This window comes from Apium graveolens, chromosome 1 (assembly GCF_009905375.1).
Source record: "Apium graveolens cultivar Ventura chromosome 1, ASM990537v1, whole genome shotgun sequence".
NCBI classification, from domain to species: domain Eukaryota; kingdom Viridiplantae; phylum Streptophyta; class Magnoliopsida; order Apiales; family Apiaceae; genus Apium; species Apium graveolens.
This window is the reverse complement of record NC_133647.1, coordinates 11,123,542-11,195,630: the sequence shown is the minus strand read 5'-3', so window position 1 is coordinate 11,195,630 and position 72,089 is coordinate 11,123,542. Positions and strand designations below refer to the sequence as shown.

The following is a 72,089-nucleotide window of genomic DNA, read 5'->3' as shown; positions in this document are numbered from 1 at the left end:
ACAAACAACTCCTCACCGTCTCCTCAATCAAACTCGGAATAGATCCAACCAAACGTGTATTAACCAAACCCTGTGCAGGCATCACCACACTCTGCGGCTGCGCCATTATCGGTGGAGTCTGATCAATCTGCTTCTCCTCAACCTTAACATTCACCCTCGACCTCTTCCTCGGCCTAACTGCCTTACCGCCACTACAATCACCATTCCCATCCACATCATCCATCGTAAACGGAACATTCAAATTATGTCCTAAATTCCCATTCCCCTCATCGTCATCCAATTCCCGACTAACACCCCCAACATTCCCCCAAATCTTCTTAGAAATATCGAAAGTAACCTGATCATGACTAGTCTTAAAAACATACTCTTTACCGGAACTAATCTTACTCAAAACATTCCTATACTTCTTTTTCAACCTCCTCAACTTCTCAACTAACTGATTCTTATTAAAATCAAGCTGTAACTTAGTCTTAATTAAATCGTAAAACGCAGACGTATCGTGATGAGAATTATGAGAATGAAGACTACCGCGATGGAGATTATAATCGAGAAAGCCTTTGAGAAGCTCAATCTCATCCTCATCAGTCCACAATCTCTGAAACAGCTTTCTGGACTCTTCTATTGGTAAAGGTAACGCCTTTCTCTCTGCGTTGACTGTTAACGGCGGTGATTGAGGTATTTGTTTGGGCTGAGGAGGGGTGATTACGCCGGCGATTGCGACGGTGACGGCGGAAGGCGGAGGAGGATCGGCGGAGGAGGTGGAATCGTCGTCGACGTCGACGTCGATGTCGTTGTCGTGGTCGTCTTCGACGACGTCGTTTTGATCGTCATCGTCGTCGTACTCTTCGTCGGGATCTTCGTCGTAAAAGGAGTGGAGAGTGGGTGGTGGTGGAGATGTCATCGGAGATGGTGTTAGGGTTAGATCGCGAGGAGTTTGTTGAGTTTCAGTTAGCTTTGGTTTGCGTGCTATGTGAATGTATGCATTTTTTTTTGTTTATATTGTAGTGTTAATTATTAATAAAAACTTTTAATTTTTTTAGAGATTTTTTGTTTTTAATTTAATTATTCTATTTATTTAGTCTAATTAATTATTATTTAGTCTAATTAATTATAAGGACTCCTTGGTTTATGAATAAATAATAATAAAAAATTTCGAACAACAAAATATAAATGGCTTTGTTCTCTGTTAATGATGGTATAATGTTAACTTTGTGTTATATTTATATCGCAACTCATAAATTGGATTTACTCTTGAATGGACCGTTCAAGGATTAACGGTATAATCAGGTATCAGGTGGAATAAATAATCAGAATTAATTAATGATTGTTTTTTATTTTTATTTCTTTTACATATTTATTTATTATATTACTTATACACAATTGAGATTTCCGAAATCTAAAAATGGAAGTACAAGTTGTAAAAAAAAATTACAAATAATATGTAATCAATTTGTTGATCAAATAATATGTAAACTCCCTCCCGGCGAGTTTTGATCCCCGACGTATTATTGCATATCTTTAATGGCTTAAATCTCAGAATAGTCATTGAACTCAATGTCGTATATTAAAAATACCACTCTAGTTATCGGCAACTCGATTGTACCACTCTAGTTGTGAGTAATGACAGTCCCGTTAAATTTTAACTGTTAACCCAACGGAAGGCCATGTGGCATAGTTGACTGTCCTGAAATGATTAAAAAATATATAATTTTGAAAATAGACATCCAGCTAAGTTATTATATATATACACATTATTATACAGACATGTGTGTATATATCTGTAGTGCAGATAAGTGAATGTGGGGTGCAATCCTTTTCATGTTAGTCGTTCTGCTAACATTTGTTATTATAAGTGAATGTGGGGGTGCTATCCAAAAGTTAAAAGCAATGGAAGAGACGTTGGTCAAAGGCATGAAAATGCAAGATGATTGTTTTGTTGTTATAAAGAAGCTTTGTGCTATTATTCACTCAACAGAAGACAGCTCCAAGTCCACAAGAAGCATGCCTTGTTTTTGACAAACCTAACTGCAAAAACGCTTCCCAAAGGCCTTCACTGTCTCCCACTATGCCTTACAACGGAGTACTTCACATTGAATACTTCTGAGAGACACTTCCCAAATTAGGAAAAACTAGAAGACCTCAAGCTGTAACGCCCTCCAAACCCGGGTCAGAAGTTCGGGGATCATAACACACAGACACACACACACACCATATTTAAACTTGTTTATGAATATAATAATATATAGATCAATGACCCTATTTTCCATCATCCACGGATCGAAGCAGTTTAAAGTATGCCCACAAGTCACAACCTTATTTATATTACAACTTCCAAATCCCAGTTTATTTATATTACAACTGAAGTTTAAACTTTATTACAACTAACAACACAAACTAAGTCAAACATCATCTGCTAGCTTATTCCATCTCAATCTGGATACCTAGCTCGCACACTTGTCTTGGGATCCTTGCTACCATCGGTTTCCTTTATCACTGGAAGAGAATATAAACAGATTTGTAAGAGTGAGCTAACTAGCTCAACAAGTCATAATGACAGTCACTGAGATTAACAATGATCAATTGAAATGATAGAAGGAATCAAGTTTAGTGATAAACAATGATTATAATTGGATATTCATTTTCACTTTAAAAAAACCAAGGTTGGGCTGCTGATCAGTCACACACTAACCCCGAGCAAGTCTCCCAGCTTTGCTCTATATACTGCATCCAAGACACACATTGGCCTATTATGACCACGAATCTGGCCCATATTTAAAAACAATCCAATTCTAGAATCACAATATGATAAGCAATGTAATTCAATAGTTGAATCATAAACAACATTTATCTTGAAACATATGATGCTCCGTAATTCCATGAAATAACAAGAAAATCATAAAGGTTGGGTTTCAATCAAGGAAAGAAACAGAAAGCAGAAGACCCAAAGGTTCAAGAGTTACAGGAATTGGTCTTCTGTTACACAAGATATAAGGGTTGGTATGTTAAGCAATCTCGTATCAAGAATCAGTATGTGGTAGATATGTATTTGTGGAGTAGTATCGTATAGGTGTGGTTTGTATCTGAGAATTCAACAGTCAATGGTTTATGAAAAATCAGGCTTTTGGCTCAAGATCAATAAGAATCAAGGTTTTGGTTAAGTACTTCAAAGTACTTGCAATATAGAATAAGAATTGTTTGGAATAGTTGTAACATAATGAAGAGAGTTCAAAATACTTGTAATATCATCAAGAAGAATAGGAACACTTGCCTTATCAATCTGTTTTTACTTTACTAACACTTGTCAGTTGGTTCCCACGCGTCAACCACTTGCTTTCCCTTTCTACGTCTCGCTTCCTCTGTTAAACATCACATTTACTTATCAATACTCATTCTCATCTTGTTCTATTCGTTACAAGCTTTTGACTACCCTTCGTTTCACCAAAATCCAATGTACGGATTGAAAGTTATGAATAAAACAGTCAAACAATGCACGTACAGTCATTTTATACATCAATCAGATCACATATGGCACATAGCACGTAAGATATTCAATCCAAATAATTTTTCAAAGAAGATTCGAGGTTAAAATGATTTTTCAAGTATTTAATATGAATTTTTGAACATTTTTCAGAATTTAAACGAGACTCTGAATCATTTTATAATTAAATAATAGGGTTCGAACACCCGAATGTGACTTTAAAATAATTTTATAATAATTATTGAGTCTTGAAAATAATTTAAAATAATATTTTAAAGCTCGAAACTATTTTTCAAAATTTTTAAATCAAAAATAAATAATTAAATCTAATTATTAAATCAATTAAAATTAATTAAATTTATTAATCAATTAAAAATTAATTAATCGATTAATTAAAATAATTAAAAACTAATTAATAAATAATTTCAATTTATTTTTGAATAAACAAATAATTAAAATAATTTTCTGAATTTAAAATAATTAAATAAACATTTTCTGAATTTTTTAAATAATAAAAATATCATTTTTAGAATAAAGTAAACAGCAATCCAGTTTTTATAAAAATATTACAACTTCAGTGACTAAAGTGTAAAAACGGATTTTAGAAACTGATTTAGGAAAATTTTGGATTTAAACCGGGTCAAACCCCGGGTCAAAATTGACCCGAATGGGTCACCCAGTTTATCAAGAACACGGCGGCCGATAACGTACTCCGGCGAGGCTAATTCAGGCGACTAATGAATCGTTTGATTCGTATCTATACTCTAATCGATTTCATAACACAACATCAGCTTAAATATGGTTTCAGTTTGGGTTTAAAACTCCTGGAACGAAATTCCCGACGAAGTTGCCATTAACACCAGCGAGTTCGAAGGTTTCCCGATCAATCGATTCCGGTGTCCATAAAGGCAGATGATTACATGAATCGTCTTGTTTTTACACGATCTGTCGATTAACGCAACTCCAACATACGCGGAATCAGCCGAATGAAAAATCCCAAATTTTAATTGAAATTATTCATGAATATAACCCTAATTTCAAGTGTTCAGAATCAAACATCAATTTCTATTTGTTATTGAACTTGATTTTTGACATATAATATACCAAATTAATTAGGAGAAAATTATCTACACGACGGAATCATCAAATCATATCAAAAATCTCAAGAACAAATTTTTATAATTTAATCTTTAATAAATTCGAAATAAAATAATTAAATAAGAAAAATACTTTGATTCTTGCAGAAAAACAGATGATTGATTCAGTAAGAGGTTTTCGAGAGCTTCGTTTTGATATATTGCACGCCCGAATCGGAGTTCGATAACGTCTTTGATCGTACGTTTGATTCTAAAAAACGTAACGTTTTTAGAGGTTTTCTCTTTATTTCCTATTTGTTTACTGATTGATTGTGATTTCACGAATAAAATGAAATAATAAAAGGGCTATATATATTTATGGAATATTGGTTCATGTTGGATCGTGTTGGATCGATAAATTCGTTACTTAGCCGCTAAGTAACTGCAAAAATGATCCAATTTAATACCCGTATTGGATAATTACCCCAACCGGGCTTTTTAACACTTTATACGAAAATAATGTAATATCATCCCGTATTTCGATAATACGGGTTTTGTTGATATATCGAAATAATTATCGTATCGAAAATTGTACGCCGGGACGCGTACGGGTCAAACCGTAACCCGGATTGAAAAAGTCAAAATACAGAAAATATTTGGAATTACCAGATTAGGTTAGGAAGGAGTTTTCGGAAGAGTTTCGGGTTGTAAAAATATAAAAACGGTTGATGTTGGATGATTCCCGGTAATTATTCAGAAAATAATTATTAAATCTATAAATCATTATAAAATCATATAACGATCCAAAAATTACCAGAAAAATATCACAATTATCTATATTTTATTTTAGACATATTAAAATTAACATACTCACATTTAATCAGATATATACATCTATTTATCAAGTATCAATCAACAAATAATTCACCAAAAATCACATAATAATTATATATTAATCATTTATTGATAATTACACGCGATATCCCGGATATTACACAAGCTATACCACTACGCACTATTTTCAGACAATGTATTGGCAGCGGCAGTAGTCGTGAACTCAACTGTATCAAATCCTTTCCAGGGGATAAAATTTGTTAAGATTCTATGATAATACTTTGAAAAATCTCGAATCGTGAGAGACAAGACAAAATAGTAAGGGATAAGATATCTTAAATATATATTATATGTTTGTGTATATATATAATAGTTGTTTGATATGAGACAATGAAAACAAAAGTTTGTGCACCTTTAGTACAATACAATGGAGTTATCTAATTTCACCAATACAATACAATATAGGAGAGTTACCGAAAGAAACTACTATCTAAAAACTTGGTAAAAAATTGACTACTTCCCTAAAACTTCTCAGACACTGCATTTTATTTCATCATGCACTTGCAAACATGCTACTGGTGCTACGACTGATTCAAACTAACAAACTACCTTCCAATTCAGATATTTAAATGTAAGTTTCAAATTACAAGATTGATCTAACCTCCTTGAAAACATCATCTAACCTCCTTGAAGTCATCGCCAGAGCAGGTGAAGACACCATACTAACTCACTGATAACTAAGCAGCAAGCACTACAAGAAAAATGTCCATAGACATCGGTTTTTGGTCGATGTCTATGCTGTTTGGCAATCGATGTTGATGTCGGTGATGTCTACTCTAGACATCGGCCATAACCCGATGTCTTTACTTGCTTAGACATCGTTTCTGGAAAAAAAACTGATGTCCATGCATTGTATTTTTTCAAAAAATGTTAAAAATAAATAATTTAATAAATAAATTACACCTATTAAAACAGATTAAACATATAACGAGCTATGTTTTTTTCCACATAGACATCGAATATTTTCATTTAGGTGATGTAAAATCAGATATTAAACATCGATTTCTTTAGTGAAAGGTGATGTCTATATTGCCACATAAACATCAATTTTATCCCAAACAAAGTGATGTTTATGTTCAATTTAGACTTGAATATGTCAGTCTTTGACATCAGTTGTTTATCTAAAAGCGATGTACATTAATTTTTTTGACATCAGTTTTTCTTCTTTAAAAGTGATGTCTATATTGGCACATAGACATCAGTTTTATCCCAGACAAAGTGATGTCTATATTCAATGAACATGTCAGTCTTTGACATCAGTTTTTTTATCTAAAAGCGATATACATTAACTCTTTGACATCACTTTTTCTTCATTAAAAGTGATGTACAATTGCTTTTAAAACTAACATATATTAAATATACTGAACTTGCACTCAGGTAAACTAAAGAAATAATAGGATTTGAATACATGCTTAAATACATAGTCTGGTCCTTTATCATCATCAAAATAAACTGCATCTTACATTGAAAATTTTATTACTCAAATGAATACCCCAAAAAAATCAGATTTCACACTAAAAGAAATAAATAAGTAAACAAGCGCCATAACAACTTAGCTCCAATAAGAAGTGAAGGAACATGAGTTTTGTGTTTTGACTTAGAACACCTTGCGTTCTTCTTTGAAAGATTAATAGCTTGTACACGTATACTCATATTAGCGCTTTGACGTCATGACTCTGGCGTTGTATACAGGTGGATCAGACGGTATCTACACTTTCTTCTGTGTTGGCCTCTTTGAGATCCGATTGAAAGAAATTCTGGTGTTTGGAGGAGGTGGACGACTTTCGCTAGAGCTTTTAATCATCCCCTTCTGCAATTTTAAAATGGTTCAAGATCTTTAGAAGTTTTATTTGACAAAAAAGTGAATAACAATAATAATTTTCAAATCTCCAAAGTAATAAAATAATAATTTTCAAATTTTCAAATTTGTGGTCTCTCCTTGAATTCGCTTTTTGCTCAATTGGCTTAGCTGCCTAATATCTTCACTTTACGGAAGGTAAATATCTAACTATAGTTTCAGAAAAGATATGAAAGTAATTCACAATATTATCATAACCGGTGTCAATATATCTACTACAAATGTGTCACGTCTACTCGTATAGTATTTGTTATATTTGAACTCTCGAACCAATATATGTATTAGCATACATGCCCGCAGGATTCTTAAGATTTATATCACATTTACTAGGGTATCGGCATTGTTATCTTTGTTCTAGTGATTAAGTAAGTGGTCATAATATGCACATAAATACCATCATTCAAGTACCAAATAAGCAACAAGAGTAAACCCATTCAATATGCAGTGTAAGCCTATGTCAAAGAGGAAGTGCAGAGACAATATTTAATATAACCATTTGTCTGTTTTATTCAGTCTGTTGTATGTATGTTCAATCATATGATTGAGAAGGGGTGTTAAATAATATTTGATCCATTTAAGGCCTTCCCCTAAAGGTGTTGGATGAGTTGGTTACTTGACATTGTTAAATAATATATTACATAACAAACAAGAGAAAGAGGAAACTTACGCTGCATCGGGTGCCATTCCAAAACTCCGGTTCTTTGGGTTGGTTCTGTCCAAAGCCTCACATTCTTTATTGAACTGCATGTTTGTTGTAACAATTTGTCGAATGATGTTAACTTTATCCGAGAAAAATACTCTTTCCAAGCAGGAATAGGGGAAAGTGGAAAAATAGGCTTAGCATCTGAATGAGATCTGAAATCAAAGTTAAGGTAAAAGGTAAAAATCAATAAAGTTGTTATCTAGTTTATAACTCCCTATATGGGTCACCAATAATCAGATATGTATGCAATTTTTACAATACTAATATACTAAATGTATTTATAATGTTAGAGCTACAAATACAAAATCCTAAATTAGAGCAATATCATCTGATATTTGAATTTAATAGTGAACTAAGAAGTGCACACTATTGCCCCGAGCTATAGTGTCAACGCCCAACGCTTAAGGAGTTATATATTAATGTTAGTAGCTTACTTGCATAAAGATGACTCGCTAGATGGAAATACCGATCCTTTTCTGGAAGTGCCTTGTTTTCTGGAAGTGCCTTGTTATCTAGAACAATATTTGATAGTGTACCCGCATGTCAAAGTGGACAGAGCAGTTTCAGAATGCCGAAACTCCTTTAATGGTGTTGAGGCCACCGAAAATACTGGCTAACAATTGCAACCAGAAAAATATGATTAGTCCACCCGGTGCCCGTTCGAGTAATCTTCACCCTCACTGATTTCAAACTTTTGGAGGGGTTGTCCAACAATCACAATAGATAGGTAAACTGGCTGAAAAAAATAAGAAAGCAAAGCTCATGCAGCAAGAGATTGAAAGAAATTTATAGGAAAACTTATAGGCGAAAGGTGAAAAGAAGCAAGAGGAATGTCACTGCGTATAACAGTCAATTGGAAGCAACGTAACCACAAACCTATTACGAAGAAATAAAAGGGAAACAAAGAGCTCTATGTTGCTCGTAAGAACGTAAGAAGGTGACTTATTCATCAGCCAACCTGACTTATTAAAAGTTTCTACTCCTAACAAACTATTTGAAATAATCAGTCTACATGTAGGTTACAGGTGACATGTATGCTATCATATTCAATGTTCTCCAGTTAAGGATTCAATATCAACATGGAAAAGAAAAGAAACAGTATATATACCTTGAACTCCAACAATGTTTCAACGTGCAATCTTATCAGACAACTAACTGACAAGGTTAGCTTAAGTCTTTGTTGGAAAAATCTGGATTTCCTTTTGTTTCCCTTGGTCTGTCCTTGAGACCAAGGGAAACATAGTTATGTCAAACATAGACTTAGACAAGTAAAGATGTACACAGTTTGTAAATATGAAACATAGACTTAGACAAGTAAAGATGTACCTCAATGTCAAACTTAAGGCTCATCTTAAATTTGGCATTGCATAAATCTCAGTTAGTAATGCAAGGATTACCATAGTCCAATGATTGGGTGGTTGATACGCTAGACTATTGTGACAAGGTTCCAATATCTGCACACATAAATTTAGTATGACTGCTACGAACCACATCAAATAGTATGCATAAAATCAACCAGAAACATACCTTTGAAGTAAATGGAATCAATGCAATCATCAAACCCTTCTCATAAGCCTGCAAAAATCACAAGGAAGATCAATCTGCATTTAAGTTCGTATTTTTCTTTTTTTTTGTCAAGTTAAGAAAGGAATTAAGTGCATTTTCTTAAGTAAACCTATTAAGACAGGAAGAAAACCAAAGAGAATCGTTCAGACAATAAACCAAACCTCAATAATTAAAGACTTGGGATCAATCTCTCGAGCTCGCAACACTTGATTCCTTCATATCGTTATCATCCCAAGCCAAAGGCCTTTTATACATGATCGATGAGTTGACGCCACCTGAAATCCACTGCTCTGTCCAAGAAGCTACAACAAGCAAATTGCAACAGCACGGTCAAGTGAAATATTTTAGAATACTCTAAGATAGTCCATGTCTCAAAATAATAAAAAAATAAATTTATTTATTTCTTTATGAGTTCTAGTGAAACAAGATAGGCTGATAGAGGAGTTATATCTGTAACCAAGTAACTTGTAATATCTAGAGTTGTCCATACAAATTTAAACTACTACTAAACACTGAATTGGGCCTAAGACCAATAAACAACAACGAAAAATAATACAGATGTAATCCTACCTGTGAGACACATTTCTTTCCTAGACATGTTTGCACAAATATGATAGAAAATTATTCTGGCCCTTCAAGTATAAGATATTGTGAAGTCGGAGAGTCAAAATACAAGTCAAGCTTTAGTGCTGACTCTTAGTGAAATAGCTTATATTTATTTACAGCCACATATTCCAATAAATATATACATTTTTTATCCAAAAGAGGCTTTCGTAGAGATACCAAGACCTCATTATAAAACCTCTGTCAAATCTACATCTAAAACTTATCATTAGTGTACCCATTCTGTGATATAAATGCAAGAAGCCTCCGCTTGTAAAGAAGTGGCATAAAAGAACACAAAATCTGTGATAATCATATGTTAAATGTATGTTTACAAACCTGAGATGCCCGAGCAGCTGAAAGAAAGAGAGCAACTGAAGTTCCCCCGAGGAAATAAATGGATAATCTGGGCATTCTATAAGTTTGCAGATTTCTATTATCTCTCTAAACCTAAAATTCGAACAATGCTATCATAAAACATATGAAATCTCCACAAAAAATAGAATCTCCTGTTAAATAATCAAATTTCTAAGTTGCAATAATTGACTTTTTAAATCAAGTTCAAATAGTATTGGAAATTACCTTGCCGATCTCATGTATTTCAAGCTTTATCGCCATCATCTCTATTATCTTAATTCACTGCATCTCTCATTATGGTTCCAATGGTTCCGACCGCGCCACACAAATATACTCTTTCTCATATTGGAAACACGTCTCCATTTTTTTCAGAAACCAAAGAGAAACATGGGTCAACACAAGACAACTGCAAAAAATACAAGACAACTGCAAAAAATTACAAACAATCAAAGTACCTTAAATATAAACCAAATATTACCTCAAATAATAGTTGTATCATGTATAAAAACAAAATAAAAAAATAGTAAATGAAAGATAAATCCATGTAAATGAAAATAACATACTAATTCTTACCCGAAATATATTCCTTATAACAAACAAAATGTATTAAAATTAAAAACCCCAATTTAAAAAATTAGGGTTTCGATTTTAAAAATCCCCAATTTAAGAAATTTGGGTTTTGATTTTAAAAAAAACTTAATTATTAAAGCAGAGAAGACAACAAGAGTATTCATGCAAAGGAGACACCAAGAGATTGTTAGCAGATCGGTGAAGGTGATTGTGATGGTGAACCCGTCAGAGCTGGTGTAGGTGGTGGTTACTAAAGCAGCAGAGGTGGTGGTGGTCATCAGAGTAGCGAAGGTTGTAGTGGTGAGAGACGCGAGAGAAAGAGAGAGATTCAGTGGGGGTGGGTTGAGAGACGAGAGAGAGATTTGTAGAGATTTACTTCCTTTTTTGTTTTTTAGTTTCTCTGAACACGGGGGAAATAATTGGCAATCAGACGAGGGAAAGTTTTATAAAATTTCATTAAGGGGGAAACAAATTGAAGAGGCACGCGCTGATTTATTTTAGGGAACTTTAGACATCTGTTGTTAAATAATCGATGTCTTCAAATAACAAAGACATTAGAAAAACACGGGGTGATGTTATTACCTCGTTTAACATCAGTGGCATCAGCAACCGATGTCTAATGTGTGATGTCTATTCAACTTTTTCTTGTAGTGAAGGTGAATCACACCATGTCCAGGTATATTCATTAAAGAAAACACATACATACACACGGATGGTAGATATAATGATTGCTTACAGGCTTGCAGAATAAATTAAGATCACCTGAAAAACCTCTAACCCGAACTTTGATGATATTTCTGCCTGGCATGAACGAGCAAAGGTTCTTCCGGATAAATTGTGAAATAATTACACATGCACAAGAGAAAAGAATGATTAATATTTTGTCCATGAGGAAGTAGAATAGCATGCAGATGGATTATATGGTAACCAAAATACATGGAAGACTTGATCTCGACTTATGAAGGTAGAGAAACAACATGTATAAGAAAGCAGTTATCCTTCAGCAAGTCAATCAATGGTTGGCTCCATTCCGGGACAATACCAATCACGATTCCAATCTCATGAGCAGTCACCTACTTATCTTGTTCAGTTTGAGAAATGCCACTAATATTTGCACATACATCATGGCATTCTCCTTTAATGATCACATATCATATTCATCCCCAACATATATATACAGTATGATTATCGTTTCAGAACATAATCTGTTAATATATGTTTGTGTGTATCTCTTATATGTATCGTGTGTATGTATCTGTTATATGTGTTAAATGGGTTTTCAACTGTTGTTTGGATAAATGATAAATTCCATATTTATCCAGTCACGTGCCACCTACTCCTTATTTAATTAAATCAAATAAATATGTCAAAGTCAACAGCTTTTCATTAGGTCAACAATTAAAATTTAACGGGGTTATCATTACTCTCAACTACATCGGTGCCCCTGAGTTTAGTGACTACTTTGAGATTTAAGCATATCTTTAATATTAGAAGTTAAATTTTTTCAATAAAACATATCAAACTATCGTTAAACAACTTATCCAAAGTTCTTAGTTTGTTATGTTTTTTTTGATAGACCAGGAATAATAGTTAAGTATCAAAGTCTTTCAATAAGTTCAATAGCCTCCTAACTAATTATTTAATTGTTATTGAAACTATAATGCCCCAAAGCTTTTGCTTTATCTTTGTCAATTACCTCAGAGACCAACACCTCCTCATTTCCCTTAGGTTTTACTGCCACTCCTCCCTCAAAATCAGCATTGATATTAACATTTATTTTCACATCAATATTGACATTGACATTAACATTAGCAGAAGCTCCACTTTCCATCAATACAGAGCTAAGGTTGATTTTAAAGTCTCTCACAACATTTAAGACCACATTAGCAAGATAATTTGACATAGCACCCAAGTTTACCAAAGAAGGATATTCCGAGTTAACCATAGATAAAGAATTAGAGTTTACGTGATTACTGACATTCAGCACCTCCTTAATCTTATTATTACCCACATCCAAATTAACTATCTCCTCTTTCACCACAAGTAGCCACCATCTATAATTTTTAATCACCTCAGTGGCCTCCATAGAGTCAGAAATAATATCACATTACCCAACTTGATATTATCCAAAATAATAACTTTGAGTAAGAAAATTTATAGCTTGTATTTCTCCGCCAAGAGAATTCACAGCTTTATATCGCCATAAGAAAAGTGAAAAGAACAATTTCATTCTTCTCCCATATATTTACACTAATTCCTCCTGATAAAATACTTGAACACATAGCTCCCCAAGCCCCGTCCACAGAACACATTAGATTATATTGAGCTTTTTTTAGATCCAAAAAACTGAACTCTGTTTATTAAAATATATCAGTGCAGCCCTTTGAGAATTCACTCTCCAGAGTGGGTCACTTGCGAAAGGAATCAGATTACTAGCATTGCCCCAAGCGTTCACTCGTGTAAAAATGAGGAAGGTAACATTTTTCTTAGAAACCTTATTATTTCTGAAGATATTCTCATTCCTGGCCAACCATAGCATCCAAAGAGTTGCATCTATAACAATTCCTCATATCTTTGACATGACTGATTTTTTCTGTAGATTAGCAATGAACTGAACCGAGAACGATCTAATCACTCGCAGTTTCCTACTACAACTCCACCAAGAACCAATGAAGTCCCAAGATTCCTTGGCTAAATAACAATGCCAAAAGACGTGTTCCTGAGTTTCTAAATCAGAATTGTACCACCTATCCCAGGGAGAGATCGACTCGATTCTTCTGCTAAGAAAACCATTAGTTGGAAGCATATTTCATTGAAATTTTCACATGAAGATTATAACTTTCAATGGTACCTTAAGATTCCAAATCCAGCTCCATCTATTAGAGTTCACCCCACCAAACCCCTGAAAATTCTGCAATACTGACTTAAAAGGATTTAGTGTTCAGGCAGCCCCTTCCAGGTTTCCAAATCAGTGCATCCCAACTATTTTTAAAAATAAACTCCCCACCAAGAGATCTAGATTTTGAACACTAACCCTTTCTCTCATTGAAATAGGCCGAGACTATAGGTCTAGGGAAGCAACACCAGAGGATTTCCATTTAACTACAAAATCTTAAACAAAAGAGTTATGTAAAGTCAATGCTCAATAAAAGGGATGGAAAAATGTTCATTATTGGACCTTGAGAGTTCCGGTTATCTTCTCAGAAAAACACAAATTCTCCATTATTTAATGACCACACAAAGCTTTTCTTTTGTGACACACCATGAAAAATACTATAATCACCAATACCGGATATGCTTTTTTTAGTAATTTCAATTTGTTAATCACCGTGATTGGAATGCAGAAGAGACTGAACCAGTAAACTGGAATGTTGTCTATGGCTGCTTTGAGGAGAACAATTCTATCGATCATAGAAACAGAGTTGAGGTCCCAAGAGTGCAGCTTGTTCTTGTTGATTTATACAATAATAAAAGCAAAACCCAAAGAGAATAAATAAGAACAAGAAAATAAACGACAATCACACAAGACAAATATTTATGTGATTCAGAAATTTCTACTCCACAAGCCGTACTAATTTTGTATTGATCTCTCACAATTTGTTGTGTTATATTTTTATAATTACATGACTATTTATAAGAGAAGAAATTAGGCCTAAATCAAAATTATAGTCCAAATCTGAAACGTAGACTAATCCATAAACTAATCTGAATAGTCTATTTTCATGGGATTAATTAATAGACTCCGCAAACCCAACAATCTCCCACTTGGAGTCTGTCCAATCTTCACTTCACTGAGGCTTCCCGTCCTCGGTCAATAACATATAATATGCTGAAGGAGAATATCTTTGTGGTGGCCTCACACTTCTGCTATATTTTCTTATCTCGGTCTGTGGAGTTACTGGAACCTTGTCATCAATATTCTATGAACTCTCACTATTTCCTGCAAGATCTATTTCTGTAATATCTTCAAGAACTGCTTCCTCTTTCTCAGGTTGTTCATTTGTAAACTCAGAATCGACTAAAGCTTATCCTTATACACTGCATTTTCATTAAAAGTAACATCTCTACTTCTAACAACTTTCTTAGTCAGTTCATCCCAGAAATGGTAACCCATATCATCTGAGCCATAACCAATGAAGATACACTTCTTTGCTTTCAGATCAAGCTTGTCCCTGTCCGAATCTTTAACACACACATAAGAAACACAACCAAAAAATCTCAAGTGTGAAAGATTCACCTCTTTTTCTTGCCACTCTTCTTCAGGAATCTTGAACCCAAAGGACTTGAAGGTCCTCTATTTATGAGATACGCTGTTGTGCTAACTGCATCAGCCCAAAATAAATTTTGTAACCCTGCATGTAATCTAATACTCTTGGCCCTCTCATTCAAGGTTCTATTCATTCGCTCTGCAACACCATTCTGTTGTGATGTCTTTGGAATAGTTTTAATCATTCTAATCCCAAATTCCGTGCAATAGCTTTTAAACTCATCACTACTGTATTCACCTCCATTATCTGACATCAAACTTTTCACCTTTAAACCGGTTTGATTTTCAAATTCAGTCTTTCACATCTTGAAAGTAGCAAACACATCTGATTTATTCTTCAAAAAATAAACCCATACCTTTCTAGTGGAATCATCAATGAAAGTGACATAGTAGCGAGATCCGCCTAACGACGCAACTGTTGTTGGACCATATACATTTCAATGAACTAGCTCTAACTTCTTAGCCTTGGGGGTCCTCCCTGATTTTTTAAAAGTAACATGTTTCTACTTTCCAAGAACACATGGCTCACAGAATCCAACTTCCACATTCTTCGACTCTGGAATCTTCCCCTTCGAAGTTAACAACTTCATACCTTTTTTCACTCATATGACCAAGCCTTTGGTGCCACAAAGTTGAAGACTCAATCTCATCATCAACTGTATTTGATTCATAGCTAGATTGTTCAACAATGTACAAAGTCCCCTTTTTCTCTCCACGAGCAATAACTAGATTCCCCTTTATAACCTTGTTAGGTCACACACACACTGTAGAGGGGATGAATACAGTGTATAGTATAATCAAATCGAACTTTAATAACTCAAGTAACAGAAAACAAACTTTATTGAAACAATAAACTCTATTACAGTATGGAACTGTTCTCTCTCAGTGATGAACAAATATCACGAAAGCTGCTAGGGTTATAATGAATAATCTTCTCGATTGTGATAACACTTATAGTGTAAACCCTATGTCTGTGTTTATATACTACACAGTTACAAGATAATCGCTAATTGATATGGAATATAATTCTGCTTCCTAAAGTATATCAATCAGATATCTTTTCTTCCAAGTACTCTATTCTTCATAGAATTCCTTCTTCATGCATATCTCTTCTTATGTTTGTCTCGATCTTCTTTCCTTTAACCAGCTGACTTCCTTATCTGAACGTCCTTCAGTACTTAAGTTCTGATATCCATCTTCTGATAATTATCTCCTGATAATATAAGTACTGATATCCTTAAGTCCTGATTTCCAGTAAGTACTGATTTATCCTATTTAAGTAAGATCTGAAAACTAAACATAAATCACATTAGTCATGACATTATCAAATATATCTAACAAACCTTTCACTGTCCGTCTCCGAAAGTAACTCGATACTCTTCCTTATCTAACTGACCCACATATAACAATATCTTCTTCAGTCCAGGAATGCACCTTACATCTTTCAACGTCCAGCTAGTTCCCAAAGAGGTTCTGAGATTAATATCTCTCATGCCCGCAATATCCAAAGTCTCATCATCAGCAAGACAAACTTTACCAAAATTTCCAACTCTGAAATTTAACATTAAATCCTTGCAAGGGGTAGCATGGAATGATGAACCAAAATTCATAACCCATGATCCAACCGAACATTCAACACAACAAATCAAAACATCATCATCCACCACTTCTTCAACTACGTTAGCTGAATTATCCTCTTTACTCTTTCCTTGAGGAGCCACGGGAGCCGTGCACTGATTCGTGAAGTGACCCTTCTTCTGACAATTCCAACAAATAATATCCTTGCGATCTTTTGATTGTCCTCTCTTCTGTGACTTCGAACTGCTACGCCCATTATTCTGCCCCTTTTCGAACTTGTGGCCTCTACCTACTCTCAGCACTCAACAAGGAACCTGACGACTCTCCTGAGTTTCTCCTACAGATATCTTCTCCAAGAATGGAATCTCGAACTCCATCAAAAGTCATCTTACCGCTCCCGGATGAGTTACTTATAGCAGTGATAAATCCCGACCAACTGTCTGGTAATGAGGATGCCAACAACAAGGCCTGTACTTCATCATCAAATTTAATATCCACCGATGCTAATCTTGCTAGGATAGAATTAAATTCGTTCACATGATCAACAACACAATCTCCTTCATTCAATCTCGTGGCAACTAACAAGCGAATCAAATACACCTTATTGAAGCAGACGGATTCTCATACATGTTTGACAAAACCTTGATCAAACCATAAGTTGTTGTTTACTTGACGATATTGTAAGCAACGTTCTTTGCCAAAGTCAGCCTGACAGCCCCCAGAGCCTGCCTGTCCAATATCTTCCAGTCTTCCTTCTTCATTGAAGTTGGTTTCTTCTCTTCTAGCGGTTCGTGTGGTTTTTTCTGATACAAATAATCCTCAATTTGCTTCTTCTAAAATCCATAATCTTTTCCATCAAATTTTTCGATATTTACCTTCCTGTCTTCTGTCATCGCTCCCACTCGCCTGAAAACCTAGACTCTTGATACCAGTTGTTGAGTATACAACAACGAAAGCAAAATCCAAAGTGAATAAATAAAAACAAGAAAATAAACAACAATCACACAAAACAAAGATGTATGTGGTTCGAAAATTCCTACTCCACAAGCCGCACTAATTTTGTATTAATTTCTCACAATTTGTTATGTTATGATTTTACAATTACATGAGTATTTGAAAGAGAAAAAACTAGATCTAAATCAAAATTATAATCCAAATCTGAAAAGTAGACTAATCCATAAATTAATCTGAATCTGAATCTTATTTTTATGGGTTTAATTAATGGATTTCACAAACCCAACAGTTCTTAGCCCTCGAAACTAATGGGTCCCAGAAAGAAACCGAGTGATGTGATACACCCACTCTTCTAGAAATCCCCGATTAATCCTGCAAAGTACCCAATCAATTTAATTTTTGAAATCCGATTAATATTTACAAAAAAATTTTTATTGGAGTATATACGGAGGCGTTTAACACCTTTTCATCAAAAATGGAAATGATCGGTGCAATTGGCTGTACATGGGAACATACATAACATAACAAAATGGATCGTGCATTTCTGGAGACCCAACTCTAAATATGTACTCTTATCATATTTTGGTATAAAACTTATTTTTAAGTTGGTGTCACACTAAAATTTTAGTATTTTTGTATATTCTTATGCTGGCCTTGTATTTTTTTGCGAAAACAAATTTGTTCATTAATATTTCACCATTTTATTTTTTTAATTTTATTTTTGTACTACAATAATAAAATAACCTATGTAATATAAGAATGGTTGGAGTTAAATTTTAAAAAAAGTAGAATTTTTATCATTTTCTAACAGCAATACATAGAACTTAAATTCATATACATGCGGCATGCCCATCTTGATGGAGTTATTAGTCCCGAGACCAAACCACATATACTCCAGTGAGGGCACCAATAAAATTGAATATTTAAAATATAATTTTTTTTAATTTTTTTTTTAATTTTAGCGACATTTTTATAAAAATAATACTTCCTCCATCTAAATTTAATTGTCGAGTTTGAATTTTATACATAATTTAAGGTGCAATTGACCGCATATCTCTGTTAATTATTTGTCAAATTTTATTTTGGTGAATAAAAAATTTTAAGATTTAAATTTGTATTCAAAAAAAAAAATTAAAAAATAATTAAAGAAGAAATGCGATAAGGCACCTTAAAATACAAATAATCTGGACTAAGGGAGTAGAATAATTTAGGCCCCTCAAGTCATGATAGTTTAAAAACTTCATGTACTTGGAAATTTTTCGAAATGTCTTTGATTACTTTTCTATTTTTCGAAATGTTTTTTGTTGGCTACAAAATTTTAATTTGTTTAGGGCGTCAATTTTATTGTTGGTATGGTTGCTTTGTCTGTTTGATGGGTGCTCTGAGTTGAGCTGTGTGATTGGTTATAGGTTATAGCTAGTAGCTATTTATTCAAACTATAAGGGCGAGCCTGTGATGTGTTCATTGATTTCTTAAAACAGCTTTCTCTATCACAAAATTTGTTAAACTCTATTCTTTAGTTTCACTAGGTTACCTGCAGTGTAGAGAAACAATTGACTCAGAACCCTTCACAGCAGTGTAGAGGAACAACTGATTCAGATATTAGTCAGTTTGACGACAACTTTATCAATCCCAGTACAATTTGTGAGCTGGATTCATATTCATGAAAGTTAAATGACGATCCTATATTCATATTGAATAGGGAAACGAGAAGATGGAAAGAGCTAATAATCAAGATCATGAATTTGCAGTTTGTGGAAAATGTTGGATCAAGTTCTATAAGTTACTAAACATTTGAGATTGCAGAGCAGATCGGAGAACCTTCAATGCTTATGGAAGCAACAACGAGAACGATGTGTGAAGGCAACTTCTCTGTATCTGTTCAGGTACTCAATGAACTATCCGCGTAAATAAATAAGATTTGTGGATCAGGACATTATTCTCTGAAAGGGAGATCAGAAAAGCATACTCGAGCCATGGAGGAAATGATCGTGATTAGTTATTCTTGTTAGTACTATGGTGGGTTGGTTAGTAGTATTCTTGTCAGTGATAATGTGTGTGGCTTGTGTGCTAGCTTATGCCTGTGGCCTATCTATGATCTATCTAATGAATGAATTCTATTCTTATCTACCGAAAAGAAAAATGCACACATCTGTCTGATAAGATTGACCAACAAGCCTACAATTGCTAGCTATCTCTTCTTATTCAGTGATCACTCAAGAAATGAGATAGCTCTTTGGGGGTTTCTTGATCTTTGGTAATATTCAGACATCGCGTAAGGTCTTAGAATGCTAACTGGGGCACTGTCATATATACTTCATTAATTGGCCTCTAAGGCACTGTCATATTTTAGAATCCATAATTATGTTCTAATTGTACACTAAAATACTTTTAATACAGCTTAAAAATGCGAAAACAATATGAACATTGTTATGTAATATGAAATCTTAGGGGAGCAATTATCAAAATACTAATATTCGTTATGCACTGATATGACTTACTAGTTTACATTCTGTTCACAATTTCCAAAGTATCATTAACCAGAATCCGGACAGTTCATATATTTTGAAATCATTTGCTTCAAAAATATAAACAAAAGTAATCATTCTGCTGGAACCTTAACTTCCATGGATTACTATTGAAGAAGAAATCAACTGAAGATTGTCAGTAATCAGTCTGCTGGAATTTGCAGCAACTCTCTTATCCCTTCACTAACCTGCAAAGTGGCAAATTTTCCCTAAATTTGCTACTGAAGGTGTTCATCAAGAGTGTAGCTGGAATAAGATCTGTTTAACAGTACGCAAAGGGAGGTGGTGAAGAACCAAAATTTAGCATACCATCTTCATCTGAGCTTTGATAGATGCAATGAGCCGAGTATACTCCTCTATTCGCCTGCAGGGTAATAAATCGCTCTGTTTGTTAAAATTCAATATCCACTGCAGATAGAAAGCAAGAATTCAATCGAAACTAAGGAAATTCCCAACTACGTACTGCTGAATCAAATGATCAAATATCGATGTAGGACATGAGACGTGATGAAACCAAAGTAATGAATATGTGACTAAACGAACAAAAAGATAAACTCAGGTAATTCAACATCGGAAGAATCGCTACCCCCAGACTTTTCCAACTTCGGAAAGGAGAAAAGCAATGGATCACAACCCACGAAAGAGGCTTAACACGATACTTAAAAATATTCCAATACTCAAGTCTAAGATAATATGTGGGGGGTTACAAACTTACTTATACAATAAACTCCTTGCCTCGTGTATAAAACATATAGATAAATAAACTAATTCCCGGTGCATCAGATATATATGAACTAATTAGTAACATGCATAAAAATACCCTTTTTATGCTCATTTTCGTGCCCCATTAAAAGTTCATCAACACGCGAAGGTGAAAATACGAGGAATTGACCTGCAGGTCAACTTTTATCCTCTTACTGAAATATAATTCAAAGCTAAAGACCAAGTTAACTCCACATGAAATCCAAGAGTATATTGCAGAACACACATGAACGTCATGCCTGTGTATCATTGTCGATTCCAGATAGATTAAGAGACAAGAAAATATACCATCTACTGAAGATCTGAGAGGCTTTTGTAGAGTATATTGCAGTAACGAGTAGAGCATTTTCTTACGTCTAAGGTTTCAAACCTTCGTAAGGTTAATAATTGATTAATTAGAACTATACTGGAGCGATTGCATATGACTACTAACTGGTATAAAAATGGATAGTGCATGTCATTTCTTTGTTCAAGACAAGACTTGAAGAAGCCAAAAGATTATAACTCAAAATTTAAATTAAATGACAGGTTAATGTTATTTTTTTCGACTTTCAGTATGCACACATCTTCCGCAAGTATTATCTTTAGCAAATGAGATTGCATCAAAAATACAAACTTAAGGCTGTAAAGACTTACACATCAGCTTGGACATAAACCTCAGATGCATTCTTTTTAATATAATAATCACACACGCGCACACGCCCTAGGAGTTGAGTCGAACTCCTGAACTCCCGCCCGCAATAGGGACAAAAACTCAACCACTACACCAATTCTTTGTTGGCTGTCAGGTAATTTCTAGCCGGATAAAATAACTTCAAATTTTTTAAACAAATTATTCCCAACTTTTTTAAACCTGACCCGATATCCAGACTTTCTGTGCAATGTTTAGGGTGCATTTCTATCAAAAAGCCAAAGACTCGACTATATATTGCAATGCGAAGACCGACTTGGAGGTCAAGTTTTCCTTTCTTTGTCTTGTTGAAACTGTGTGGTTCATGTTCCTTATCATGTCTAGTTCATCATCTCTGTTTTCCACTATCAATCATGTAGAATGATATCCCCGAAGTCCAACTTTTCTCCCATGCGCGCGCATACACACACACACATCAAGCTTTATTTATGTTCATTCATATGCTCGTTTACAAGTACAAAGAAGGATATATTTTGTTCACTATATACTTGTAGCCTACACGAATGCAAAAACTAATGAACTACTTAGTCCTTGCTTATGCATTATTTTTGCTAGTAAGTTCAAGTTGTGTTTGCGGATGCATTGAGAGCGAAAAACAAGTACTGTTGCACTTCAACGAAAGTCGTGTCATCGACCCCAATTATGATTCGATGAGCTCATGGTTCGGAGATGATTGTTGTTCTTGGGAGGGAATTCAGTGCAACAATGACGGCCACGTCATCACACTTGATCTTCTAGGTTTCTCCTTAACAGGTGATCAGATATGAAACCCTTCCTTATTGAGTTAAGTTAATTTGATGATTTTGTCTAATCATTATCTCTCTGGATAAATTACTTTTCAGGTCCAATTCCTGAAAATATAGGGAAGTTGACATTTCTTAATTCTCTTAAACTTCTTCAGAATCACTTTCAAGGTCCGATTCCAAGTACTATTCGGAATTTAACATCACTATTTGCACTTGATCTTCGGTTAAATAATTTAAACGGATCTCTTCCGGAATCCTTATGTCAGCTGTCAAAGTTAGAAAGATTGGATGTTAGTTCTAATCAACTAAGTGGATCCATTCCTAAATGTATCGGAGGACTATCAAATTTAGATTATTTGGACATTTCTTCTAATTCCTGGGAGGGTTTAATATCAGAGCAACACTTTTTTAACCTCACCAGCCTTACTTCCTTGTATATTTCTTCAAAGTCCAACTTAGTGTTCAATGTTGATTCTGAATGGATTCCTCCGTTTCAGCTTGTAGATTTGTACTTGGAGTCCATGAATGTGGGGCCTAGATTCCCTTTGTGGCTGTTAACCCAGAGATATATAGAAGGCATAACACTGCGAAATACAAGCATATCAGATACCATCCCAGCTGATTGGTTTGTGAGCCTCCTATCTCGTGCTGATACCGTTGAGCTATCTGATAATGACATCAACCTGCCACGGCCCTCATCTATTCCAGCTACAAATAAAATGTCTTTATTAGCACTCTCAAATAACCATTTATCAGGCGATTTTCCTGCATATATATGCAATTTAACATCCCTGTCTATGTTGCTTCTCTCTAACACCAACATATCTGGTGAGCTCCCTCGGTGTTTAGGAAATTTGATAAAGCTGGAGGGACTTGATGTGATGAATAATAATATGTCTGGTGCTATTCCAGATTTTTTGGGTTCTCTGAGATATCTCAGTTTTTTAAACCTGCACAACAACAAGTTTGAAGGTGAACTGCCTCCATCCATCCAGAACTCGACAGAGCTCGTTGTATTTGACGTAGGAAATAACAAATTGAGAGATACTCTTCCTCCTTGGACAGGAGAACAATTACCAAAGCTCATGTTTTTAGTACTCAGAGGTAACCATTTCTATGGTAGTATTCCCAAACAGTTCTGCAACTACTCGTCACTTCAAGTTTTAAACTTGGCAGGAAATCATATAACCGGAAACCTTCCTCCTTGTTTTAACAATTTAACTGCCATGACTACAACAAGTGCAATAAATAACAATCATCTGTCTTTGTATGTTGGTGAAAGGTTAATCGAAAATGCAAAAGGACTTGAGCTTGAATACACATCTACACTCAATTTTTTATTTTCCATTGATGTATCCAACAATAACATCAGTGGAGAGATTCCAGAAGAGTTGATGTGTCTCCGTAATTTACTGAATTTAAATTTAGCCCGTAATAATCTATTTGGAAGGATTCCTGACAAGTTTGGGAAAATGGAACAACTGGAATATCTTGATCTCTCAAGAAATAAACTTTTTGGCTCTATTCCACAAAGTTTATCAGAGTTAAAGTTTTTAATCCACTTGAACCTTTCCTTCAATGATTTATCAGGGAGAATTCCCACCGGCAACCAACTCCAGGTCCTTGATAATCCCTCCTCCATCTATACTGGCAACAATCAGCTCTGCGGCCGACCTACTTTAAAGCTCTGCGCTGGTGACCCTGAACCACATGAAGGCCTCGACAACAAGAAAGCTGGTTCTGATTCTGGTTCTAATTCAGATGATGAGCGCGTGTGGATTTATGCCGGGATAGGACCTGGTCTTTTGGTTGGCTTTTTGGGATTTTGCGCTTCTTTACATTTCAACAGATCTTGGAGGCAATCTTACTTTCACTTTGACAAGATAGCGCTTGTCTTTGCTTTGTCGCGAAAAAAGTTCTAAAACTAACAGTCTAACAGGTGAACTATTTACAATCTATTCTTCTCCAGTTTTTGAAATTGTTAAATCACTATGACATGCGCTCAAGTTATCATTTTACTATTGTTTCATTCAGTGATTCAGGATCTTAATCAAGCGTCGGCGTTGAAGGAAGAGGAACTTGTCGGATTTTGTTTCATTTGTAGAACTTCAGGAATGATATTTGAAGTCGGAAAATGTGTAGTTTATTTTATGTTCATTAAACATACCTACATCTGCAATGTTTTAATGTTCGATAATGCAACCTGGAGAACCTTTCAAAAGCTCAACATACTTCTCTTCATTAGAAATCTAACTCTCTTCTTCCCTGCTGCAGCGCAATCTCTATTTCATTCTCATATGCATCAATTTAGACAACACACTGTATCATCAATTGGATGAATACAAATCGTAACTTAAATTATTTTACTTAATTTAACGTAACTTAATAAAATTTTAATATAATTTACAAATCGTTTAAAAAATATTTTTATTTTATAAAATTAATAGACAATTGGATGAATACTAACTAAAAAAAATAATATTTATAAAGAATAGAAGTCGATTTGTGTTAAAAACAAAGTTTATTGAGAATAAAAGTCAACTTAAGTCAAGTAAGTACCAAAATTTGGTACTTTGGTACTATAGTACTTTGCTACTTTTAATACCAAATTATACATGATTTCGATGTGGTTTCGATTATTAATAAAGAGTATAGATACCTAGTAGTTTGTAGTTTTTCTAAAATAAAAAATAAATATAAGTTATTTTACTTAATTTAACGTAACTTAATAAATTTTTAATATAATTTACAAATCGTTTAAAAAATATTTTTATTTTATAAAGTAAATAGACAATTGGATGAATACTAACTAAAAACAATTACAAAAATAGAATTCGATTTGTGTTAAAAGTAAAATTTATTGAGAATAGAAGTCAACTTAAATAAGGTAAGTACTAAAATTTGGTACTTTGGTACTTTAGTATTTTTAATACTAAATTATAAATTGTTTCGCTTATTAATAAAAATGATAGATTATATATTTATTTGTATGGGGCACTCTTAGCAATGCGACACCTTCTGTACATAACCAATGGATTTATTTTTAAAATTAGCTATATCAATTCATATCTTCTAACTTTGGTAGGAAGACACTCTTTGCACATGCTGTTATAATGAAAGTAAGAAAAATTATAATAAGTGTAAATAAAAGAACACAAATAGGTAGTAGGGAATTTTTTTATTGATCTTGAGAATTCAGATTAGAGCATATGTTAGCCTAAAAAAATAGGTCCAAAACAGATAATTTTAGCGTAAAATATAAGATACCGTACCCCCATTGGCGATCGTTGCGTCCCCAAATCTCTAGGCCAGGGTGTTTCGCCCCTGGACGGCTGGACCCCCGACTCGCTAACAGGGCAGTAAGACCACCGAAATCCCGGCATTTGATACATATATATATATATACCGATTCAATGCATATTCTATCGACATTAGATTTTCGACCTTTCCGTTAGAAGATAAATATCACACACAGATCTTCTGTACTAGCTAGTCATTTAGAAAAATAAACATGATTTATCGAACAGCTGCTGAAGAATCCAATTTCGAGTAGTAGCATCAAGGTGAAGTGTAATTGACACAACAAGCTGTACTATCAGTATTCGAGATTTATTTGGAATTGGCATGTGTGTTTTAAGTTGAGGACTCGTGTATGCATGCAAAACCTCAGAGTCCCCAATTATTTAATTTGTTTTTGTCAATGTCGTTCTATCCCTTTACCTGTCATTTTAACTAATTCAATAAGTGGTCCATCCCAGACTTCAATCCAAGGACCTAATTAACAGGGCCTGCAAGGACTCGTCAACTCTATCCTTGCTGTTTATACCATGTCTATTCATTTTACGATCTAATATAGCTTTGTGATTCTTTGATGAATGTTTCCATGTTTGACAAATTGTTTGCAAACATTCAAAGAAATCCTTTAGGCACAAATCGATATTTTGAACAATGATGTTAGATATTTTGGAACTTTAGATACCAGAATGTGTAAACGTGTCAAACTATATTAATTTTATCTAGGATATATTAAATTGAGATTTCTTAGTATTTAGTAAAACTGATTAGAATTATATTTATCAAAATTTTGTTATAACAATTTTCAAGTTTAAAATTACGTGTCACTCAATTGAGATCATATTTGAATCAGACAATGTTTATCTCAACTTGACTCCAATCGAAATCGAATTTGAATCCGATAATGTTTGTGTCAATTTGACTCCATTCAAGATCGAATTCGAATAAGACTATGTTTATCTATCTTAACTAAACTGCTATTAATTATTTGATCGAGAACAATTTCAGATCCGATAATATTTGCCTCAACTTGACTTCAATCTCTTTAAAATACTCAGACCATATGTAATCAACATATGACATTACAGGCTTGCTTTTGAGTTAGGTAAGCAAAGACTGGATCAAGATTCATGAGTTTGTGGGAAGTGACCGATTGAAGCACTTGTTTGCCACAAACAAATAGCATTATCTGAACCACTTTGTATAATCTTAATTATGCAGTTGCATATGTCGGCTAATTATCCAACCTAGTTTTAGCTTTTATGTTCAGATTTCATCTTATCTTGGCCAATCACAATTTGTTATTCTCGTGTCCAGATATAAGTTTTCACCATTTTTAGGTAAGCTGTCCGTACTTTTTATTTAAGATTATTGAAAATAAATTAAATTCTGAGCCACTTATACAAAGATACAGGAAACACCCAGACAGCTGCTAACTTCTTTTTCCTGTGGCTCACATTTTGTACTAGTGTTTTTCTGGCAAGTAATAAGTTATCATTTGTTTCTCCTTCAAGTAATTTTATATGACACCACAAAAACATTGCCTAATTACAACACAAAAATCAACACCTGACAAATAGCCAGATTTTTCGTAAAGTTACGTGTGCATAAATATATACCGGAAACGATATGAGTATTTACATTTTTGTAATTATGAAAAAGTATGTAAAATTTCAACAAATAATCGAGTTTTTATAAATTAGGTGTGCATAATACCAGAAACAATGTGAGTAAATAAATTTCTGTAATTATGAAAAACATGTAAAATTAATAAATATCAGACTAGTGCACATATGCACACCCGAAACAACATGACTATTTAAAATTTTATAGTTATGAAAAATCATGTAAAATTTAATGAACGGTCACGATGACAACCACGGTCCTTCAAATAAAGGGTTGAGATTACCACCACGTGGCATCTCTTGATAGGTTGTTTAATATGTGAACGTTATCTTCTTGGCTGATATCTCATGTTGATATGTTTGCAGCCAAACAAAAGAAATGACATAAAAATTATTAATTCCCACATTGCCTATCTCACACTCTTTTTTTCTTAATTTTGTTTCCCCTAGACTCTAGCTTTTCAGTAATGTGTGCTCGGTTTCCACTTGTAGTAAGTTTCTTCTAAAACAAACTTTGTTGTATTGAGTTTTAAATATAAGTAGTATTTTATATAATCTTGTTTAGTACTACTTTTGCAGTTTGCATGAAAACTTTACATGGTTACATGTGCATATCTACATAAATAGACTTTAAAATATAGGCAAGTACCTGACAGAGTACTGATATTAGTTTTAACCATCTTTGCATTTTTAGAATTGAAGTAGTAGGCCTGACACCTAAAATGGAGCCATCAGCATCAACCTCGAAAGTCGTGCAACAGGAGTCGAACTCGAGTTCTTCAGCCAGTTGGATGGTTTTTAATGAAAATAGCAAAGTGGATGAGCGCACTTTTAAGGAGAGGTCAGCGGAGTGGGGATATATAATTAATCCTGAAGAGGGCGAGCGCAGCAGAAACGCGTCCGAGAGATTCGGACGCAATAATTCGACAGAGTCGGAATCGGGAATTCCGAGAGTGTCGCAGGAGTTGAAGGATGCTTTGGCAACATTGCAGCAGACATTTGTGGTGTCGGATGCTACGAAACCGGATTGTCCGATTGTGTATGCTAGCAGTGGATTTTTCGACATGACTGGTTATTCTTCAAAGGAGGTTATTGGAAGGAACTGGTAAGAACAGTACATTAGTGTTCATACTATTGTCGGTGTTAGAGAGTAATCAAAATTAATTAGAGGTATAAATCACGGCCATCAAGCAGCAGTAAAATGCAGTTTTATGTGTTAATGACTTTTACACGTGGAAACTTTCAGATGATTTTACCTGTCACTGAATTAGTCTTAATCAACTACTATTTTCTTCTCATTTTTTTTTATCTGCTTTATAATATAATATATTCTCGGTCTATAACTCACTCTCATAAAAAATGCAATTAAATCCTTTTCTTAGTACCTTACAATAAAAAACAATAACTTAAGATAATATCAGAGTTCGACTTGGCCGGAAATATCCGAGTTACTAACAAGTCTTTGTTTGGTCGCATCAATTAATTTATTTAACTTTTTACCACAAAACATCTATAATAATAAGTTATTTATGAAACTGTAATTTTAAAAAGATGTTTGGAGACTTCGGAAAACAGGTTGTTTGGAGCAATAACTAGAAAACTTATTACCATGATTTTTTTTAATCTGGATGAATGTCAATTTCGATTTTGAGGTTATTAATTATATTTATGTGTATCTTTTTTTGCTAAGTTATTTGTATTTAAGTTAATTATGGGTTCAAATTTTTTTTTTTCTAATTCCAGTCAATTAATAGATTATTTTGTATACAAAATAATATGTGTGGAGGGTTGTTTCCTAATTTTGATCACAAACACCCAAAATCCTAATAAAGGATATAATTTGAGTCAAGATGATCGCGATTGACTCGAGTTTAAACTCGTTTAAGAGGGCTAAGGATAATTTCAAGTTCAAACTCATTTGATAGAGTTAGGCTCGGTTCACAGCTAGGCTCAGTTCACGCTCGAACTCGAACAAATTCAAGCCTTTTTAGTAAGTAAAACAAAGCAGAGTTGATACGGGTTCGAACATGTTTAGCTCAACTAGTAATGAATGAGTTTTATAACTCGGCCCTGCCAGGCATGGAATAAACGAATTGGGTAGTAATGAACGAGTTTTATAACTCGGCCTATTAGGCCCGGCCCGGGCCGGCCCGGCCTGGTCTGAATGAGATTAAAGCAACTTGAAAAGGGTTAGTTATAAATTATAAGTGATTCATAAATTGTTGTGAATGCAGTCGATTCCTGCAAGGACCAGAGACAGACCAAAGGGAAGTAGACAAAATAAGACATGCAGTGAAAACAGGAACTAGTTACTGTGGTAGGCTTTTCAACTACAAGAAGGATGGCACTCCTTTTTGGAATCTACTCACAGTTACTCCTATCAAAGATGACTCTGGCAAAACCATTAAGTTCATAGGGTACTCTCACTTTCCCTTTTAACCCATTTTCTATTTTTGTTTCACATTTACTAATTTTCCATTAAGCATACTTAGGAGGTTGATTTCTTATTTTAGATTGGTTGGGTGTTACCTTACAATATGCAAAGATGTATACCCTTTGGTTTCATAAAGAAAAGAAACCAAAGAATACCATTTGAAGATTTGTGTACATGACTTTAATAAAACATTCAACAAACATATGATGAGAACTCCTCGCTCTTCAATTTTTGAAATGTATAAAAAATTATATCATCAATTCAATGTTATTTTCGACAAGGACGGAGTAAATGATTTATCAGTTTCATACTATACACATTTATAATGTCATGTTATATGATTAGTTGTATGGAATAATTATAGTACGATGAATTATTCCAGGCCTTGATAATTGCTGTCCACCTTTTTTCCCTTCTTGTCTTCTGACTCAGATATACCTCTACAAATCAATTCGGCTAGTCTTTAGGTTTTCAAATTTAGTGTACTTTTATCTCATCATCATAAGCAATAAATACTTCAAACTATGATGTTTTGTATTAGTGTAATTTGTACGAAACCTGGCCACTGTGACTTTGGAACTAAAGGTCCCAGAATCGTCCCTCCAGTTTGTTTACTGCCGGCATGTAGTTCAAAATGACCATCTATGCAGTCTCTACTTTAAATTTCAGCATTTATTGGAAATTCATTTTGTAACAAATTCAATGTAAATAAATTATAAAATGTAAAGTATGCTGATTGTGCTTAGCAGGTAACTTTATGCATTTGATACAAACAACGGTTTTCTGGCAGAATGCAGGTTGAGGTCAGCAAGTATACAGAAGGTGTTAGTGAAAAGCTACTACGGCCAAATGGACTGCCCAACTCCTTGATTCGTTATGATGGTAATGGGAAATCCTAAATTTGGTTTTTGAATTACCCTTCCTGCATATTAATACTTCACATCTTTAATGTGTTAGCGCGTCAGAAGGAAAAGGCTTTGGGTTCTATGAACGAGGTTGTACAAACTGTGAAGCACCCGCGCTCTCACATGGATGAAAAGGAGGAGTATCCAAATATTGATTTTATGCACTTGAAACCAGCTGAAGCTGGGAGTATGAATACTCCTGGTAGACAGACTCCTCAGTTGATGGCTAAAAGTGACCCATCTCTTGGAAGCTCTACTCAAGACTCCAAAAGTAACTATAGAAAATCACAGAAAACGACATCAATGGAGTGAGTTTCTTTCTAGTAAAAGAGTACCTAATTTTCCATAGTATTCGTTCTTTCCTAACAGTTATTTACAATCCCATTATTCTATCTTATTCTGGATCCTTATTAGTCATTCATGTCTGTTGCCTTCAGTTAAGATTTATGTAACTGATTACAACACTTCATTGCAATTAGATCTCTCTCTCTCTCTCTCTCTCTCTCTCTCTCTCCCTCCCTCCCTCTCTCTCTCCCTCCCTCCCTCCCTCCCTCCCTTTTCTCGACATTTTAAGAGAGGGATCAATTTCTAAGAAATTTATGAAGAAATCTATATAATTATGCAAACTGACTTTGTAAGGTACCTGTTTCTTGTACACTATTCAATGAGTCATCAAGAGCTATTATCTTTAGCATATTTCTTTCATAAAAATAATTTGGAGTTTTCATTACTGGCCTTAAAATTTAGGTGAACTGCAAAAGGGTATCGATAAAATTGCATAATAGCTCTTTTCCGCTGTCTGAAAATGCCTGAAGAACATTTAGTAATCATATGTTTACACCGCCACTGATCTTTATTTGGTATAATGTAGATAAATAATGATGCACTTGGCCTCGTGACGTGGGACTGAATCATGAGAAAATATGGTAGTTGCTTTCTTGTTAGCTGTCACTGTACATGGTTGTAAGGGTTAGACTGTGCAAGTCATAGTTCAGCATGCAGTAACCTAATCCACTAGGTAACACTGAAAACAAGACTCCCAGAGTTATGACTTCAGTACCTGATTGAGCAACAATGACTTGCTTCTTAGTTACTAAACCAAAAAACAATACATGAGCCAATAAAGATTTATCTTAAATTAGAAGATCACTTCATCATACATCTAGCACAATCTATGTATGCGTAACCTGACACTAAAAAAATTGTATTTCAAAAGCACATCTCTAGACAAAAGAGTTTGCCTTTTGCGGAAATCTATTTCTTTCTACGGGGACTGCTTATGTACCTCATAGTTTGGTGGAGGATTATGGATGTACTTACTGCAACAACTTTGTATGCAATATATAGGTCAGGTATAGAGAATATGTACGAGTTTATCAACCAATATTAGTTATCTGTATAGAGAATATGTACACCTAGACCTCCACGAAGTATATAAGCCTTGATGGCAGGTCCTGGGGGCTTATACTAGAAAATGTATCTGTTAGCTGGGAGACGTTTAAGACATAATTTCCTGAGACCTGAAGCTTAAAGGCCCTAAACAATACAAGAATATTTGCAAATATGTCATCTGAAATGCAGTGGACAATTTTTGTTTGATTTCTGCTATTTTATGTATCATGTTATGTTAGAACAGTTTCTCAATTAAGTCAGTTAACACCATATCTGCTCATTGTTTCTCTTCAGTAAATCACTAAATTGTAAGCTGCTTTGCCTTAATCCATGTTAGAGGAAAGAGAGTGATAGATCAAAGCTAAGCACAAGGGTGATGTTATAGTTTGAGTCTTGTATTTTAGCAACCTACTTGGTCATTACTTGTTCTTTGTCTCTGTAGACATTATTATGATCAACCTGTCGCTTTATTTCTCAGAAAACTATGCCAACATTCATTGATGTAATATATTTTACATAGGTATCAGGGGAGGTCTTCTACCACTGCAATAAAGCTTGAAGATCAACTGAGTACTGAGCCTGAGGTTCTTATGACTAAAGACTTGGAACGCTCTGATAGTGGGGAACGTGCTGAAAGAGAAAGGGATATACGTCAAGGAATTGACCTAGCAACCACATTGGAGCGTATTGAGAAAAATTTTGTTATATCAGATCCTAGACTTCCTGATTGTCCCATTGTAAGATAAAAGACTAAAACATGTATAACCAAATTTCTATTACCAGCATGCATCATTTCTTGACGAAATATTTTACCTTTGATTGTTTGTAATATGACGATGGCCTTTACCTTATTATTTCCTAAAATTGTCTTTTAGGATTTATAGTTGGTTTTTCTGCAAGTCCTTTGGATAATTGGATTAAGTTTTAACTTAAACCATGTTTCCCTGTGCACAGATATTTGCATCTGATAGCTTTCTGGAGTTGACTGAGTATACACGTGAGGAAATTTTAGGGCGAAACTGCCGGTATGAACTTAAGTACCTCTACAGATGATTTTATAGAACACTTGACCTCATGTATTCATCTGGACTCAAAATGCTTTTTCAGGGTTTCATTCTATTTGCTTTGGTTTCTTATCACTTTATTTGCACAATTTATTGTGCTTGACATTTAATCCTTACACCCACCTGCTGAATTTAATGCCCTTCCAATTAGAATATAGGCTTTTTATACCATCAAGTTTTTGAGTCTCTTAAATCTGTTTTATTTTGATAAAACAGATAATGATATGTAACGTAAGGTTCATGTTATAGGGTCATATCTCGAATGGCATTACTTTTGGTATTGGTTTTGTGATGGACCAACTATTTGATGAAATATACAATGATCCTCGTGTACTTCCATAGCGCACTCAGTTGGATCCTAAAAGATACTTAAAATAGTCTGATACTTGGATAATATTATAGTCGAAGATTTGAGGGTTAGTCCTATATTCTAATCTAATCAGTTGTTACTCCAGCCTGCAACATAGTTAATTACTACTTTTGAAGGTTTACTCGTATTTTTCTATAGTCTTTAAATATCTAACAAGCTTACTGAATATCATGCAGATTTCTTCAAGGACCTGAAACAGATCAAGCAACTGTACAAAAGATAAGAGATGCGATCAAAGAACAGAGAGAAATTACGGTGCAATTGATCAACTACACGAAGAGTGGTGAGCTATTTTTTTCAGTAGATTCTCTAACATTAAGAACTTTTTCTTTTTCTGATGAGCTTGGAACTATTTCTTCTTTGCATGATGTCAACTATTAAAGGGAAAAAATTCTGGAATCTATTTCACTTGCAGCCTATGCGTGACCAAAAGGTAGCTACAATATGTGGTATTTTTCTAATTCATTAACACTAATTTGTGTGGTATTTAAAATTGTATAAGCTGCAGTTTCCTGCTAGTAATAAAATTTCATGAAACATCTGCAGGGGGAACTCCAGTACTTTATAGGTGTCCAGCTAGATGGCAGTAATCATGTGGAGCCACTAAAAAATCGTCTTTCAGAGAGTACAGAACAACAAAGTGCTAAGTTGGTACATTTTCTGTAATTGTCTTGATAAATCATCAGAACCTATTTATTATTCTGCATGTCATTACATGATTTTAAATTGTCCTCATAAATGGTCTATTTGCAATTTCTTTATTTTTATCTGTTCTCTGTATAAAGGAACTTTTACATACTAATTAGGTAACATATTATTAACTAAACAAGTGTAATCTTAGATCCTAAGAAGTCCTCTTAAAGTTTTAGAGGAACGCTTAAACTGGATCTTGTATTATATTTTGACAAACAAGTTTGAAGTATCAACTTTCTAAAGTCATGATGTTGCACACTATTATAAAGTTTAAGCCGCGTTATTATATTAATGATGTTAATACGAAATTATGGACCGAGTTAATTTGAATGTTTTGGTGCACCAGAAGCTAGCTATTTAGGTAATGTTTCCAATAATAACAGCTAAATGAGGGAATATGGGATTAACTTTAAGTCTGAGAAAAGCAGTTGTGCAAATAATATCAACTTAATTCAGCTAAGCATTAGTAAAGTTTTCAATAATCAAGAACATTTCACATGGCATAGGGCCGTGGGTGATTATAACAAAGGATTGGATGCACCAATGAATATCTGTATTATAATTATAATTTTGTATTGAATAAGTTGAAAAGTAATGCATCTTACAGAGGGATACTACATTATTCTTATTCTCATTCTCTACCAAATTAACGAAAATTGACCTTACGAGCCTCTGTCACTCTATTCTTGATGTCCCAAGAGGTATTCTTGACTTCCATAATAGCCATCTGTATTGGTTAATCATTTGTCAACATACAAGTTAAGATACACAATCATGCCAGAAAAAGAGAAGAGTGTAACAGTTACCTGGCTCAAGTGCTAGAGAAATTTATAAAACCCGAAACTACCAGGGACGGAGTACTGCCTCTACAGACAATAGTGGGCAGTGCCATATCCTCATGTGAGAGGAAACAATGCAAAAACTGTAACACCTTGTTATGCATATAAACAATATCAAAATTAAGAAGTCATTGATGTATCGAGAAGTTATTTGCACCTAGTACACTGTATGCCTGTTAATAATAACAAAATAAAAAATAACTGGATTGTCCATTTTATAAACAATCTCTTTGACAGTAATTCATCATTTTCTACAGGTCAAAGCAACCGCACAAAATGTTGATGAAGCTGTTCGGGAACTTCCTGATGCAAATTCGGTAAGGTACTCTTTTCACTTTATTGATTGTAGATAAAGTTGATGCCTGCATTATATTTTTGTTACAACAACTCTTTGTTCATCACTTTCGTAAATCCTACCCAAAGGAAAAGACCATTTCTTTGTCAGGTTGATTTTTCCGAGTATTTTCTCTAATCAACATATTTATAGGTTATGCGACTTGTACATTACTAGAATATCAATGCATTTTTTAGAACAAATTACACTTTATTTTTTTACAAGTAAAAAAAAATCTGGAGTGTAGGTACCGAAAGTCTTGTATTTTTCACCCAAATTTATTTTCCAACTTCTGTATCTAGGAACAAACATTGTAATTTTCCAATTTATAGGAATATCTTTCCATATTTTATTAGTTGGGGTATACATTTAACTATATAAGAAGGAGATCCCACTATAATCGAAGAAAAAATTAATCTATTGCGTGAATTCTCATGCTTAATTTTTAATTGAGCTAATTCAAGTTCTATGTTGTGCCACTGACAGACTGTTGATGACTTGTGGGCTATCCACTCTCAATCTGTGGTGCCAAAACCTCACAACAGGTACAATTCCTGCTGGCAGGCTATACACAAGGTACCAATTATGAAATTGACATTTGTATTATATTAATTCATTGGGTCCTACTTTCTATCTCTGGTAACTTTGAAGCATATTACTGCACTATTAGTTCAGTAGATTTGATTCCTCTATGTTTGTGATCATGTTATATGCTTCTCCTAGTTTTAACTTTGAAGGACAAAAAACATTTATGGAAAATAAAGTATTTAAATTAATATGGAGATGTAGCTTCAATATATAAAGTCTTAATTCATCAACGTAGCTGCATGACATAAATTCAGGGTATGAGAACTGATATCTACACAACAAATTCCCGCTTGATCTTTTCCAGGATATCCTATTTCTATATGGTTTTTGTACTCACAGTCAGCACACCACACACATGTTGTAGAACTGACAAGCAAGTTAACCAAAGTCCGGATCACTATAGTAGTACCACTAATTAGACTTTAGTTATTTCTACAGTCGCCAGCATTCATTGACATGGTTAACTTGGAGAGAGATATTTCGTTAAAGGCTTTGTGATATTCACTTAAACATTGGTGTGAGTGTGAAGCTAGCAAAATGCATGTATTGTTACTTAATTTGAGTTTTTGTTATTTTTGAGGTGCCTACAGACAAACCTAATACCTCCTTTGAGGTGCCTACAGACACACCTAACACCTCCGTTTTTCGCATTTATTAGTTTAATTTTTCTGCAATTGTCTGTTGTGGATTAAAAGCTTCCTTTAGCGATATTTATTGAGTTGTAGGTGATATTTTAAGACTGAGGCAGAGTCTTATGTTGTATCCTGGTATTTGCATTGTGGAAACTGTCAAGTGCCATAAATTTATATATTTTACTGAAGTTCTTGTCACTTTTTTTATCCACAGATTACTTCAACTGGGGAAAGAATTGGATTAAATCACTTTAAACCCATACGACCATTGGGTTGTGGTGACACTGGCAGGTATGTTCAATTTTTCTACTTAACTGAATGAGGCAGTCACATCACTGTTATATTTAGCGTTCTGCAATGCTGCTTGTTCTTCTGTACTCCAGCCAGTTATAGATGTGATTAGCATTAACATATTGTAACTATAAATAGTTATTAACATAATTAGAATAGGAGAGGGATATTTGATAGAGTGGAATATTATTCTGCACCTTTAATCTAAAATACATCTTATGATTCTCCAAATCGTAAATTGGAATGTATTCTGTTAGTTGTTACTGCACTTCTTGAAATGAAAAAGTATTCGGTTACACATTTGGTACCCTGGTTTGGACTGTGAGATTACTAGATGAGTTGGAAAGAAAATAATTAAAAAGAAAGGACATTCCTGAGTGGAGGAGAGAACATTTTCTGTGTAAGATAAAGAGAAAAATCATTCTTTTTTGTAGATACATTCTTTTAAAATTTTATACAAGGATTCACAGTTGTAGGAGTTGTCAACAACAATGTGTATAAGCACGCCATAATTACATGTGTGAAGAATTGATGTTACAGAACTTGTATGTGATATAGTGAAATCATGTCCATGTAACATAGAGAAATTATTTTACTCTTAATTTTAAAAACGTTATATAGCTATGCTGGTGTAGTTTTATGTAAAACTTTACTGGACTGTGGATATAGACTTGTCACAGAACCTTTGATAAATAATGATAGGACGTTTGCGTAGGGATTTGGTCAGTACTCTAAATAATGATACCTCTATCCTACGAAATATACGGGGTATAATTGTTTATGAGCACAAGTAAGTCCTTTTTGGATTGTCTAATCCTCCCTCTATCCTGAATTGGATGATCCAAAAAAGTTCTTTTGTTTATGTTTAGATAATCCACCTAATTTTTAAAGAAGTTAGGGTCTGGTTAGAAGTTGATAACCATTTACCTAAAATAATTGTACTCAAAAGTCGAGATGGAGAAAATTAGTTTTGGTATTTACTGCTGGTTACTACTAACTTCTGATGATTGTTTTTTTGAGGAATTTTTTTCACTTAATCAAAAATTGATTCTTTGCTGCAGTGTTCATTTGGTGGAACTTAAAGGCACAGGTGAACTGTTTGCTATGAAGGCGATGGAAAAAACCATCATGTTAAATCGTAACAAGGTGTGAATGGTTTTCATGCACGTCATATGTTATAGCAGCATGTTATGGATAAACCATTATTGTTAGTACATTTCCTACATTGAACTTTGACAATTTATATGTTTGAGTGTTGAAATGATATAGTCATCATCTTATTAACCCGCAGCAGTATAGGTTGCCACAATATCAATTTAAATTTTTATCTACGATTTTTTTGCTTTAACTTCTTCTTTACAACTTAATTGCAATTTAGAAACTGTCGAAATATAATACATACAAGCTCTGACTAACTTGAGCTCCCGTTTTTCTTTCTATATGAAACAATGCAAATTACTTTTTGATACAATTTTTGATTTGTGTACTTGATATTTTCTCACATTTAACTTTTCAGCTGAAGAGATTATGTAATTTTTACATGTGCAGGTTCATCGAGCATGTATTGAAAGAGAAATCATATCATTACTCGATCATCCTTTCCTCCCAACCCTATACACTTCTTTTCAGGTGCGTATTAAACGCGCACTTAGATATTAAAACTAAATTTTGAAACCTAGGTTTCAAGGATATTTAATATTGCACAAAGATGTGTTCCACCTTCTGGTCCACAAGCAGGGTAGGGAAATGCGGGATATTTTGAACCAGTCACTTATTTTGTGCTTTAATAAACACATTCTAACACTTCTAAAGCAGAATTAAAGGTGTATTTCTTGGCAGCCTATCTGTCATAGATCAGATCATTTAAAAGTTTTAGCTAAAACAAATTAAAGTATACAAATATCTGTTCCCAACTTTGGTAGCAATGTCAAAGTAGATAAAGTGCGAAGAAGAAGTAAGATGAATTTGTTTTATATTTTGTAATACCCTGTCAAAAGATGTAACCCCACCTCCGAAACCAGAGTTTTAACTGTCCAAGCAGTCTGCCTCTTATAATTGTGCTGCAAATCACGCATGGTCCAACTTTATTTTGTATATTATAATTTATTTCTTCTCATTTTTAGTAGAACACCTACCAATATTTATTTTTGCAATAGTTTGCTTCATAGTGTCAATTTTACAGTAGATTATGGCCCTTTTTGTAAGTGGTATCTCCATTAAAGTTCCAGCCGGTGGTTTATAAAGCTTTTAGGTCTTGAATCAACTTCAGATGCAACTCTTTACTATAGTAAAAGTGATAAAATAATGCACTTTCAAATGTGCATTTATTGTCAACTTCTCAGCTTTTATCCTACACATCTAATCACATATTGTTTTCATCGAATTACAGTTCAATCAAAATATGATTTTTGGTTAAATTATGTATAAATGTAATTGTTGGTTTAATAATTTTACTGTAAATGTCTTCTTTTGTAAGATACTAAAAAATGAAAAAAGGTCTCACCCTTATTCAGTGAACATAACTACTTACTATTCCAGATTAAGATGAAAGGGGATGTATACACATTGCACATGCGCGCGCATAATTAGTGAAATCAATAGTTAAGACCAACTCACATTTATATGGAAAATTTGGAACAATTTCCATAAATACTGAAGCACAAGAGTCAAGATTTATGATTGTATATATTTCTTCATTCCCGAATTAATACATTTAAGATAAATATTATGAAGATTTATGATATGAAACACTTTCAGTTGATGTTTAATGCAGCAAGTGGATAAAAAACTTCGTTGTTACTGGTTTATTGTTACAATATGGCAGTAGAATTTAATATATCGGCTTATTTACCAAACATCGTTCAATAGCTTTTGTTTGCGTTGTAGACACACTACTTCATTTCTACAGCTGTCCAGCTCATTTCGGGTTACTTGTGCTGATGTCTTTCTTCATTTCAGACTTCTACACATGTTTGCTTGATAACGGACTTTTGTGCTGGAGGAGAACTATTTGCGTTGCTAGACAAGCAGCCACTAAAAATATTTAAAGAAGAATCAGCAAGGTATATCAATATCAGATTATGATATATACCTGATAGTTATTTTCAAAAAATAGCTGCAATGAATTTTTCTAACACTTCTAATATTTTCTTTAAAATGCTAAGTATCCTAATCACCTATTGGCTGTTTGGTTTTGATTACAAGGGAGCTAGAGGGTACCTGCTAAAAAAACTTATTTTCATGTAAAGAGTAGCAATCTGATAGTTTCTGTGGTCCACTAGAAATTGTTTATTTGATTTATCAAATTTTTTCGTTCACATTATTAGTATTGAATCCAGCCCATCAGGAGCAACAGCTGGAAAACTACTTCATCAATTTACATTTTTGTTGTTTTGGATCTTTGGTTTGTCCATTTCGTATAAACTTCAACATAGTAAACTAGAGGCATATTTTTTCTAGTCTGTTTGTGAAATTCCAATCAAATTTTGTGAATATAAGTGATTTGCTTATTACAAAAGTCAATGTGGTTAAATACTAAATTACAATCGAAACAACTTAATATTACAAATTTAGGATCATGTCATAATTAAAATGTTAAGTTTATTCATATATATGAAGGAACTTTTTCATAATGATGAGAGTATGAATCATATAACACTATAGCAGTTGTTTTTCTCATGACTACCAGTTAAAAAAAATCTAATTTTTCGTTACAGGTTCTACGCAGCTGAAGTCGTTATTGGCTTGGAGTACCTTCATTGTTTAGGTATTTAATTAATTGAGAGATGTTGTTCCAAATTGTTTTTGTTCTATTTTACTTTTGTTGTTGGCCATATGCATTGTGACACATCTGGCACCGTACTTATATTGCCATATGTCTCCAATTGGTTTCCCTTATCAGTATAGTATCTTCTTTTTATTCATACATCTACGAATTTCTGATAAATAAGAATTACAATTTGAATTTAGTACTAAAGCTCATCGTTTCAGTCATTTAGTAGTCTTCGTGATAAGGTCTTTAATGTTGCACAGATACTCTCTTTTCTTTAAGTTTATTGTTGCTGTAAATGTCTTGTATATCACTGAAGAAATAGAAAGCATGGCTGGATGAGTGTCTTTTTTCTGCTGAAGTATCAACTTCAATACAAACATAATATCTTAGTGTTGCTACAAAGGATCATTCGTATGTTTTGAACCATTTGGTTGAGTATAGAGCTTTATTTAGACGTAATAATTAGTAAAACTGCATGTTTGTACATTACAAAGTCAGTCCCTGGATTAATACATTGATGACTAGTATGCTGTGCATCTCTAATTTGTTGAGCAATTTTTGTGACAGTTGAATCTTTCACGTATATTCTTATGATAAATAACACATATTACAGGTATAATTTATCGAGATCTGAAACCTGAAAATTTGCTACTTCGGAAGGATGGGCATATCGTATTGACCGACTTCGATCTTTCATTTAGGACTTTCTGTAAGCCCCAAGTATGCTACTGTCCTCTTGTTAAATGTCTACTTTAAGGAAGTAGACTAATTTTATTATTATTTTGCAACATTGAATACTGGTAGCATATATCAAACTACATTTACTTTTTACTATATACAAAGTGAAAAACTTTCCCAATTAAAACTAACACTTCAGATGATTTTTTGTTTGATTTATTTGTCATAATTGATATATTAGATGAATGTACAGGGTTGGAAAATATTCTCGTAGTCGTAGTAGCAATTTTCTGTAGTTAATAAACTACAACGAAATTGATATCATCCTATGTATGAAATTCTTATATTTGGTTTCAACAATTTGTATATGATCTTTATTGTCATTTTAGACCTGTAATTTTTATAATTTTTATCGAAGCGCACCATCGTTTATTCAAGGTATTTTGTTGCATTTGAAATGTAGGCAAAATATGCTGACATAGTTTTTGCTTTTAAATTTATGTATTGCGCTTCATTGTTGTGCAGGTCATAAAACATCCACTACCTAAACGTAGAAGATCCAGAAGCCAGCCACCACCAACATTTATTGCAGAGCCAGTTACACAATCAAATTCATTTGTTGGAACTGAAGAATATATTGCTCCAGTATGCTACTCTACACTTCTATCTTTTTGTATTGTGTTCACTAATGTTCTTAAATATTTCAAGCAAAACTGGAGGAAAAAGAATACACAAGCCCTGTGAATAGCATTGTTTATTTCAACTGTATCTACTATGTCTTTGTTCATATTTTGTTGAGATAACATGAAGGTATATATTCTAGATGTGAATCATTGTATAATATACCTACACCAACACAACCTTATGTTGGAGATATAAGGTTACTGGTTTAGGAATTTGTACCGTAATTGACCTCGAAAAAGAGACAAATTTCATCGAGAGAATAATAACAAAATCAATAATCAAATGACAACATCTGAATAATAATGTGAATTATAAGAGTTTATACTGAAGTTCTGACCTAAAAATTATATAAAAGTTAAATAAAGGAAACAAAATACAAGGATTTATTGATAGTTTAGTGGCAAGGTTCCTTTCCCCTCCTGAGCAAATTCAATCCTTACTCCCCCTTCCTGTATATCTGAAAAATAATGTCTTAGGAAATATATAATATACCACACAAAAGAAGAAAAAAAGACAAAAGGAAAAAAATCCTAACTATTATCCATTACTAACTGTTGTAGAGTAGTCCTAATATTGTAATGTAGTTAAATACTTGTCAAATGTAATGCTATATCTAACAACTATGTAACAGTAGCTTCATTATAAGAAACTTAGTTTGTTTACCAATATCAGTTAGTTAGTAAGCCTTTAAAATCTTCTGATCACATATAAAAAGCTACTTCTTATTCAAATTGCGAGTTTGTTACTGTTCTGCAGTCAGGTTCCTATACCAATATATCAGGAAATTGACGAACAACTTTTTTCAGGAAATTATTAAAGGAGGTGGTCACAGTAGTGCTATTGATTGGTGGGCACTCGGTAAGCACATGAGCGATATCATACGACGTTTTTACTCTTATTGTAAAGTGTTCCTATCGAGTTCTGACTGGTTAATGTACACATTGGAACCTCTCCTAGAAAGGAGATTTTGGAAAAAAGTAGATGACTGATTGACTGATTAGGAACCACATACATGATATGATTTTTCACAATTGCTGTCAAAAAAATTTAGATTAATATTCTAAGAATAACATGTGATACTATAGTTATCAATCATGTAGCACTCAGCAGCTTATAAAGCTACTCATTAATACTGTAGGATGGATATTTTTTACTAGAAGGAATCGTCAAATTTGAGATATAAACATGTCAATTTTTTTTCCAAATCAAGCTTTCTTTCTTTTTTTCTTTAAAATTGAGTACTCTATTTTTGCATTTCAGGTATATTGCTCTATGAAATGATTTATGGCCGTACCCCATTTAGAGGGAAGAATAGGCAGAAGACGTTTGCCAACATTTTGTACAAAGACCTCACCTTTCCAAGTAGCATTCCGGTAATCCTATTTAATTTTTGGAAATGTGCATGGTTTCATATATAAATGAGTAAATTGCAAATTGTTTGCTGAACTTTATCCATATTAGCATTTTGGCGAGTGAAAAGAAAATTACAAATCTATATTCTTGAATTAATACGATAGAAAATAGCGGAGAAAAGCTCAAGGTTTGCTCTTAAATATGTACTGTTCTGAGGAGATCATTTTTAAGGTGTATCAGTACAATTTCTGATTCTTCTCACTAGCTCGTAGTCCAAGTCATGTCCATTTCAGGATTATGGTTAATTACTGCATCAACCAATAAAGGGTCTTCGCTATAAAACATTTTTTAGTGTGTGTAAGTTTTGGTCTATATGTTATGCAGGCAAGTCTAGCAGCCAGACAGTTGATTCATGCACTATTGAAAAGAGACCCTGAAACTCGCTTGGGATCAAATGGGGGTTCCAATGAAATCAAAGAGCACCCTTTCTTCCGCGACATAAACTGGCCCCTTATTCGTTGCATGGTACTTGCTCTTGATAATTAAACACCCTCACACACCCACCTTGCTTTCGGAAGATATGAACCTCCAACCTCTGGTAAAGAGGATGAGGTTCATATTTCTAGGCGTGGAACTTGCTTTTTAATCTCTACCTAAAGAAAAGAGTTGCTAAATCTTTGATAGGAGAAGCTTTATTTAGGATTTCTTTATATATTAGGTCTACATATCCCACTTATATTTTCATTTCACGCGTCCCTGAAACTTATGAAGGTTAGTTTAGTGGTTGTGGCATTGTAATATTAATTTAATCGTCATATTTGAACGCATTTTATTATCGAACCCTTTCCCTAAAGGATATTCCTTTTCTCTTATCATATTTTGAGGTCTCGTAGCATAACTCAACTTGCAGTATATTTTCTAATTTTCTAATATTTTGAATACTATTGCAGAACCCGCCGCCTTTAGATACACCTCTTGAAATTATAGGAAAAGAATCAAATTCCAAGGAATTGAATTGGGATGATGATGGAGTTCTCGACAGTAATATAGATGTCGATCTATTTTAGAGGTTTGAAACTACAAGCTACAAGTTTATATTTAAAGCATGTTTTAGTACCCTGTTATCTAATATCACCCTTATGCAGCTATGCTTTAAGCAAATGGTGATAGACAAAAGCTGAAAATCCCGCAAAATGTGCAACCTCTGTTCTTCTGGAAAAATCACTACTCCATCCTTCTACAAGAAGAGTCTGATCAGAGTTTGTGTATTATCATTGTAATACCTTAGTTGAATTATCTTATGTGTTTATATATTTATCTTATGTGCAGTTATTTTCTGTTGATCGTTTCACATGAATAAACACCAAGAAGTATCATAAAATTTGATAGGGAATAAATGTTTCATTTGAATAGTTTGAATGTTGTCTATTACACTACACTCTTACCTTTTTTAACAGCAACTTTTACGTCAAAAGTATTTTTCAGCGAAAAACTGATGTTGGTGTCTGGAACAACAATATCAAACACACACATAGTTTATTTTAATAGTATAGTTGCAATTTTTTAATCAAGTTATGCAATTACAGATTATATACAACCTAAATTACGTGAGTACGTACTTAGAAGCTTTACTAATATTAGTAGCAAGGGTAAAGAAAACAAACTTGCAAGAATAATAGAAAAGAAATTCATACTGACATGTTTTAACATAATGTTTCAACTATAATATTTATACAAATATGTTACACACATACGTCCAAATAATTATAAACAATTCGTGCATAACACGGGATATGAGCTAATATACACAAAATGAGAAAGAAATGAAACAGAAAACTTAAAGTTCGAAAAAGAGTTGTGCAAAACATATTTTTTTGGGCAATATATTTACACTTGTCACCCAAATATATTACAGATATTTCAGTAAAGTGTATGTCTGTGTTTTAACGGCTTGCCGGGCTCCGGGGGCTGGGGCTGTCTGCATTATGTTTGCTCTGGTTAATCCGGGCAGCTGCAACCAAAGATGCTGCGACGCCTCCCGGATGAGTAGTGATGTTAGGATCATTCCTCAACTCTGCACCGATAACTCCTTCAGCATCTCGACGTGTCACTGGTTTATCTGATGGCAATTTTGAAGCCGCGTCCTGAGAATAAACACATGCACCTTTTTGTTACTGAATTTCTTCACAGTATAAAAAATTAGCCATGTTGGTCATAAAATGATGACATGTTTTTTGGGAAACTAACCGCGAGAACTTCACTCAATTTGGTTTTCTCTTCGTAATTTGTAAGACGAGCATTTCTTGTTGCTGCAGATTGAGCTGCAGCAGCCACACCGCCTGGGACAATGTTGGTACGGCCTGTTGCTCTGACTTCAGCAGCTTGTATTGCAGCTGCATCACTGTAATCAACTGCTTTGCTTCCTGATGTTAATGCTGTCGCTTCAAGTGCTTCACCTATGGTGATTTCTCCCTTGTGCTCCGCAACCTTTTCTTATCAAGAAGTCGTTAATCAGTTATCACACACACACACACGTACATCGGGTTATTGTCTTCAATAGATCATGACAGAAAACTGAAGTCCTATGTTATAAATTGAGCAAAATGTTTTTGAAAGTACCTTAAGGAAATCATCCAAAGTTGAAGCTGACAATGCACCAGCAAAGGAAATTCATGGGAATTTAAGAATTTAAGAATTTGATCGGGATATCAATATAGAGTTGAAACGATACTGATCAAGTTAAACCCTAGCGACGCCCATTATTTTTTAATGTATTGTACTGAGAAGGGATGTCTCTCCAAATGTACTTATGTGAAATTACAGAACGCGATTCTTTACCTAAAAACATGGTTGTGGACTCTCGGGAGAATCGATGACTGCATCTTTGATGCACTGATTCCGTGCTTCTGGTTCTTATTGTATGATTACTGTGATACTATGATCGTCCATTCCAAGGACACTTCTATTCCCATCATTCTCACAGAATTGATCCGATTTCAGAACTATCCTCGCTCATGTTAATTTATTCCGTATCCTCTCCTGCATTCTTTCTTTCTCCCCATATTTAAATATACTCTTTCCTATCATTCCTTCCGCCTTCTATTGTCACCAAATGAACACAACCTAACAAATCCGTAAACAAAAAGATTTACTATGACTTTGTTGAAAAGTATAAGATCCTTTTGAGACTTTCCTTCATAACCTTAAGGTTTTGGTGCGACTGGTTAATAATATGATATCGGTTTAGGTAGGGACTCGGGTTAGAGTCCTCCCACCCTCATTTGTTTAATTTAAATATTCATTTGTTTAATTTAAATATTTGTACTGTCATTGGTATTGGTATTGATTATCTATATTGTTTGGTCAATCAGTACAAACCGCATATATTATGTATAAACACATCTGGAAAAAGTAACCGAATTCAATAGAAGCAATAAGAACCGCACATATTACAAAATTATGTATAGGCATCTCGAGAAAAAGTTAGAATTTAAATACCTCTTGTCTGACAACAGGACCACTGAGCTCAATCCTATCATTTTTGGTAGCTAAAGACTGCTCAAAATCCTCTCTTCTGAGTTGTTGGCTCATGGTGAATAAATGTTCTTACTGTTTTATTGATGGGAATGAGATAAATGACAACATTTAACATTGTAAGGAACTTAAACAAATTTTAATGGAGAAAAGTGCATGCAGCTAAAAATGGATAAATATATACAAGCCATGAAACCAAGTATTGGGCAACCTTAAAGAAAGCATTGGACTCAGTCTTGCGATGTAAATATCATTTTTTTGAAACCTTTTTTAGCCAGAAATTTATTTGTCATTGCTTCCTTCTTGGTCCTAAATCTAGGTGGTTTGGATTTTAAATCTATTTTCTTACTTTTGATACTAGGATATGCTCTGTGCTAAGCCAGTAGAACCAAACAACTATACAGTAAAACCAACGAACTATACTGAGAGTATATAAATAAATCTTGTATAAATATGTCGACAAATGGATAGTAAAAAATGTTCGAATTTTTATTTTTTAAAATTATGATCCAAAATATCTTTTTAAGATGAGCTATCATGTAACGTTTTGAAAACAGTATACAACGTTTTTTCCTTTTTTATTTGTTTATAATATACACACCACGCTACTTGAAGAAGCGTGTTCATATATTTTTTTAAGCTTTTATCGTGTATCATTTTAGGGTGATAACATCACTTAACGTTACCTTTTCAACTGTTATTTTAAAATTAATATTTTCAAATTTAATGATGAACCATAATTTAATAACTAGCATAATAATCCGTTCGAAACACGGGTCATTTTCTAGAGTTTTTTATGCATCATGCAATTATAATGTTTGTAGAACAACTCCAACAATATCCGTATATAGGCTCTTGAGTCAAATTTTGAAGAAATGGAGATAAAATTTTTCTCCAACAAGTTCCATGTCCCCTATAACATTAGGAGTTTCGAATATCCCTTCCACTATTATTATATTATATTTTTCTTACCCGTTATTTTATATTTAATGAATGAATATAAACAGGGTAGTAAGTGTACGTTTAAAACGAAACGTTTAAACTTAATCTGTAAAATGCCGTTAGTATGTTTACAAATAAAAAGCTACAAATTAACATATATGTTGAATACAGAGTTGACCAAAATCTTGAATTTTATTTAAATAAACTATATGTACTGCTATATATTATTACCGAGTTAACTACTAACTTACAATTAACTTAATTTAAAATGATAAAAAATGCATAACTGAAGTCAGAATGACTTGCTGTTGGATTTTTAACGCAGCGGAGGCATGACAAAACACTTTTACACATATAAAATCCAAATAAAAGCATACAGATCATGAATAAAAATTCGAGGGATCGGATCTAACCTTTAAAATAATTCGGAGACAACGATCAGAGATCCTTAGCAGTTGCTCCTCAAGTGTGAAGCACTCCACCGGTATCCACCAAGAAAACGATGTTAAGGAGGAGGAAGGAGGTGGAGAGAATTGAGTTTTCCAAACTTTTTGGGTTTTGGGGTTCTTTTGTTCGAATAAAAATAGGGTCTATAATAGTGTATTTATAGGCAAAATTTTCAGCTGAAATTTTCCCATAAATATTATTATTATTATCCCATTTATTATTCTCATTAATAATTAAAACACCTTTTAATTATTAATCCTTTTTCTAAACACTTTAGAAATAATTCTCTCTCTTGATTTAATTTCCAAAAATTAAATCCTTAATTAATAATATTAAGAACTTTTCTTAATTAATTTATAATTAATTAAATCTCATTTAATCAATTATTAAATTTTCCAATTAATTATTTATTTCACAAATAAATAATTATTTAGCCATTATTAATTAATTCCTCCGCCATTAAATCATTCTCTTTTTATGGTGTGACCCTGTAGGTTCAATATTACGCCGGTAGTAGAAATAAATAATAATAAAACTATTTTATCAATATTTATATAAATTCTCTAATTTATTAAATATGATTAATTAATTAATCACATTTATTCTACATCGTGAGGGATACTTCTCAGCATATTGCGACTATCCGGATAATATGAATTCACTGCTTAAAATACCAAGAACCTATTCAGTGAATAGTTACCGTACAATAAACTCCTTCTACCCTACAATGTCCCGATTAAATACAAGGCATGAATTTCGTGTCAAGCCTATCTAATTTAATCACTTGCTTACCATTTACTATGCTTAGTTCTATGCAAATTAGAAACTCCTTTCTAATTTCATTCACTCTGGCCAGAGATTCCTGAACTAGCATAAGTGGATCAGCCTTGAACATTCGCTTCCTTCACTGGAAGGGGTAGATCCTTTATTGATCATACACTATCTTCGTGTACAAATTTCTATACCCAGAAGAGCCCTAATAATTGTCCCTGGAGACTAAGAACTAAACCAAAGCATAGTTCAGTGTACACAAGATTACTATGATGACCTCAAGTCTAAGGATACTTGTACAACTATCACTATGTGAACAACTGCTGACACGTGAGTGAACTCCATCAGTTGTTCAGCTGTGCGAGTCATGTTCAGTGAACTGATTCCATAATAAGCACCTACATACTAGCTATAGTGTCACCACACAAATATCTATGAGAACAGACATCCTTCATAATGAAGCAAGCATAGTATGTAACGATCTTTGCGGATTATTAATTATCAGTAAGTAATCCTACGACCAGGAACTATTTAAGTTTAGAGTTATCATCTTTTTAGGTCTCACTATTATGATCTCATCATAATCCATAAAAAGTTTTACTCTAAACTATGGTATATCTTATTTAAACACTTAAATAGATAGAGCCCGTAATAAAAACAAAATAAGTCTTTTATTAAAATCAATGAAATCAAAACAGATTATATAAAGAGTTATTCCTAAATCCTAATACATGATTGGACTTAGGACATATTTCTTTCAATCTCCCACTTGTACTAAAGCCAATCATTCTGGTATCTAATACCCATCTTGTCTTTATGACGATCAAAGTGACTTTCATAAAGTAGCTTTGTGAGTGGGTCTGCTATGTTGTTATGTGTGTCAACTCTAATTCAATACAATACAAGAAATGTTACCGCGCTCCCACTAACCCTTTTGTAGACGCATGGTTCATCTACGTTTTTGATAAAATCAAACTCTTTGATTGTCTCATCAAAATGGATATTCCATCTACGAGAAGCTTGCTTTAAACCACATATGGTTCGCAGCAGCTTACACACTAGGTTTTCATTTCTCTTGGAAAGAAAACCATCTGGCTAATTGCCAGATCTCATAGTCGTAGTAAGCAGCAATCGCAAGCAAAATCCGAACTAATTTTAACAGGGCTACAGGTAAAAGGTTACATCAAAGTCAATCCATTGCCTTTGTTTGAATCCTTTTGCCACAAGCCTGGCCTTATAGGTCTCCACCTGGCCATCTGCTATAATCTATCTTTTGTATACCGTATACATAGATTCCATTCTGGATTTCATGGCACTATGCCGTTTCTCTGAGTCAACACTACTCATAGCCTCATTATAGGTCACAGGGTCGTCATCATCAATGATAGACAACTCATTGTCATTCTCAATGACAAGGCCATATTACCTCTCAGGTTGGCGAGACACTCTCCCTGACCTACGAATGGGCTGTTCTACAGAAGGTTGTTCAGTCAGAACAGGTGTTTCCACTTGATCAGTAGTAGTTTGTGCTTCTTGAACTTCATCAAGTTCAATTTTGCTCCCACTGTTTCCTTCAAGGATAAACTCCTTTTCCAAGAAGGTAGCATGTCTGGAGACAAACACCCGATGATCGGTGTAAAAGTAATACCCTAAAGTCTCTTTAGGATATCCCACAAAACTACATTTTACGGATCGATATTCCAGCTTATCTGGGTCAACTTACTTGACATAAGCTGGACATCCCCAAATCTTAACGTGTTTAAGACTCGGTTTCCTTACTTTCCATATCTCATACGGAGTTTGAGGAACAGATTTTGGAAGGCACCATATTCAGTAAATATGCTGAGGTTTCCAATGCATAACCCCATAGGAATACTGGAAGATTTGCATAGCTCATCATGGACCGAACTATGTCTAACAAAGTTCGATTTCTCCTTTCAGATACCAATCTGGAGGAGTCCACTGGGAGACTATACCATTTACTTTGAGATAATCTAGAAACACTCCATTAAAGTATTCACCACCTCGATCTAATCGAAGAATTATAATACTCTATTTGGTTTGTTTCTCCACTTCATACTTATACTCTTTGAACTTTTCAAAGGCTTCAGACTTGTGTTTCATCAAACACATATCCGAATCTAGATCTATCATCTATGAAAGTAATGAAGTTTGAAAATCCACCCATGGCTTGCTTAGACATTGGTCCACATACATCTGAGTGTACCATTCCTAGCAAATTTGCAGCCCTCTCTCCATGTCTACTAAATGGAGACTGCAGTGCCACAATGAAGTGAGATTTTCATCATCCCTTTTCTTTTATTAGTTTGTTCAATCTGAAGTAAATTATGTCACATTTATACAGACCATTATTTAAAGTACCACGTCCATAAAGAATATTATCTCTAAGAATAGAACATTCATTATTCTCAATAATAAATGAAAATCCAGCCAAGTCTAATATGGGAATAATATTCCTCACAATCGAGGGAACAAAATAACAATTATTTAAAACAATAGTCTTGCCCGTAGGCATATGTAAATGAAATGATTCTACATCTTCAGCAGCAACTCTTGCTCCATTTCCATCAGTAGAATCACCTCCTCTTCCTCAAGAGTCCTACTTCTCCTTGGTCCCTGCAATAAATTGCAGATATGAGAACCACATGCGGTATCTAATACCCAAGTAGAAATTTGATTTAATGACATATTCACTTCTATCATGAACATACCTGAATCAGAAGCGGTAGTCTCACTACCCTTCTTCTTCTTCAATTCTGCAAGGTAAACCTTGCAGTTCCTCTTCCAGTGCCCCACCTTGTTATAGTGAAAGCAAACAACTTTGCTTTTGGGGTCTTCCGCTTTTGGTGGAACCGGCGTTTTCTCACCTACTTTCTTCTTCTTGGAAGGGTTCCTCTTCCTTTTCTTAGGATTGGGACATTCACCAATTAGAAGAACAGAACTCTTCTTAGGGGGAAAATTCGATTCCGCAGTCTTCAACATGTTGTGGAGTTCAGGCAGGCTGACATCCAACTTATTCATGTGAAAGTTCACAACAAACTGCGAGAACGAACTCGGAAGCGATTGTAAGACCAAGTCTTGGCTCAGCTCCCTATCCATGGCAAAACCAAGTTGTCCAAGACGTTCAATCAAATTGATCATCTTAAGTACATGGTCATTCACAGATGATCCCTCAGACATCCTACAACCGAACAACTCCTTCGATATCTCATATCGAGCTGTCCTCCCCGCCACATCATACAACTCTTGTAGATGTATGAGGATAGTGTGAGCATCCATATGCTCATATTGCTTCTGTAGCTCAATGTTCATGGAAGCTAGCATGATGCATTGAGCAATATTTGCATCATCTATCCACTTACGATACACAACATGTTCATCATTATGTGCATCACTAGTAGGTTCAGTAGGCTTAGGTGAGTCAATCACGTATTCCAGCTTCTCAATCCTGAGAACAATTCTCAAGTTTCGAAGCCAATCAACATAATTAGGACCAGTCAATTTGTGAGCATCTAGTATGCTCTTGAGTGATAGTGCAGAAGACATAACGTACAAAGTAAATCTGTAAATGATAAACACATAACAACACTTAGCAAATATTCGATTTCATTTTAAAACACTATATGAATCGGGTCTTTATTCATAAGTGGCTCCCAATAGTTTATCTAATTTATTCAACCCCCTACGTGAAAAATTAATCATTCATAATGCTAGTGGGAATAGGGATCCTACATTCCATTACACAACCTCGGCTGTAGCATGAACCGCCATGTAATGTTCAATAGGCAGACAACTCTTGTCAATTACATCTTATGTTATTCCCTAATCAAACTTTAGCCTCTTGAATAATTGAGTCTCGGCTGTGGCACGACAAACTCAATATTCTAAGTCAAGTCTAACCCAACATTCCGTACAGTTGAATCAGTCCCCAAAGGCCCACGGCTGTAGCACGTACCGACCTTTAGATTCTTATTCAATGTACACATCTCTATGTAATAGACAAGTATTTCTTATTTCGAAATCAAAGCCCTCTGCTGTAGCACGAACCATCAATGATTCAAAAATAAGAACTACTTTTCTATCATGTTGGAAGGCTATGACCGACACAAGCCCGTTGTGTCATTGGCCAATTACTACTTGATATTATTTAATTTTAGAGGGATTATATTACGTTACAATCATAATCATATTATAAAGAAATTCTTCCTTTTAAATTAAATATTTCAAATCAATAATCAATAATCAGATGATTCCCAGATCGGGTGGAGCATTGTCAAGAGGCGTCACTTAATAACCCTTTCTTACAGATAGAAATCTGTTGTTGACAGAATCATCCTTTCTTTCATATCGAAAATTTATATTAAATTACGTGTTTCATAAACACAAGAATCTCATGATTGTATTCATAATATTATTCTTAAGGTTATGAAACAATTTCACTATACTAGGTTGTCTAACAAACGCCTTATGTTCATTTAAGTTCACCTAAATCTATCATCGCATGATAAACTAAGCATATATCACATATATCAACATGAATAAACATCAAGGTAGGCATGTTATATCATCTAGCACATTAGTCTAAGCATTATACATCTCTATGTATCACATGAAGCATTTAAAAGCAATTAAAACAGTCAAAAACAGCTTTAAAACACTTCATGGAAATATAAACAGTTCAAAACTTTTATATAAACTAAAATTGATCACTCCATTAGTTCCGTCTCAGAAAAACGAATCCAACGGTATATTGCACGCCTAAAACGGAGTTACGAAACTCCCAGAAAATCAATTTTAATGTAAACAGTCGGGCTGTAACGCATTACAGGAATGCGTTACAAGCCCTGTAACGCATTCCGGTGATGCGTTACTACCCTTTTAACCAATTAAAAGGTGTAACGCATTCCGTGAATGCGCCACAGGTGTGTAACGCATTCCTGGAATGCGCGACACCTATTTATTATTTTATTTTTTTTCTTTTGCAGCAGCCGCCGCCGCTGCCTTTTCTCGATCAGCGTGCACCGTACTTCACCTGTCTTCTTTCTCCGTGCCAACAGCACAGTAACAATAGCAGAGCATATATATACATACATACTTACAATTCATATATATATATCTTTATTTAATTACGAATTTAATTACAAGATCTTCAAAAATTCATAATAAAAAATCTATACATCATAAAATTATGAAAAAAATACCCAGACGATCTACAACACTTGTAGAACCCAGATCAACATTCAAAATAATTCTGAGAAATGATTTCTCATCAGACAAAATTAATTCATGATATAACTTGTAAAAATCATAATTAATTCATACAAGCATATAAAATTCTGAAATTTTTACCACAGATCTATATGCATACAACCTATGCTCTGATACCATTGTTGGATTTTTAACGCAGCGGGGGCATGGCAAAACACTTTTACACATATAAAATTCAAATAAAAGCATACAGATCATGAATAAAAATTCGAGAGATCGGATCTAACCTTTAAAATAATTCGGAGACAACGATCAGAGATCCTTAGCAGTTGCTCCTCAAGTGTGAAACACTCCACCGGTATCCATAAGAAAACGATGTTAAGGAGGAGGAAGGAGGTGGAGAGAATTGGGTTTTCCAAACTTTTTGGGTTTTGGGGTTCTTTTGTTCGAATAAAAATATGGTCTATAATAGTGTATTTATAGGCAAAATTTTCAGCTGAAATTTTCCCATAAATATTATTATTGTTATCCCATTTATTATTCTCATTAATAATTAAAACACCTTTTAATTATTAATCCTTTTTCTAAATACTTTAGAAATAATTCTCTCTCTTGATTTAATTTCCAAAAATTAAATCCTTAATTAATAATATTAAGAACTTTTCTTAATTAATTTATAATTAATTAAATCTCATTTAATCAATTATTAAATTTGCCAATTAATTATTTATTTCACAAATAAATAATTATTTAGACATTATTAATTAATTCCTCCACCATTAAATCATTCTCTTTTTATGGTGTGACCCTGTAGGTTCAATATTAAGTCGGTAGTAGAAATAAATAATAATAAAACTATTTTATCATTATTTATATAAATTCTCTAATTTATTAAATATGATTAATTAATTAGTCACATTTATTCTACATCGTGAGGGATACTTCTCAGCATATCGCGACTATCCGGATAATATGAATTCACTGCTTAGAATACCAAGAACCTATTCAGTGAATAGTTACCGTACAATAAACTCCTTCTACCCTACAATGTCCCGATTAAATACAAGGCATGGATCTCGTGTCAAGCCTATCTAATTTAATCACTTGCTTACCATTTACTATGCTTAGTTCTATGCAAATTAGAAACTCCTTTCTAATTTCATTCACTCTGGCCAGAGATTCCTGAACTAGCATAAGTGGATCAGCCTTGAACATTCGCTTCCTTCACTGGAAGGGGTAGATCCTTTATTGATCATACACTATCTTCGTGTACAAATTCTTATACCCAGAAGAGCCCTAATAATTGTCCCTGGAGACTAAGAACTAAACCAAAGCATAGTTCAGTGTACACAAGATTACTATGATGACCTCAAGTCTAAGGATACTTGTACAACTATCACTATGTGAACAACTGCTGATACGTGAGTGAACTCCATCAGTTGTTCAGCTGTGCGAGTCATGTTCAGTGAACTTATTCCATAATAAGCACCTACATACTAGCTATAGTGTCACCACACAAATGTCTATGAGAACAGACATCCTTCATAATGAAGCAAGCATAGTATGTACCGATCTTTGCAGATTATTAATTACCAGTTAGTAATCCTACGACCAGGAACTATTTAAGTTTAGAGTTATCATCTTTTTAGGTCTCACTATTATGATCTCATCATAATCCATAAAAAGCTTTACTCTAAACTATGGTATATCTTATTTAAATACTTAAATAGATAGAGCCCGTAATAAAAACAAAACAAGTCTTTTATTAAAATCAATGAAATCAAAACAGATTACATAAAGAGTTATTCTTAAATCCTAATACATGATTGGACTTAGGACATATTCCTTTCACTTGCAATCATAAAATACAATAATGTAAAATTTACATTATTGTTAATATTAAAGTTGATTTTAATGAAAAATATTAGTTTTTGAAATTCAACGTATGTATGTATGGAAAATGTTAGTTTTTTATTTATACTACTGTTAACAAAGTAAGATTAAGTTATATGTATGTGTGTGTTAGCATGTAAATTAATATATATTACACCTCTTAGTAAATTATTATGGTTTCAATTATTTATATGCTATATATCTGATTTATGTACATGTATGATCATTATTAACATCTAGTGAGATAATTGATTACTTAAATAACATGCATTTATAATTATTCAAAAATTAAAATTATGTAAGAAATAAATTGCTATAGTTTATATATGGTTTTCACATTATCACTGACAAACAATCCATATCTATTTTCTACGCAACCGGGTATCAATCATGGTTGTAACATAAAAATGAATTATATATTTTTAAGACTTATTATTGATATTCATGATTTTTTCAAGAATTTGAAAGAAAAATTGTAATTATATCGTTATTTAAACCGTTTTTAAGTTTCTTTCATTACGACTCTAATATTTCTTCATATAATAATTTGATAACATTTTATACTATTCTTCTAAAATTAAAAAATTTCAGTTCGATAAAGTTTTATAAATATCAGTTGAACTGGTTAATTCCTTCAAATTATTGAACAATATATGTTTTTTTCCTTAAATAATATAAAATACATTGAATCAAATGTTACAATATATTATGGATATAACTTTTATTTTAATAATTCAAAATATTAAAATAATTTAAAATATTTGTACAATATTATCTTGATCAATGAATATTGTTGATCCAACAAAATTCTTTTTAAAAAGTTAGTTTTTTTAAAGTGAAAAATGAAAAATAAATCGATTTAATATATAATCATAGTTTTAACAAATCTAGTGAGATCTAATTTCAAATTTCAAATTTTTTTAAAATTGAGACAAATCCCAAAAATAATAACGCGTTACCAGTGAAGTTAGTAATTTTAATATAAATAATCAATTGACTTGATCATATAAAGACCTCAAACACATTAATTTATATTAACATAAGATATAAAAAAAAATCACATTATTGGTAAGATATTTTCGCCGAGCTTGTAATTTAAATTTACTAAACGTAGAATGTGACGATATTTTTCGGCCGGGTCATGTAGTCAAATTTCGAGTATTTTTTAAACAATGGGCCAAGTTCTTAAATGCATTGACTCATTATAATTCGAACTTATCTAAATATGTAATACCAATATAGATTATTTATATATAAGCGATTCTATATTCAATATATTTAAAAAATTTATATATGTACATTTTAATTACTTTTTATATAGTTTCAAACTAAAAAATGATTAATAAATAAGATAATAATCCATTTATGTACTATGATTAATTTTATATCTGAAATTCAATTCTTTAAAATTAACTGTACAAATATTCAACTAACTATCCTTTTTTTGCGGAATTCAAGTAAGTATCTTTAAAGGTAAATAAAATATTCATTTAACACACTTACATATTATGTGTATTATAAAAATCATATGTGACAATATGGTGTAGTGGTAAGAGGTTGTATAGTTGAATGAAATAACTTGAGTTCGATTCCCACAAACCACATCTTTTATATAAATATTAAAAACAGGGGTAATTTAGTCTAAATGAATAAAAGACACATCTAATTAATAAAAATTAATAAATATTACACCGATTTAGGATTTAGGATTTATGCCTTCCTAGAGTCTAAACAGCGTGAATAATAAATGTAAACTTTAAATTAAATAATTTTAAAATTTAAGGATGTAATATAATTTAATAGTCTTCAAAATTTTAAGGTTCCTGAATCCCTTTTGGGGTTTTGAAATAATTTAAAATAATTTTTATTATTTTAGGATTTATTATTTTTTATTTGGGTTTAAAAATATATATTTTTTAAAAATATATGTTAAATACCGCACATTCTCATGTTTTACACACAAAAAAGAATGAGCATAACACTACACATCTAGCAACCTTTTTCCCTAAACATTACACAATATAGTATATTGAAGTGACATTTTGATACATAATTTTCAAAAATATATTTTGAACTGTTTTTCACCCAAAAGTAATATTTAGGACTCGAATTTGAGGGATAATCAAAATTTGATATTTTCATATTATTATATTCAATTGAAGTGGTATTTTTTATTTATAAATACAATGATTTAGGAGTGTGCCGAAACCCCTGAGCCCACCATATAAATCTGCCTCTTAATTACAACTTTGGATACGAGCAATAACTTTATTTGCCATTAAACTTAAACCAAATTTATAAACAATTCTTTTTAAACGATAAATATCAAAATATTTATATATTTTTTAATCAAAAGATGAAATATATGCTAAATTATAATAACCGAAACGATGTATAATTTGGTAGTCCTTATTTTTTGTTAGTTTGATTATCCCCATTCATGAATAAAGTTAGTTTGATTATCCCCAGTCATGAGATATTCTTAATCAAGTAATCAAGGCCGTTAGATCCAAATACTAAAAAAATATACTCAACTTAAATTTCTAGGTTCGATTCCTACCAACAACAAATATTTATATTATTATTTATACACTACTCAAACTTCCGGGTCCGAATCCCGACAATAACAAATATATATTATTATTTATACGTTATCCAAGATTTATGTTCGAATCTTGTCAACAACAAACAATTATATTATTATTTATAAACATGCTAATAAGGTTAATAATTCAACATTCATCAATCATATACTATTTAATATCAACTAAAAATATTTATTATAATTATAAATAATATAAAATATTAATGAAGACCGTGCATCATACTGGTTGTAAAACTAGTTTCATTAAAAGTTCAATTCGTTAACAAGTATATCGATCGGTTTGTAAAACTAGTTTCATTAAAAATTCAATTCATTAACAAGTATATCGATAAGAAAAGAGGGCGTAATAGACCACACTTCGTGACCAGACATAAAACTAGCTCCTCTAGCTATAGCATGAGTTGACATAAAACTAGCTCCTCTAGCTATAGCATGAGTTGCCAAATTCGCTAATCTTATAACTAAGTAAACAGAAAGGGACCTGAAGTCCTTTAAAATCTCCTGGCAATGTGCTATAATAGCCCCGAAGTAGGAATCATCATTGATCTTACTACGAATGGCTTCAACCACCTTTAGAATGTCAAGCTCCACATAAACATTATGTTTCCCTAACTTCTTCAACCAAGACAGAGCTTCTCGATACACTAAAGCCTCAGCAACTCGAGAGTCAAAAGCTCCAATAGACAAACTTCACACCCTGCAATAAAACTACCCGATGCATCCCTCATAAGGCAATCATATGAACTCATGTTCTCTTTTTCAAAAAAAGCTGCATCAACGTTGCATGTTTGCCATCCTGAAGGAGGGGGGTGCCATACCATCATGCCTTCATGACTATGATAAGCACTTTGATGACTCTAGGTTACTTGGGCGTGCTGCCATTGAAAGAGAGTTGAACTTACTTTGTTTGTCACCTGAGAACAAGTTTTATATCTATTATTCCATACCACTAAATTTTTGTGGTTCCATATACTTCACATCACCGTACATAACACTTCTAAGTGCTTTATGAATAATATCAAAAAGATTAACCAGCATTTGAGGAATATATGGGGCTAAAGTATGACCAGGAATAAGAGTGCTAAACTTCTAGCACCTGTTAACTAATAAACAGGTTAGGAGAATATGCTCCAAGAATTCAAATGTCAACTTGCAAACTCGACATAGAGGCTGAACATCAACAAACTTTCTCCTAAGGTTCTCTAATGTGGTAAGGAAAACATGAAGCCTTAAGAGGAATGGCCAATTACCAAAGTTTTAACCACTTAAATGATGAGTTTGCTTGTGAAAGTTGAGACAAATGCACGACTAAGAACTCTATACCCACTTTTAACCGTGTACTGACCCTTTTTGTCCTCTAGTCAAATCCATTTTTCATCTTGAACTATTAGGGATATGGGTATTTTTAGAATTCTCTCTACATCCTTCTGATTAAAAATATCCCTCAGTAAATCACAATCCCATCCATTCTTATCCATATTCAGAAGATTACTAACTTTCACATCCTCCAGCCTTTGCACCAGTCCTGACTAAATTTTTATACAGCCGGGTTCTGGAATCCATGCATCCTCCTAGATATTTATAGAATCACCATTACCCACTTTCAGAATACTGCCAGAAATAATAAGATCTTTTTCTGCTAAAATGCTTCGCCAGATTAAGGACAGAACAAGAAGGAAAGTAACCAAACAATGCCCGCTAATTTCCTTTTACATCTTTTGGTATTCCCAAGTAGAAGTCATCACTACAAATATGAACTTGAAGAACTAGCTGATTGCTTTTATCATCTGTATTTCGGCTAAAGCTTATGCTTAATTTTTCGAAGTTTACTTGCTAGCCCGTAACTTTCTCATAAAGACTAAGATAAATTTTTATAGATTCAGCTTCTTCTACTGTTGCTTTAAAGAAGAGATAACAGTCATCGATGAAAAAAAGGTGAGAGACAATGGGAGCAGATTTTGCTATTTTATAGCCATGAAGAGTACCATTTGCTTGATTTTTCAAAATTGAGAGATCTTCTTGTTATTTACCAAAAATAAATATATGAGTAATTTGTAGATGGGGGTTGAATACAAATTATAGTTTTCAACTTTTTCTGTGTGAACAACTGCTATATTGAAATAAGAACACAAGAATTAAAATTTCTGGTGGTTTTCTTGACTTGTCACATGACTTATATATTAAAGAAATAATTTGTGCAAATTACAAGAATTTTACAACTGTGTTTTACATTATTTTTCTAGGAGAAGGTGCTCTCTTCTTAGTTCTATTAAAAACTCTATATTCTTATTTTTTTAAAGAATACACTGCTGCTACTTGGTTTATATATCACCAAGTTACAATACTTGCTAGATAATACATAACACAGTATTTGATTGCTTTTTCATTATTTTTCCTGTGAGACTTGACAAATGAGTCTAGATTTTATCTTGATATATTGCGTTGAATATCCCTCCAATTTGTCGTGCATGAAAATGGAATGTTTCTTTTTCTTCACTATCTAAGATTAGATGCTCGTTTTGTCTTGAATTCCATTTTTCAAACGGAGATCTTTTATCAACGCATGTGCTCTGTCAGATTTGGTATATGTGCTCTATCAAGTCACTATCAATTGTTACTTGTTACTTTAGCCATTGACAGTGTGATCTACTTAGCCATTGACGAGCAGAGTCATTAGCTATTGGAAGCTTGTTCTCCTTAGCCATTGAAGGCTCATTTAACTAGAATTACATGGCATCGAGTATTTACAATTAGCTATTTTTTTTTCAATTTATCCATTGAGTCAGCAATGACTATGGAATGAACAATTACAACAATGACTATAAGTAGAGATCTACATGAAAAATGTTACGCCTTCTTATCACAGATAAGCTACTCTTTCAATGGCTATCAAACAAAGATAATTTATCCATTGATAGCTACTTTCTACTTAATAAAAATGTTATGTTATATGTTTTATTTATCATCAAAAGTATATGCAATTCCTAACAATCTCCCACAATTTATGACTGATGGAATAACATTCATAAATTATCTCCTTGATGATAACAAAACATATTATGAATAAAAGTACTTTGAAGAAGGCACAACAAAAGCTACCGAGTTTTTAAAGGAACGGAAATTACAAGTAAAATGATGAGAGATTACTTTACTCCTCTAGTATGAGCTAATCATTTTGCGTCTTTCTGCCTTAACTGGTTGTAACCATGTTGCCTTTGAAGAAAACCATAAAAGATTTTTTCATCTTTCTTTTTAGTGTTCAATATTCCTATGAGGTATTCCATATAATCATTACTGGGTATCTCTAGTTGATCCTTGAGTCTGAAGAATCTTCTGCAACCATCTTGGTCTCTAAATTCCATCAAATGATCTGGTTAATGGTGAATTCTTTTGCCAGTGAAAGGAATATCTAGTTTCCTATCTAATACATTCTTGTCATTCCAACTATTCCTTATTTGATTGATTCTGTTAAGGACTATTCTTCTAAAAGTTGGATTGAATCCACCATTTCTCTTCATGTGAGAAGATCCTCATTAAAGTCTTGTATCATTCCTTAAGAATGTGCTCAAGAGGCCATTATCTGTTGAAACCTCCCTTGTAATAAAAAATAATCCTTTTAGGCAGTATGAACATAGCATCCAAGCCTCTGAATTCATAAATCTCATATATATATAGATCAACCATTTGTTTTTCCTCAATGTCTGTAATGTAGATGTAAGATTCCTTGTTTTCAGAACTTTTCACATGTTTGAGAACTAACGGTTTGGCTGCGGCTTTTTCAACTCTTTCTTCTTTTTAGATTACTTTTCCACAAGGAATGTGGGCTACGTGACATTTTCTAGCTCAATAAGTTCCTCCTTTATCAATATTGGTGCACCATGCATGCTGAACCAGGGTGTCACCACTACAGGTTCAAAAAGTTGTACTACAGGATGTTGAAAGGTAATGGCTGTGACTGCTGGTTCATCTAGTGACAATTTCCTTTTGGCTCTCGACTTTGTCCTTGGTCCTTTTCTTCTTGTCACTCTTTTAGGCTTCTTGACTACTTCTGCTTCAGTCTCAACCTCTAATTCTTCATCCAGTTCCTTTTCTAGCTCATTGGCTAGCTGCAACTGGTGTTCAATGAACACATCCTCTGTTTCACTTTTCTTTCCACCTTCATCTTTTTGAAGAGCAATTCTTGTAAACTATTTAGTCTTAGCTTCTCCATATCCTTCATGACCAGGAAAGATGTAGATTGGTTCTCCCCCTCTGTATATGCATGCTCTTATTTGCTTTATTTTAGAATTTGACGAAGATTTGAATCTCTTGATTTGTTCAGCCAAGATCTTTTCATCATCAGGCTTGGGCCTTATACAGTGCACATTTTACGAAGGGTTTCTTTCTTTTTAGATCATTTTCCTGGCAGGGGATCTTGCCTCAGACAACTTGAACTCAAAACTAAATTCATTCTTATATGAAGAAGATCCCTTTTGAATTAATCAGCTTGTAGACATTTCAGGAACAATGATCTTCATTGCTGGTTGAGGTTGGGATAACTACTGGTTTTTGCTTGGTGGTTTTGGAGACATATTCTAATCTTCCAGATATACTATTAATAGCTTTGATTTCCTCCTCCTTGCTCACAAGGACTTGGATCTACGGCTGTTGTGCAGTAGTAAAGCTTGTGACAGTGACAAATGATGAAGGGACATTTGAATCATTTTTAGTTTCTTGCACTACTAACTTCTCCCCTTTTTGTTATCATCAAGAGATGAAGTGGGAGCCGTGAAGTTGAGAATTTGTTGTAGCAGTTTTGTCTGAATGCTCATTTCCTTGTCCATATTGGACATTTTCAGTCCCAAGATGTTTACTCGCTTGTCCATTTCATCCAACTTTCTGGAAGTTATCTCTTCTTTATTCAGCTTGGATAGAACAATAGGTATTATGTGAAGTGGTAGCCTATCATTGAGCTCCCTATTCACTACAGTTTTCACATCTTCAATTGTGTTCATCATGCTTTCAAAATCCTATTTGTGCTGGAGGAGCTGAAGTTTATGAAGCTTGATATTGGATTGTTGAAACTGCATCAACAGCTGCATTGTTGTGGGGGAGGAGGAGGACTGATCAGTTAATGAATTTTGATATTGAGTTAATAACTCCTTATTTAAATCTCCTGGCTGAATGGTATTGGAGTAAATCCAATCTGGAACATCTGTGGTGGAGGGACCAGCGTCATCTCCTTTATCACTTCCATTTTCATCATTATACTCAAAATCATCATTAGTTTCTGCAGGAACACTTGAGATAACATCCTTAGCTCGCATCATTGATTATGTAATATGAGTCAGACCAAGAGCAGCTTCAGCTTCCAGGTTTGACCCAAAGTATCATAGAAGGGGGGGTTGAATACGATACCTACAATCCTTTTCGATTCGTTTCAAGTTCTTCGTTAAAAGTACGGAATCAAAATAACACAAACAATTCGAGGAATATATTGTTTTATTAATATAAACCTTGAGGTTGCTACAATCTAATCAAAGTATTGATTGGCTACAATAAATTCAGCAGCATAACAGTATGTTTACAAGAGTAATAAATGTGAAGCTTTAATGGAGCTCTCGTAAGCTTTCTGTGTTTGCTGAAAAAGATAACTAATTGAATGAGAATTCATTCAATTTGTTTTGTAGTCTTTCAAAATTCAATGGATAGGTGGCCAATTCTTGTCCACTCATTTCATTAAATTTGTTGCACTTCAAATCAGTGAATAACACATCTATGGCGACAGCTCTGTGGCGACAAGCTCTATGGCGACAGTTGCCTTGAGCATTTCTCTGATAACACCTCTGTGGCGACAAGTACTCCTGTGGAGACTAGTATAGAGAGAGCTATCATGACTTAGAGTATTTTAGCTCTTTGTCAAACCATTCTTCAATGTATCAATCATTTTTCTTCTGTAATTGAATCAAAATACTTTCTTAAATACTGATGTTTGGTGCACTGGTCTGGTTCACAAACAGCTAGCATTGTGAGGATCCTAATTCAATTTGTCTTGTGTTTCTGAGTTGATACAGACTGATGTTTATCTATTGCTTCTTTCACTGAATCCTTGATCTGTAACACTTGAAATCAATACATGAAACTGATGCTTAAAGTCCCTTGATGTCTTACTCTTCATGGCTGCTTGAACATGATAATGAACTTCTTCCCATGATCTGTTGGAGGACTTAATGAGTCAATCACATCATTTGGTTCTTTGTGTTTATTATGTCTTCATCTGTAGGGCTCCTGTGCTTCACAGTTTAATATTGTTTATCTGTTTCTATTTTCATGTTGAGTTATAAATCCTCGATTACATGTTACATTATATTATGCTTTACGATCTCCCCTATTTGATTATTAGAGTTCGACAAGAAAATCCCTAAGGATAACTCAACTGATAATAAGAAAAAGTACGAATTATAAAACAGATAAAGATATTAAATACATTCTGGATTACATATTCATTTCCAGCTTTTTTAAGATACAAATTATAAAGAAGTGTTCCTCTAGCCTGAACATATACTCTATGTCTTCTTTGTCTTTGTCCTCTTCTTCTTCCTGCCTCCTTCTCCTTCTTGAGGCTGACCAGATTTTCTCTTAGAGTCTTTCTTCTTAAGAACTGAAGGTTTTGGAGGAGACTCTTTTAGCTCATTCAATCTAGCTTGCACACAATCACGAGCTTATATCTCAAGTGCATTGACTGGAGGTGGATTATTCAGTTCATGAATCATTAACTCAAGATATTTGACTTTGGTGCATTTAGGAACAAGATCAAACAATGGAGATGATTTCCTGGACATTACGAAGACTGTTATCCTTTTAGGATGTCCTCGTACTCTCTTGGTGTCATTGATTGATTCTTCCTCCATCACTTCATCAACTACCTTTATGATAGGAATTAAAGCAACCTTGTCTTCTTTGCATGTGGATAGTTTGACATCCATCAAGGCTTGCTGTATTGAGTCTGATTCACTTGTCCTGAAGTCTTTGATTCTGATCTTGCTTTTGTTGATACTAAAGACTAACTCCCCTTCACTGTCAGTGCTGATTATGGGTTCATTATCTTTCAGAAGATTAATCTCTGCTTCCCCATTGATGAACACCATCTCATGATACGCTCTCGTAACCTTCTTCATATCCTTCTCTGTGTCTCTGATCATCTTATCACTGAGCCTATAAGCATATATAACTTCAGCAACTTTGAGGTCTGCTTCAGATCTCTTAACACCTGGAGCTTCCAGTTTAGCTCTTTTTCTCCTGAGTTGACTTTCCAAGAAAGTAAGTTGTAGATAACGAATGGTTCTTATGTGCTGGTCAGACATGGTGATGTTTTGCATCCTACAACCTGCAAATACTTTGATCACGAATGGATACTTAAATGCTTGAGGAGATACATCCATCATCATTCTCCAAAGTTTGTCTCTAAAGTATTCGTTCTTATTTGATTTCAGCCATGGGATTTTTGATGCTAGGACAAATAGTTCAATAATGTTCAACTTTTTCAGTACACTGGTAGACACCTTCATCTGTAGACCATCTATGTGATTGATAGTGATTCTCCATCCATTCTTCAGAATGTTCACAGTAGTTCCAGTAATTATTTTGCCGAATTGATCATAGTTATCATGGATGTTATCATGTTATTTCCTGTAATGTTCCACAGTTCTTAGCAGATTAGAGTTACCAGGGTCTGAATAGTGATATGTTTCTGGTTTGTCCATTTTCTTCCTTATATCTTCCTATTTGCTTCCTTTTCTGTTAGCTAGAAGATATGCTTCTTTCTCTTCTCTGTTCCTCCTTCTTTGAATGGCTCTTTGAATTCTTACTTTTGATCTTTCCATTTCTTCTTGAATCTCTATATAAGAGCGATTATTTTCTCTGGAAGTCCATTGAACAGACAGTCGTCTAAGAAAGTATCTTCATCTTCAAATTCTTCATCCTCAACTATAATCTTCCTTTCTTCCGAAGCCACTTCCTCGAATCTTGGATCACACCCCATCGGAATATCACTTTCATCTATTTCACCTTCTTCTAGTTCATCTTCAGAGAATAAGGGTTTTGGAGCATATATCTGATACAACAGATTTCTCTGAGTTATGATGATTTGGCTCATATGTCCTAACTGCTCCCCCTGAGATGTTGCACTCTCTTTAGAAAATATTTCCTTGAGGAGCACCCTTTTATCAATTCTCTCTTCTAATTCTTCCTCCATCTCATCTCCAAATTCATCATAAGTACCAGCAGTATGGAAGGCATCTTGAAGTAGGTTAACAGCATCATCTAATTTTTCTTGTTCTACTACCTTTTTCTCCCCCTCAGTTGGGTTATCCTTCAGAGCTGGTGTTGATTGAGCATGTAAGGTTGAAACAGGGATCTCAAGAGAAACATGCAGTTGCTTACTGACTGAGGTCATTGGCCCAGTACTGGCAAGAGCTGCTTCAGATGAGACCAGGAGCGGCGCTTGCTTGCTAACTGAGATCTTTGGCTCAGTGTTGGCAATTGTTTTTCCTTTTCCTGTATGAGAGAGAGATCGCTCAACGAATTCCCGTAAACTAGCGAATGCTGCTTGTTGATGTTCAAGTTGATCAGAAAGACTGGTGATCTGATGATCCCTGAGAGATAGTTTTGTCTGAAAATGTTGATCTTTAAGAGCCAGCTATTCTTTGAGATAGCTGTCTTTGAATGCTAGCTGCTCTTCAAGATAGGATTTAGTGACATAGTTTGAAAGATCTATAGGTGTAGTTTGGATGGTAGGTGTCTCACAGGCTTCTCGCAGTGTATCGCTCAACACTCTATCACTCGGTTTAGGGTCATGTGTGTCACTCGTTCTCACGTGTTCACTCCGCTCAAAGCTCCGAGTTCCAAGTGTATCTGCAGAAGACACTGGAGCCATCCTTAAGGAGGTCAGCAGTGGTGCAATGGGAGTTTGTAATGCCCGATCCTTGTCTGAGACAAGTTGCCTGTCATCAGGAGATGACTTATCCAGAGTTAGAATCTCTGGGAGGAGCACTAGGGCCGTCATATTTGGCATCTTATCCCCAGCTTCCCCTTGTATCTATGAAGATACATTCCTCTTAGGCTCACTAGTTAAATCTAGTTCATCGCTAATGGGTTGCCGATACGCGCCTATGTCCGATCCACTATCCGCAGATGCATCCAGGTTTATTAGTCCTGGGGAGGTAAGTGTTGTGCTAGGTTTGGCAGCGGTTACAACACTCTCTCCTAACACCTATGAAGGTAGTTGATCCATTGAAGGACCTTTAACAGGATATTCCAACCGTAAAATGGTTGTATGCCCTGTTTTCGTCAATACTTCCTCACCAAATAGAACTCTTCTAATCGACTTATTTAATGCTTCAAGAGCTTGGATATTGGATAGTGTGTTTGACTCATTACAGGATACTGTGGCCGATGGACGAATTTCAATAGATCTACCTTAATGAGAAGATAGATCTAGTAACTATTTAGTTGCCTTTTTAACCAGAGAATCCTTTTGAGAAGATACCTGGAGGTTTACAGTTGTCTCAGGAAATTCACTTATTTGCTTCAAAGGAGACAGATCTGTGGGTTCTCTCAAAGTACCTTCCTTATTTGCTGCATCTAGTACAGTTCTTCCCTCTATATGTATGGGGTCCTTATACTCCAGGGTTTGAGCTAGGAGAGTTGAAGGTGTTTGATTGGGCTCTAGAGGGTGCTTATGAACTTGTGGTATGCCAAATTCACTCCCTCTCCTATCTACTTCTTCAATAAGTAGTTGTATGTGATGTTGGTCAAGATGTAATTGATCTATACTAATGAAATCAGAGCATGCTTCAAAAGTATCACTTAGAGCAGAAGTACCCATACCTGAGAAAGCTGGTCTGTAGATAGATGTATTAGAGTGAGTGGACTCAGCAGCTTGAGGAGGTGGACTAACAGCTTCAGGTTGAGGTTGTGGAGAATCTTCAGGTTCAACTTCTTATTCAACTTCAGCCTCTGCTTGATCACCATGCTCAGGATCAGGTTGATCTGCTTCTGCATTCACATTTTCTTCAGGTTCATGATCAATATTTTCATGTGGTTCATTTTCAGCTTGAGGTTCATCTTCAGCTTCTTCTTCTTTATATTGAGCATTGATAGTGGCAAAGACATCTATCATGTGGTCTGTTAGGAAAGCAACATTTATATTTAAATAGTTCCCTTTCTTGTGAAATTTAGTCACTAACAGTTGAGACAAGACAGGAGGATCTTCCAAGTTGTCACTGTGAGTTGATGCCTTTTGTGCTTCTGACAGTTTTCCATTGAGCACAATCTGAAGAAACCTTGCGTATAAGATAAAGTTTTGACGTTGAGATTGCTTCTCCAAAATGTGCTTCATGAATAACCACCTAAAGTTGATGTGAAGATTATTTGTGACAGTAACCCCAACAACTTGATTGAAAATAGTCAGTCCGTGGAATCCAGCAGTCTTGGGAGCCAAGTAGTGAGACAATATATTAAAGAATAGATTCCATTCCTTTGGAAGATGACTTTTGTTGAAGTGCCTTGGAATGTCGTCATTTGCTGTCAATGTGCTCCCTATTGCTTTGAAGAAATTGAGTAATTCCCAGTCTTCTGGAGTGTCATCAAAATTATTATGAGGTAGCTGAAGATGTTCATTTAAATCGTCCTCTGTGATTCTGATTGAATCATCACCAATTACAAAGGAAAAGGCCAATTGTTTATCATCAGATGAATTTGTAGCTGTTGTATGCACATGCCTGAGAAGCTCAACATTCAATTTCACATTAGTAGATAATGCGAAGCGCACAATGGAATGTTCATTTAGAAAACGGATCCATGCCTCGAAATGTACCATTTTAACTGGATCACGTTCAATAATAGAAACAAAATTTATTTTTGGAATCTGAATATTATTCACCATTTAAATGAAATGAGAATAAAATTTTGATTTAAAACAAATAAATGTGCCCTTCGTATTTTGAGATAAAATAAATTGACCACTCTTAAGACACACCTTTTAAAAGATTAACCAAACAGAGCCTTAAATGGAAATTAGGTTAAGAACAAATCAATTAGTTAGCTAGCCAAATAAAACCTTAGACACACAAAATCAAGTGCAAGTCGATTTCAACAAATAGCCGGTGGAATTTGTTGAAACTAGTCTTAAAATGATCCTTATGCAATGGGCTTTCAGAATTTATAAAAAATTACAATTTTGGCAAAGTTCTGTTACTGATTTGATCAAAGCAAAATTCCTATTCTCCTGCGATTTGTGCTGCTGTGTGTATATTAATGAAAAAAGTGGAGTGTATGTATATATACTCGCAGCACAAATAACAAAAACGCACCAAGTGCTGTGAGGCGACAACTCTCTGTGGTGACCACGGAGCACAGTGGTGTCTCTGTGGCGACCACAGAGAAGTGTTTGTTGCTGGAATTACTTCTGCGGCGACACAGAGGGAGTACACAGACAAAATCTAAGTACTCTGTGGCGACACATGAAATTATTCTTAGAAATATTCTAAGTATAAACTCTCTGTGGCGACACAGATGGATTTTACTTAGAAAGTTTTCTAAGTTTTTCTCTCTTGCGACCCAGCCTGAAATCTGTTTTAAATAATCTTTCCTTTTCCTTTTTTTTAAAAAAAATATAATGAAAAGAATGTTTAAAACAGATAACAAATCACAATTATATTTCACTATTTTTACAAATATTATCATTTTATTGATAACACTATAATTTTTTATGAAAAATAATTATGCTGCAATATTTTTAATATTAATTTTAATGAACCCCTTTTAATATTAATTACTTAAAGTCCACTGAAATTAAATTAAATAGCTTTATCATTATGAATGTGCTCAAACATATATATATATAAATTGTATGCAAGCACATAAATGATTGAATTACGAGAAATAATTAATGGCATGTAAATTCAGATGTCCTTAAGATATTGAAATTAACCAACAGGTGAATTTAACCAGGATAAATTGCAGTTATTGACATCTAAAATTAATTAGAAATATTTAACATCCCAAGTTCACTAACCAACTTAGAGAAAGTATTTTCATCAAGTGGTTTGGTGAAGATGTCTGCAATTTGATCTTCTGTGGGTACACAGTGTAACTCCACAGTGCCATTTGTGACATGCTCTCTGATAAAGTGATACCTGATATCAATGTGCTTTGTTCTCGAGTGCTGAACTGGATTGTTTGAGATTGCAATTGCACTTGTATGTCACAGAATATTGGGATCTTTGATACCAACAGACCATAATCCCGGAGTTGGTTTCTCATCCACAAGATTTGAGTACAACAGCTTCCAACAACTATGTATTCACCTTCAACAGTTGATGTGGATACTGAGTGTTGCTTCTTGCTATGCCAGGATACCAATCTTCTTCCAAGAAACTGACAGCTTCCTGATGTACTTTTTTAGTCATCTTACAACCTGCAAAATCTAAATATGTATAGCCTACTAGGTCAAAACCTGTACCTTTAGGGTACCAAATTCCAAGATTTGGAGTTCCCTTAAGGTACCTAAATATTCTTTTAACAGCTATAAGATTAGATTCTTTTGGTTCAGCTTGAAATCTAGTACATAAGCATGTTGCAAACATAATATTTGGTCTACTTGCTGTGAAATAAAGTAATGAGCCTATCATACCTCTGTAACTTGTTATGTCAACTTTCTTACCAGTTTTGTCCTGATCAAGCTTGGAGGCTGTTGGCATGAGAGTCTTTGCTGGAGTTGAATCTTCCAGATTATACTTCTTGAGAAGTTCTCTGATATACTTGGATTGACAAATGAATATTCCATCTTTCCTTTGACTCACTTGTAAACCAAGAAAGTAGTTCAACTCTCCCATCATACGCATCTCGTACTTACTCTGCATTATCTTAGAGAATCTTTTGCAAAGATCATCATTAGTAGAACCAAATATAATATTGTCAATATATACTTGAACTAATATCATATCAGATTTATGCATTTTATGAAACAGAGTTTTATCTATGACACCTCTAGTAAAACCATTTTCAAGTAAAAACTCAGAGAGAGTGTCATACCATGTCCTTGGAGCT

General features: G+C 33.8%; 4 protein-coding genes and 1 long non-coding RNA gene across 8 annotated transcripts in view; 2 read left to right on the top strand and 3 right to left on the bottom strand.

Annotated features, from left to right (window-relative positions):
* The window catches only part of LOC141660870 (putative transcription factor At5g28040), a 1,496-nt gene extending 525 nt beyond the window's left edge, over positions 1 to 971 (bottom strand). Inside the window, exon 1 of the mRNA XM_074467854.1 lies at positions 1 to 971. This exon is cut by the window's left edge and continues 525 nt beyond it. Within this exon, the coding sequence (XP_074323955.1) occupies positions 1 to 901 (901 nt within the window). The 5' untranslated portion in view covers positions 902 to 971.
* A 19,392-nt stretch (positions 972 to 20,363) lies between these two features.
* Positions 20,364 to 21,820, bottom strand: LOC141660865 (uncharacterized). Of its 2 annotated transcripts, none has more exons than XR_012549888.1 (2): positions 21,483 to 21,820; positions 20,364 to 20,796 (listed from the first exon to the last, which is right to left on the bottom strand). It is a non-coding gene; the product is annotated as an uncharacterized LOC141660865 (long non-coding RNA). The 2 variants fall into 2 exon arrangements; XR_012549889.1 differs by lacking the exon at positions 21,483 to 21,820 and adding an exon at positions 20,896 to 21,141.
* A 258-nt stretch (positions 21,821 to 22,078) lies between these two features.
* On the top strand, positions 22,079 to 24,858 carry LOC141660853 (receptor-like protein EIX2). 3 transcript variants are annotated; one of them, XM_074467840.1, is made up of 4 exons: positions 22,079 to 22,638; positions 22,728 to 23,459; positions 23,544 to 24,570; positions 24,666 to 24,858. In XM_074467840.1, exons 1-3 carry the CDS (start codon positions 22,389 to 22,391, stop codon positions 24,551 to 24,553), a joined length of 1,992 nt encoding a protein of 663 aa, XP_074323941.1. In that variant the 5' UTR covers positions 22,079 to 22,388; the 3' UTR covers positions 24,554 to 24,570; positions 24,666 to 24,858. The 3 variants fall into 3 exon arrangements, with proteins under 3 accessions (XP_074323941.1, XP_074323946.1, XP_074323938.1); XM_074467845.1 differs by having other exon boundaries at positions 22,083 to 22,638; positions 22,728 to 23,735; positions 24,222 to 24,570; XM_074467837.1 differs by having other exon boundaries at positions 22,085 to 22,638; positions 22,728 to 24,570.
* A 3,047-nt stretch (positions 24,859 to 27,905) lies between these two features.
* LOC141660847 (phototropin-2) lies at positions 27,906 to 44,991 on the top strand. The gene is made up of 24 exons (XM_074467832.1): positions 27,906 to 28,041; positions 28,245 to 28,655; positions 29,785 to 29,967; positions 30,775 to 30,866; positions 30,942 to 31,197; positions 32,802 to 33,018; positions 33,236 to 33,306; positions 33,892 to 33,998; positions 34,099 to 34,148; positions 34,262 to 34,366; positions 35,505 to 35,564; positions 36,068 to 36,157; positions 37,016 to 37,092; positions 38,154 to 38,238; positions 38,641 to 38,721; positions 40,051 to 40,154; positions 40,809 to 40,858; positions 41,478 to 41,584; positions 42,068 to 42,187; positions 43,033 to 43,084; positions 43,487 to 43,599; positions 43,964 to 44,104; positions 44,530 to 44,648; positions 44,725 to 44,991. Exons 2-23 carry the CDS (start codon positions 28,273 to 28,275, stop codon positions 44,644 to 44,646), a joined length of 2,661 nt encoding a protein of 886 aa, XP_074323933.1. The 5' UTR covers positions 27,906 to 28,041; positions 28,245 to 28,272; the 3' UTR covers positions 44,647 to 44,648; positions 44,725 to 44,991.
* A 264-nt stretch (positions 44,992 to 45,255) lies between these two features.
* Positions 45,256 to 47,227, bottom strand: LOC141719187 (late embryogenesis abundant protein 47-like). Its single transcript, XM_074521575.1, has 3 exons — positions 47,078 to 47,227; positions 45,827 to 46,066; positions 45,256 to 45,723 (listed from the first exon to the last, which is right to left on the bottom strand). Exons 1-3 carry the CDS (start codon positions 47,168 to 47,170, stop codon positions 45,523 to 45,525), a joined length of 534 nt encoding a protein of 177 aa, XP_074377676.1. The 5' UTR covers positions 47,171 to 47,227; the 3' UTR covers positions 45,256 to 45,522.
* Between the last annotated feature and the right edge of the window lie 24,862 nt (positions 47,228 to 72,089).

Coding starts and splice junctions, on each gene's coding strand:
- LOC141660853 (XM_074467837.1), top strand. CDS start 22,389: ATGCAAAAACTAATGAACTACTTAGTCCTTGCTTATGCATTATTTTTG. Junction 22,639..22,727: donor TCTAGGTTTCTCCTTAACAG/GTGATCAGATAT, acceptor ATTACTTTTCAG/GTCCAATTCCTGAAAATATA.
- LOC141660847 (XM_074467832.1), top strand. CDS start 28,273: ATGGAGCCATCAGCATCAACCTCGAAAGTCGTGCAACAGGAGTCGAAC. Junction 40,859..41,477: donor GGAGTACCTTCATTGTTTAG/GTATTTAATTAA, acceptor CACATATTACAG/GTATAATTTATCGAGATCTG. Junction 43,600..43,963: donor CCTTTCCAAGTAGCATTCCG/GTAATCCTATTT, acceptor TATGTTATGCAG/GCAAGTCTAGCAGCCAGACA.
- LOC141719187 (XM_074521575.1), bottom strand. CDS start 47,170: ATGAGCCAACAACTCAGAAGAGAGGATTTTGAGCAGTCTTTAGCTACC. Junction 46,067..47,077: donor GTCCTGTTGTCAGACAAGAG/GTATTTAAATTC, acceptor TGATAAGAAAAG/GTTGCGGAGCACAAGGGAGA. Junction 45,724..45,826: donor AATTGAGTGAAGTTCTCGCG/GTTAGTTTCCCA, acceptor GTTTATTCTCAG/GACGCGGCTTCAAAATTGCC.